Source organism: Coptis chinensis, chromosome 8, assembly GCF_015680905.1.
Source record: "Coptis chinensis isolate HL-2020 chromosome 8, ASM1568090v1, whole genome shotgun sequence".
In the NCBI taxonomy this organism is placed as follows: Eukaryota; Viridiplantae; Streptophyta; class Magnoliopsida; order Ranunculales; family Ranunculaceae; genus Coptis; species Coptis chinensis.
In genome coordinates, this window is record NC_141463.1 from 75,335,533 (window position 1) to 75,407,621 (window position 72,089).

At 37.5% G+C, this 72,089-nt stretch overlaps 4 protein-coding genes across 5 annotated transcripts; 3 read left to right on the forward strand and 1 right to left on the reverse strand.

Annotated features, from left to right (window-relative positions):
* Positions 1-4,517: 4,517 nt before the first annotated feature.
* On the forward strand, positions 4,518-16,168 carry LOC147483057 (uncharacterized). The gene is made up of 18 exons (XM_086580318.1): positions 4,518-4,768; positions 4,848-5,262; positions 5,774-5,865; positions 6,597-6,761; positions 6,856-7,243; positions 7,353-7,471; positions 7,581-7,653; positions 7,748-7,968; positions 8,090-8,134; positions 8,576-8,672; positions 9,307-9,498; positions 10,190-10,314; positions 10,469-10,550; positions 10,880-11,032; positions 12,677-12,805; positions 13,894-14,064; positions 15,559-15,618; positions 15,706-16,168. Exons 1-18 carry the CDS (start codon positions 4,728-4,730, stop codon positions 15,841-15,843), a joined length of 2,706 nt encoding a protein of 901 aa, XP_086436444.1. The 5' UTR covers positions 4,518-4,727; the 3' UTR covers positions 15,844-16,168.
* On the reverse strand, positions 15,655-17,506 carry TBL9 (TRICHOME BIREFRINGENCE-LIKE 9). Its single transcript, XM_086580321.1, has 4 exons — positions 17,176-17,506; positions 16,630-17,019; positions 16,364-16,522; positions 15,655-16,244 (listed from the first exon to the last, which is right to left on the reverse strand). The coding sequence occupies exons 2-4, from the start codon at positions 16,920-16,922 to the stop codon at positions 15,887-15,889; spliced, it is 810 nt and encodes a 269-aa protein (XP_086436447.1). The 5' UTR covers positions 16,923-17,019; positions 17,176-17,506; the 3' UTR covers positions 15,655-15,886.
* LOC147483059 (3'-5'-exoribonuclease family protein) lies at positions 17,404-22,086 on the forward strand. 2 transcript variants are annotated; one of them, XM_086580319.1, is made up of 7 exons: positions 17,404-17,817; positions 17,882-17,938; positions 18,009-18,101; positions 19,453-19,531; positions 19,647-19,771; positions 21,345-21,488; positions 21,581-22,086. In XM_086580319.1, the coding sequence occupies exons 1-7, from the start codon at positions 17,692-17,694 to the stop codon at positions 21,812-21,814; spliced, it is 858 nt and encodes a 285-aa protein (XP_086436445.1). In that variant the 5' UTR covers positions 17,404-17,691; the 3' UTR covers positions 21,815-22,086. The 2 variants fall into 2 exon arrangements, with proteins under 2 accessions (XP_086436445.1, XP_086436446.1); XM_086580320.1 differs by having other exon boundaries at positions 17,678-17,817; positions 19,616-19,771.
* Positions 22,087-58,777: 36,691 nt separating this feature from the next.
* LOC147483060 (cationic amino acid transporter 7, chloroplastic-like) lies at positions 58,778-63,070 on the forward strand. Its single transcript, XM_086580149.1, has 5 exons — positions 58,778-59,244; positions 59,320-59,542; positions 59,655-60,003; positions 60,951-61,182; positions 62,385-63,070. Exons 1-5 carry the CDS (start codon positions 58,860-58,862, stop codon positions 62,954-62,956), a joined length of 1,761 nt encoding a protein of 586 aa, XP_086436275.1. The 5' UTR covers positions 58,778-58,859; the 3' UTR covers positions 62,957-63,070.
* Positions 63,071-72,089: the final 9,019 nt, after the last annotated feature.

Below are 72,089 nucleotides of genomic sequence, written 5' to 3' on the forward strand. Positions count from 1 at the left end.
TCATAACTTTCGCAGAACGTGATCGAGGGTGTAGTATAAGAACCACAGACGGTGCCAATTATGTTTCGACCAAATATGATCAAAACACTAAGTGTTGATAAAAGAGACGAAGAACGTAGAAAAGTAATTGGAAAAATGATGGTGATCGGGGGAATAATGAGACTGTACCTTGCGGTTGCCTACGTACCCAAATTATCGATGGGATCAAGTCTCAAGAACGTAGTTCTTTATGAAAAATAGTTTTGTATTTATATATGTAGAGTATAGACTCCTTGTAGCTTAAGTAATTGTAATTGAATATGACTCTTATTTGATGATTATCTCTATGCTAAGAAACGAATCCAAACATAAATTAATGTACGTAAGTGGCAAGCCATGTGGCTAGGGTTCAGCCCTAGACACATGAGTTAATGAGCCTGTACATCAATCTATGATATTGCAAATTGGGCCTTAGCCCTGTCGATTTAACGAATAAAGTGGAGATCCCTACCAATAGACGTTTGCCACGTAGGTGGGGGTCGAAACAGACATCATCCCTATAACCAAAGATTCACCACAGGGGTCAAAACATCAAGCAAATCAGACGATATAGATGCCGCAACACCACTTATGGCATCCAACAAATGCTGAACTCGGAGACCATCACGACCACAAGATGTACCTTTTGGAAACGACCTAATGCATGACAACAAGGTGCCTCTCTCTACCAGTAAAGGGGCCTCAGCAAAAGGAACAGAAGGTCTCACAGGTGGCTGTCGTGTTGGGTGTTTCTCCTCTAATGCTTGTATAGTCTCCGTAAAATTAGAAGCAACCCTTGATGATGACAACACTTTTACGCTCTGGCAAAATGTCCATCAGTAATTTTCTCTAAGCATCGACGCACATTTTGAGTATGGACAGATTTCCTAGTAGATTGGATTGAATGGTGCTCTATCATAGACTCTAAGAGACGAAACATCCCCCGAGGCTTGTTCCATGTCATCAAAGCATGGAGAATCTGTTTCCACTGAAGATCTTTCCTAGTACTAGAGCGACGTTCCTGCCGGTTATGTGGTTGAAAAACTAGTAAAGTGCAACGCGGTAAAAGGAGGAGACGAACCCAATAAAGAATTGAACCAGGATCAACCGTGATATCCCAAAGGGCTGATTTCAGTGCACCAGAAAAAGCCAAACGACACACACGTGGTATACTTTTCACAGTACGAAAATATATACGGAATGCGCTGTCAAGTAACGTCTCATCAAGAGAGGACGCAACAACGAGCATATTAAGGGTAATATCGTCACCCCTCTGTGTTGTGGGTGTAAGATCTGCAGAGTTGGGCTTAAGGGGTGGTTGTGGTATTCCCACAATAACACATTCGAGTTCCCCATTCTCCATCAAAGCAGGTGGTTGTATAGTATCATCTGGATGACGACATGGTATACCAAATGCGTGGATGCAAAGACAAATGCAACAAATCCATTTGTCTAATGACTTTAAGGAATCCTCTAGTGACAAAAAAAGTTCACGATCCTCTTTAAGTTCATCCCGTACCCTGCCGATACTCAACTGACAATCCATGTGTTGTTTATCAAAGTGCGTGAAAATATAGGGAACCGTAAACCCATTACTGTTTACTCCATTGGTGCATCCATGACGACCCCGAAAAGGACAGTGAACTCGCTTCTTAGGTGTTGGGGCAATGAAACTAGAAGAAGCAACCGAGAGAGCAAGACTTTTCTTCCCTCTCATACCAAATCCCGTCGAAGACTCAAAAAATCTAGTCGAACAAAACCTAAAACCCAAAATCGACAAATCCCAACTCCCGTCGAACGAATCCCAAATTGGCAAAACCAAATCTCAAAACGGCAAAACTCCCGTCCACAGTTCAACCAATCCCAAAACGGCGAAACCAAATCCCGTCGACAGTTCAACAAATCCCAAAGCTCATCCCACACAATCTAAAGGACATAAACAAATAATAATAATAATAAGGAAAGGAGTATATATAAATTGAAGGGTGCTGAAGAGGAAGAAGGATTCGGGCTCGGGTGAAATCGGAAGTTGTGGGTTCACAGTTGTGATGAAGGTTGGGTATCCGGTGGTGTGTGGCTTGGGCAGTGGAGATTGAATTGTTGGTTCGCAGTTATGTGTTGAGGCTATTGTGGAGGTTGGGTTGTGATGGTGGGTACAAAGCGGGGGGATGAGGAGAAGGTGGTCGGAGGAAGTTATTAAGGAGGTGGTCATCATTTTATGGTGAGGAGGCGACCGGGTTGTAGGTGGAGGTGGTGAGAGTGGCGGTAGGTGGGGGGTAGTAGGTAGGTATGCAAGTGGTGTAGATCTGATTTTGGGTTTCCGGTGATGGTGGCAATAGTGCAGGTGCAAGGGAGAAGAAGGGTCGGGTTTTTTTAAAGGGTGGTAGGGGATGCTGGTGGAGGCGGTGGGTGGTGGTTGCAGCACAAGTGGTGTTGCAAGGGTCGCGGAGAAGAAGGGTCGGGGAGAAGAAGGTGTTTGGAAGTTGGACTGATAGAGCAGGTGCAAGGGAGAAGAAGGGTCGGGGTTTAGAAAGGGTGGTAGGGGATGCTAGTGGAGGTGGTGGGTGGTGGTTGCAGCACAAGTGGTGCTGCTAGGGTATAGATTAAAAAAAAAGTGGTGTTTTCTTCCAATTTGTCTATAAAAGTCACTCCTGTTTAAGGGAAAACTTTAAATTATCACTGCGATTTATTTATTTTTTTAATTTTAAGTTGGGGTATGAGAGTGTTTTGTTGGGTATGTCCAAAATCACCCATTTATAGCCCCCTCTATAAACTTACAATTCCTTGATTTTACGGATTTGAGGTTTTCATTCCAGTGTAGAAAAAGACTCTTACTTTTTGGAAATACATTATGAATTCCATCCTAAAATCCTAGTTTCCAAACACATCCTTATTGAATTGAAATCTTCGTCAGCCCTAATAAAAATACTTTAAATGGATAATATCATAATCAATGTTGACAAAATAATAGATTCCCTTCCCCAAAATTGAAAAGTGTAGCAAGTTACATCCTTAAGAGTCGCTTTGACTCACAACATATACATTTTTCTTCTATTCAATAAATTACTTATTAAGTTATGGGAATAAGTTAGGTTAAGTAATTCAGTCTTTTCCAATATGTTTATTTTATTTTTATTGTTTTGGTTTTATACTAGAAAGATATCCTCGTGATTCGATATAGTCTAAATCCAGATATCCTAACCCGTGGTAATTGATATAAAAATAACTTTTGAGCCCAAACTCTCGATATCTAACTTAATTACATGAATTAGACTATAGTCAGACCTCCAATAATGTTCAACCTCAAAGAAAGAGAGCCCAATTCCAAACCTAATCTCCTAGCTAGACCTCCAATAATTTTAAGGTGCTCAAGCTTGGCTTTTGTGTCTCTCAAGTTAAGTAGCTCAACGGGCCTGGATTCATATTGCTGCTGACTATAAGTTCTAACTCGGTCATGGGTTTTAGAGTTTGATTCGTCTTGTTTTCATAAGCTAGAGATATTTGAGGATATTTGGACATAGAATTTTGTGAGAAAAAACTAAAATAACATGCAAAACTATTCTAACCAAATACTAAAAATACAACTACAATCCACTAATACTATAATAATTAATCACGAGCTAATGACTATTACAAGATGTACACAATATAATTACAATCAATATGTGTTGATAAGTAATGTAATCCAACACACCAGTATAAACAATTATCCCAAGGTTCACAAAACTGTGTAAAATGTGAGCTACGAGTTCGAGCTCGAGCTTTAAAATGTGCTCAGAATGGACCCATATTGTTAAATGAGTGAGTTTGAGCCAAACCCAAAACTAGTCGAGTGGCTGGCCCTAGGCCTTTGTTGCATAAGCTCTTGAATAGAGCCTCCACAATTAAACCAAAACCAAAAGCCCATTATATAGTGTTCCAAAACCAAAGAAAAAAAGAATACGGTATAGGAAAATACATAAGCTAGCTAGGCATAGCACCCTTGGAAACTCCTACGGCGTTACCGACTTACCGAACGCGAGTGGGCTTGATGACCAGCCCTGCTCGGTATTACTATTTACTGACCTGCTCTATCTGATAGTCTGGTACTTATCATGCATGCATCATTCTGATTTCTGAATAGCTGTGCGTGATTCTCGTGAAGAACCATCACTTGGTGAGCAAGAACCCACTCTTGATCCTTACTCCTTAAGAAGGCTTGGAAAACAAATGTTGTCCAAACCACTTACGGGGCTTGCATAGTTGCTTGCAAGTAGTAATACCCTACATGGCAACATGATCCAAAATATTGAATTCGACAAAAAAACTAGGCTAATCATAATATCTCAAAGCAATGCTTATTGACTATTGAATATAAACTAGGTATAATATTATTCCAGTTCACACCACTTGAACGAAAACTTATTCTCAAAAAGAAAATATGCAGAATTTATTTTTATAATATTGTTCAATCCGTCTCAAATAAAATAAAATATATGAAAAAACAAAGAAAACGTTTTATTGGAAGATCTGTGGATTGAAAGATTTTGTGATTGGTTGACGCACCACGTCTACTAATACAAGAATCATTTTAAAGATCCCGCAACTTTTCTGCTCAGCTTCATTTCCGACCATTTTGTCCACTTGTTTTCTTTAAATTCCCTCCATCTCCCCCAAACACTTATCCATATTCCCTCTTTTTTCTCGAAAAATTTTAAAGCCCATTTTTAATGGCTATCAAATTGCACTCTTCAAGCTTCGTCCCTTCAAGGTATATATATTACCACCTCAATTTTCTCCATTTTGTCATGGAAAATTTTGCAATTTACTTACTTTTTTCGTGTTTGCAGCTCTTCAAATCCATGCATTTCACACAGACCAATCAGAGTTCATTTTTTCTGTAACCACTTCCTACATGAATGGGGTTATCGATGTCGAATGAGGTGTAATGTAATGGTGTATGCCAAGTACAATCATAATCGGGGATGGCGCCTCCCTCCATCAGCTTCTGCTGATGATGGCGTGACACTCAATGGGACACCACAAACCAGTTCCAGTAGTGATATGGAGGGATTGAGGGCCAAACTTAATCAGTCACTGCAAAATGAAGATTACAGTGATGGGCTGGTCCAGTCATTACACGATGCAGCAAGGGTTTTTGAACTGGCACTTAAAGAGCAGAGCTCTTTATCCAAAGTTTATTGGTTTTCAACAGCATGGCTTGGTGTAGACAGAAATGCATGGGTGAAAGCATTGTCTTATCAGGTTTACTCGTTATGCTGCAATTCTTTATTTTCATAGTATACCACAAAGAATGTTAAAAGAATCACTCACAAGCAACAGTCCATTTATGCCTGAAGCACGCCTGTTTAATACAGAAGAGTAACTTAGAAAACAAGAGGTAGAGAATGAAAATACAGTAGAAAATGGTTCCTCTATATGGAGTGGTTGACTTGTAATGACTAAGATGGCTTAGAAACCATTAATTGGGTAAATGTGCGAACCAGTAGATTTTGACTCATCATGCAATATAGCCATGTTACTACCCATACCACGGTCGAGTTTGATAGTTTCGTCTTTAATGGTTTTTTGTTGACCTTTAATGTCTCAGCTATATTACCTTGGTCAGACGAATTGATGCGGACTTACGTGCCTGTCAAGTAACTCTAATTTTAGCTGTCCCAAAAGTTTTCCTGAAACTCACATCTTCAATTAGCTATCATAAAAGTCAATACTCCATCCTTACAGTCTGACATTATGTGGATACTTTGCTCAGGCTTCCATATATTCTTTATTGCAAGCAGCAAGTGAGATTTCATCGCGAGGGGATGGAAGGGACAGGGATATTAATGTTTTTGTTCAACGGAGGTATGTGATATTTAAAGTAGGTGTCATCGTATTTATGCTTCACTTGTCTCTTATGATGTACTTTTTTCTCATACACCAAAGTAAAATGAAAGTACTATGAATATGAACCTTATGCTCTTTATTTTTTAAATCTTGGTTTCCATCTAGGCAGTTTGGAGAATGCTGCTTAAGTAAGCCTTAAACAATATGGTAGAAACACAACTTGTCATGGTGTTATGGAGTCAAGAGATGATTTTCTGATTGATTTGGCTGTATATATCTATATATATGAAAACACATTGACTGTAAAGAACTTCTGTCTAAACCATCGATTTCTTCATTTTAAGTTTATTGTACATTTGATGTGTCTTAAATTAAATATAGAGGTATGCTAATACAAAAGTACTTTCTAAGTAAGGTAATAAGGAAGGTGGAATTCAAATGTAATGGCATCTAACACATCTTCTCACCCAATCATAAGTTTCTCAGATCTCAGCCCTCTCGTTCTAGAGTCCAAAGGTGCTCAAACCCATACGCACGATCTGCTTCACAGTAAAGTACTCATCACAAAAACATACCTCATTTCTCTTCTTCCCAATACTATAAAATAAAGCATGTAAAATGAATTCTTGATACCTTATGTTGTTCTTTCTTTGTTTATATTGGTTTCCTTTTATACTTGAATGAAGAATGCTGTTTAACTAAGTTTTGAACGATTATTCATGCTTCTGTGGGAATTTGCACTAGTGCAGCTTACTGCGACAGTCTGCTCCTTTGGAGAGTTTAATCAGGGAGGAATTGTCAGTCAAGCAACCTGAAGCTTATGATTGGTTTTGGTCTGAGCAACTTCCATTGGTTGTTACCACCTTTGTTAATTATTTAGAAAGGGATCCGCGTTTCACTGCAGCTACCACAGTGTAGGTTATGACACATTGACCCCCATGTTTTCTGTCCTGTGACTTTATACTTGGGTATATGAAGAATGCAACTTTGCTTCTTTTCCATATGCAGGGTAGGACCATCTTCTAGTTTAGGAAATACATGCGATATATCACTTCTCTTGCTTGCTCTGACCTGCATTGCTGCAATTACAAAGCTTGGACCTGCAAAAGTGTCCTGCTCTCAGTTCTTCTCCATGATCCCCGATGTAACTGGCAGATTGATGGATATGCTTGTTGATTTTATTCCAGTACGTAAGACTTATCATCATATGAAGGATATCGGTCTACGCAGAGAATTTCTTGTTCATTTTGGTCCTCGGGCTGCATCCTGTAGAGTAAAAAATGACTGTGATACAGAAGAGGTAGCGTTTTGGGTAGAACTTGTACAGCAACAACTACTGCACGCTATAGATCGGGAGAAGATATGGTCAAGACTTACAACCTGTGAAAGCATTGAGGTTAGAACATACATTTTCTTAAATACTGCAGTTTCACTTGTTAGATCATTGAGGTTAGAACATACTGTGGTTTCACTTGTTTGATCTTGCGGTTTCATTTATATTGAAGGTATTGGAAAAGGATCTGGCGATATTTGGCTTCTTTATAGCCTTAGGGAGGAGCACAAAGTCTTTTTTATCTGCAAATGGCTTTGATGTCATTGATGCTCCTATTGAGAGCTTTATAAGGTATATTCCACACTTTTCTTGCCCAATTTCTGTTGATATTGCTCCCTTTAATTTAATTATCTTTATTAATCTTCTTGGCTTTGTTCTTATTTTACATGAGTTGTTTCAGGTACCTTATTGGGGGCAGTGTGCTGTACTACCCTCAGCTCTCATCAATAAGTTCTTATCAATTGTATGTGGAGGTTAGTAGGATTGGAAACTATAGTTTTCTGCCCAACTTATGCCTGATTAGTCTTGAGGTCACTTTTCTTATTTATGCTTTTTTGAGATGCACAGGTAGTCTGTGAAGAGCTGGAGTGGCTTTCTTTTTATCAATGTGATATAGGTGCATTGAAACAATCTCGTGGCCATAAAAATAAGCAAGCAGGTCCTCCGAACAGAAAAGCTATTCCTCAAGTGTTGGACGTTTGCTCTTACTGGATGCAAAGCTTTATTAAATACAGTAAATGGCTGGAAAACCCATCTAATATAAAAGCAACAAGATTCCTTTCTAGAGGGTAAATACACTTCCAATTGGTAAAGTTCTAGATGTTAATTATTATTTTTAGTTCCTGATCAAATTCAATTGAGTCAGTTATCACAGTAGGTATTTATCTTGTTTTTATTCTGTGATCTCAGGCACAACATTTTAGAGGGATGTATGGAAGAGTTTGGGATGCTAAAGTAAGTTCATAATTGCCAAGCCACGGGAATTCCTCTTTCTTTCTGTCTTTTTCTTTTCTTTTCCTTTGGCTTGAAATTTGAAATTTTGTAAATGTAGACATACGTGTCTTGGATTACTGTGACTCTGTGAACCAAAATGCATAGTTACCTAACTTTCCTTTCTTCATCTGATTACTCCCCAAATCCTTACATTTGATCACAGTTCATAGTTGGCACAGAATCACATACAGTAAATTGTACCATAGGTTCATATGTTTTTTCCCCCGATTGGCAACTTGTACAATTGGTCTGTAAAGGGATCCCTTGTACAGGTGCTTCTTAGACAAATCAATTGACTTTCCCATGATCTTAGATCTTTGCAATTTCATTGCCATTTTCTTTCTTTCTTTCTTTCTTTTTTTAGTTTAAAGGTTGTTGATCATAGACAACCGGTGCTTGCAGGAGTGAAATGGGTGCCAGTATATTAGAAAATCCAGTTGAAACAACTAGATCTGGAATAAGCTCATCAACTGAGAGAGAGATTGATTCTTTTGACAAGGTAGGTATAATCTTTGTTATCAAATTACTTAAAAAGCTTTTGGTATTCCTTACCTGTTAGAAATTCCTTTCTATTATTTTGATTTTGCTGGAGCGAACGACTAATATATTGGATGTATTTATGTACTTAAGTGCATCTAGAATTGCATGTGGAGTCTTATCATGCATTTTCCCTCTTGTCTATTTTATCATGGAGTTTTTCTTTTCATTTTTTGAGGTGGATATGTTCACCCTTTAACTTTAAGATCAGATTAAGGACTATGAAATACTGAAATGAAAAAGTAACTATATGGACGGTGTAACTTAATGTCATGTGAAATTCTACTCGAAAGGCCTCAATTTTAGTAAAAATAGATCGTTTTACATTACTTAACGGCACATGTGAATAATAACGGCACATGACATCTGTGGGACTAAACTCCTGGTCGCCGTAGTTGCATCTTTAAGAATAATCTCCTTTGTGATTTCAAGTGGTTACCTAATGGGCATCCTGACTGGGACCTGGTTATTCGTATTGTCACGACAGATGTCACAGATGGGTATACCTTTGTAATTAGATGGTTGGCTTGGGGCTTTATACTCTGAATGCTTGTTATGTGGTTTGAGCATATAAGTCACTCAATATCTGGTGCCAGGCATTGGAGAGCGTTGACGAAGCTTTAAAAAGATTGGAAGAATTGCTTCAAGAGGTGCATGTGTCCAGCTCCAACTCTGGGAAGGAGCATCTAAAAGCTGCTTGTTCGGACCTTGAGAGGATAAGAAAACTTAAGAAAGAAGCAGAGTTTCTTGAGGCCTCTTTCAGAGCAAAGGCTGCGTCTTTTCAGCAGGTATTTTGTTTGTTGTCTCTCTAGTTATAAACCAATGGATTCATGGATTGCATTGGACTTGAGCAATTTTGGCTTCACGAAGCCTAATTAAATACTCGAGTATTTGAAGATGTGCACCTCATCTGGTACAGTATATGTATATATACTATAGGCTAACCCATCAAGTATAGCATATCATTTAGTTATACTGTGTAGCACAGCAGTGATAATAGTAGGTAGTAGTTGTCACCAAAAACAACACCACCACCTCCAAAAAGAACAACAGTAATATTGTAGGAGTGACATTGATATAATGGATTGTATAGATACCGAGATGTAAGGCATGATATTAACAAAGTGGATATACTGAGATGTTCCGTATCTCCCTCCAACAAAGTAACACGGAAGGTCTCAAAAGTCGATCTTCCTATACAGACAGCTACCTTTGGAAATGATATGTGGGATATTGCAAGATGATCCTTGTTTATGGTTCCTAAATTCTGTTAGAAAATCACATTTTTGGTGTAAAATGCATTCATTCCCTGCGGGAGATGTATGTAGCTGTCTAAGTAATCTCAGTTTTCTTGTTGAGTACTCATTGTGGTGATATGTGCAGTTGTATTTGATTTTATTTCTAATATATAATGCTTGATGCATTTCTATGTATTGATCATATAATTCTTTGCAATTTTCCTTTGGTTCAATCAATTAGGGAGATGATCAAGGTTACCCAGGGCTTTCTTTTAGCAAGCAAATACAGCAGTTACAGAGAAGTGGAAGGAGTGCAAATATGATGAAGGGTAGTAGGACCACAACTGATGGAATCCCTGCAGATAGGTTTGATCTGGCCTCCATATGCCTGTACTTTTCTTTCATTTATTTGTCATGTTCTGTTTATGACACGTTGTATGTGTATTTAATCTTGTTCAGGGCATTATCATACTATTTGTTGCCTCTATTGGTATGCTTTGATTTACTTAAGTTTTTTCAGGAAGCCTAGTGGTTTGTGGAGCATCTTGGTACACCGTAACACTGGCAAAATAAAGCCCAGATCACCAAGATCGGATCAAAATGTATGATATATCTGTCGTATCCCTCACTTTGTCACTTATCATTTCCGAAACTATGAAAGTAAAAGTAAATTTCTTAATGACTAGGGATTTGAGGTTTGCTTTTCAACGAGTGAAAAAAGAAAAGAAATATCCGAGTGTTTTGTATCATTGGAGAAGACAATCCATTTTATCTTGGAGATCCTTGTGTCTTCCCTGTAAACTCATAAAAGTTCACTTCGATCTAATGGATTCAGTGGACATTTGATCTATTAATTTATTCTCATATGCTGTAGGAACTTTTCATGACTTGTCAAATGTAAATATTCAGAAACTGTGTTTGCTTTGGACAGGAAGATGATTGTTTAGAACCAGCTATTGCGGGAAATGTGTCTGATTCCGAATCAGAATCAAACGATATCCACCGCTTTGAAATGTTGAGGAATGAGCTGATTGAACTTGAAAAACGAGTTCAGAAAAGTACTAGTCAATCTGATAATGAGGAGGTATCCTTTGGGCATCTTTTGTTTTACCATCTCATTGTGTGCAAATTTTAATGTGTTTTGGTGTGTGTTTCTTCCCTTTTGTTTTCAATTTTTTTGCTTCTCTCTGTAAGCTTGAGCTTGTTTCTCTTATTTCTTCAACACCAGAGCTTTGTTTTTTGATAAGTAGGACCCCCGACCACAAAAGAAAAAAGCATAAAAATTTGTCTTGTGGTTATTTCCCTTTTTTCTTTTACATATATCCTTTTCTTTCAGATATGAATTTTAGAATTTTATCTATTCTAAAGTGAATGCATGCTCATGCCAGTATACATTGAGGGGCTTTGACTCACGCCTTAGCATTTAAGAATATATTCTCCACTTAGTGTGATTTCCGCCGGGGGGTTACATTTAAGTAGCCAGAGCATAGAGTGAGAATGAAAGCCAGAGTGAGAGCATAATTGCTACCGACTTAAAGTTCCTTAATATTCATAGTACCTATACATGCATCATAAGTCACTTCCATATGTAGTAGGTCTTCAACTTTAGGAGGATCCAACTCGAAACCCATTAGCGATGAGTAGAGAAAGCCATGAACTTTTTTACTATAGTGCAAGGCGTGAAACATCCCATGTGGGACTATACTAAATGTCTCACGTGTGGCATTACTTGAGCCTAACGTGGAAAACATACTTGGGTGACGTGGTGTACAGGGGCATTTTGGGCCAAATATAATAGCCTGCTCTAATACCATTTAAAAGTTAGGATCATCCAACTCCAAACTAATTGGTGGTGAGTGGAGAGACCCATGAACTTTATACTATAGTGGAAGGCTTTGAGCATCCCATGTGGGACTATACTAAATATCTCACCATTAGGTTTTAATGGTTAATAACTATAGTAAATCATCACAACTTCATAAAAAGTTACACTAGTTGGGCAGAAAGTTATCTATAAAAACTTTTTTAAAACATAAATAAAGGTCTAGAAAGTAGCTATTAAGTTACTTGTTTTATCATTAGTTGCTAATGGTGCTGGCTAATTTATTGTGATATATAATTAAGTTTAGCTTCTTTGATAAAATGTAGGAACCTGCTCCAAGAAAGACTAATCATTAGCCACTCCCGTGTCCCCCATCCCGCCCCCGTAGATACGCAACCATCACATGTTCATTACCACTTGAGGTGTAACATTATATTTCAAGGGGATCGTGGGTTGAACAAAGGGCACACACCCCACAAGATACCTTGTAGAAACTACAGTTTAAAACTCCCACCTTCATTTTCACCCTCATACTAGAGACCCGAATGGATATCTCATATAGTTGCCATGCTGCTAACATGTTGAGAACCACTTGCTGTAAGAACTCAGACTTGATAGAGTGTTGTGTAACGTTTTATATAACAAGGGTAGGTACCCCAAAGGTGACTACACATTCATTGACATTACTCACATGCTTCAGTTGTTGGGTTGTCGTTAGCCCAAATGACTGGCTCATTTGGCCAATCATTAGTACCAATGAACCACATAAATGATACATGCAACTAATCAAGGCACCTTTAGCAGTTTTGTTTAGTTATTGATTACATGCTCTCCTTTTGAGTTTGTAGTTCTATAAAAGATATTAATGCTAGTACTAATGAGGCTGAAACCTATCCGTTCCATTAGGATATTTCAGTTGGAGTGGACTACAATCTTTATGGTGACGGAGCTAAAGGTGATAGATTACTAATTCAGGTGGCTAAGAAAGAAAATATCATCGGCAAATCTATTGACAAGTTGAAAGAGACTAGCACGGTACGATTATATTCCAGTTTTATGTCATGGGATTGATGTATACATGCGGTGAAGATGATCATCATGACTTGTAAATAGCAGTGTTTTTTACTGTCAATCTTTTTGGTCTATGTTAGGTGGTTAAAAAGCATAGAAGTAAGGAGATGGTATTCATTTTTTTAATTGTCCAAAAGAATGTTAATATGTGATACTTTGGATGCTAAAGATTGACCCACTGAGTTGGTTTTAAGCGTACAACACACTCTCTGTGGAGTCTTCCAGATAGTTATGCATAATTGTATGGAGAGATTTATGTTTGATATGACACAACTTAGGTATTGCAGTTGGTCTCTTATAATATCCTCCAACTCACATACAGTAGATTGTTATATTCTATGCTGATGTCTACGTATAGTTTTCAACTTTAGGAGTCTGTAAATATTTCATTTAGGTAACAGTATAACTTAAGAGCATCAACCCTACGAATCGATTGTCCATATGATGTCATCACCAGAAGCCATGACATGAGCTTCATTTTTGGACATTTGTATTGTATTTTATTTCTTATTTGCTTAGCAACTAACGTATTTGAAGAATGCTTTTGTTTATTATCCTTTTTGTCTTTCTAGGTTGCTTGATTTGCAAGTAAACTTTGTTGTAAGGCCTATAGCCCCTTTTGTAGGTAAAGCTTTTAGAGATGAACTACTGGATAAAGTTTTCAGATTTGACTTGTGAGGATTAGGGAAATAGGTTTCTAATTGGCTTTATTACAAAAGCCTGGTCTCCATTGGTGAGATTTATCATTTAATTAACCAGTGTTCATTTTTTTTTTTCGTCTGCAAGAGATTCACACAAATGTTTGTCTATTACCAATTACTTGTGCTAAGACTTGCATTTCATATGATTAGTCAATATTCCATCATGAAGGCTCAGAAATTATGTTTTTTACGGGAATAGAGCTTTGAGATACCAATTCTACACGTGCATCCGCATTGCAACTCTGAAATCATTGAGCTGGACCGATCTTGATTTTTACATATATTACTAGTCATACTTAAAATTTCTTCTAGAGCACATGATAAACATTATTGCTTGATATTTGTCAACAGGATGTTTGGCAAGGCACTCAGCTCTTAGCCATTGATGTAGCTGCTGCTGTAGGGTTGCTACAAAGAGCCCTTTTGGGAGATGAACTAACAGATAAGGAAAAGCAAGCACTTCGAAGAACTGGAACTGACTTGGCGTCAGTAGTACCCATCGGCATTCTCATGCTTCTTCCTGTGAGCACTTAATGCACATTCATTTGTTTTTCGTTTTCAAATACAGTTTTTAATCCTGGTTTGGTAAAAGAACTTGACTGATAACCAAAGTCCTTAAAAGAATGACGATTACTTTTTTAATCTCATGGCAAGTTATTGCATCTTCATGATTTCATTTATGATCTATTTTGACTCCTTTACCAAGCGATTTGATGTTCTCTACATTACCTGGTTTTTGCGTTGGAAATTCTTTTCTATTTGCTTAGTTCTGAATAGTAAGTATGTAGATTATCGAAAAAAAAAAAAAGAAAAAAGAATAGTAAGTATGTATGTTTGGTTCATTGCAAAATCTGCATTGCAGGTATCGTATTTTATTTAGTTTTATATGCTTTCATTGTATTTTGATAAATGCATTGCAAGTTATTTTGCTCTGTGATCAGTAATGAAAAGAATCAAACCTTTGCGTAACTTGCATTTTGCCTAGTTGTACTTGAGTGGTTTGTATTGGTGTATCTGCTTGGAGTTATTTAATCAGTTATTTGAATTATTTCACATCTTTCTACTTAAATTTTATCAAGAATGTCACTAGTGGTTTTTCTTGTAGTATTTTTCCTTATTTTTGGGCCTTTCTATTGTTAAGGTCTTAAAAAGTATTATAATCTTCTGATTATGTTCTTCCTTCGTTAGACTTTGTTCTGCCATCTTACTCACCAATTTATATAATTTTGAATATGGACCATCACCCAGCAACTTGAACATCCAAGTTATTAAGTGGCTTCAAGACAAGCATTCTCATTTAGCCACACACATAATTGTATGAATCCATTTCATCATATATCGTAGATCTTTGTTTTGTGGCTACAGCCTGACCCTTTTGACGATCTTTTGAGCAAATGTTTTTCCGAAATTGTAGCTTTAGGTGTTTTCTGGCGATATGGCTGTTTGCATTTATGAACTTGTCTCAAATTCAAGTCTTGCCATCAGTGTCCCAACTCAATGTGGAAAGTGTTATATAGGTTATTAGCATGCAGGTCCTGCTCTGGCTTCTTGATTTTGGCCATCAAATAATGGCTCCTGCGACGTCATCTACGACCTTACTAGATAATCTTAATTTTTTATTTGATAATCTTACTAGATAATCTTAATTGTATTCTTTTCGATAATAGTTATTATGAATGATAGCAAAAGATATTGTTTATCATATGCCCAAAATCAACTTGATTTCTTTTATATATTACGGCTTTCGATGTTTGATATGAGGAGCAATGATGAATAAGTTTCAACGGTTTCCCCTAGTATACACTTCTCTTGTAGTTTCTTTCACAATAATCTTCAATACTGGCTCCATGTTTCTCCTATAATTATGTATTGCCTTGCCTTTAAATATGTCCTGCAAGATTGCAAAAACACCTCATCTCTTTGACTCTGATGATATTCTTTTTCCTTTCTCTGTCTCGCTATGCTCTTTACTCTCCGCTACATCTGATCTTCCAAACTGTACATGGTGATTGACAGGTTACTGCTGTTGGACACGCAGCCATGTTGGCAGCTATTCAAAGATATGTACCAGCTCTAGTATGTGACTTCTGACCTATTTTTTTTATCCCCTAGTTCCTGGGTGGTGTCAGCTATGAATTAGGCTTTGAATGTTGTGTTTTGCAGATACCCTCTACATATGGAACAGAAAGGTTAGATCTCTTGAGGCAGCTTGAAAAAGTGAAGGAGATGGAATGCAGTGAGATGAACCCTGACGAGAATGCTGAGGGAAATACCTTGAGTGGAACTGCAGATAAATCGTGAATCACAAAACCAAATATAGTTGCACAATAGTCCATTGGAATGGTCAAGTCGCTCTCTGTTGACTGTCTATACTTTTCTTAGTTCTGTATTTGTTTGACAACAGATGAGCATAGAGAAGCTTGTTCCATGTGTCCGGCACTCCAGGGAGGCACCAGTGGCTGCAGTCTTGCATGAAAGGAACTGGTGTTCCATGCTCTCGGTGAAGTGAAGGGTGACCATCTTTCCTGAATTCTGTTAAATATGTAATATTTAGGAACTGAATGTTTCTATGTGATTTCTTCATCTGTTCAATTGTTTCATAAATAAACACGTTATTCCATGGCTCTGCTTCCAGCTTGCTGTAGTTACTTTCTGGTGTCAAGTTATGGTCACAATGGCCGCCCTCATTCCACGTTCCATCCCTGCATTTCAGCGTTTGTAACTCTTAGTTTGTTCTATTTCTAGTCAAGAGTGCCAGCGAAGTTACTCATTGAAGGTGTGCTATGTTTAGATTATAACTAAATCTTCTGGTTATAGATACCTGAAATGCACAGGGGAGTAGCTCCGAAAGAAGATGTAGCTGTGTTCAGGATCGGTATTCTGTATTACCCATGATTTCAAAGTTTGCAGAGTCTTCTGGAATGCTTCCATTACATTCATCGTCATATTAACTGCCTGACCTTCTTGGAAATAGTATCCCCTGCAAGATATAGAATATTATTATGTATTCATCACACTGTACAGCAAACTTGAAAGCAATAAGGAGAAGATGCGTAGGTTGATTGCTAAAGAGACTGAAGGCAATACATCTTTACTGTTTTGTCTTGATTCCACCAATGTCCGGCATTGAACACTAGGACATCTGCACCAATCCACTGTTTGGAGCGCCAATGCAATTGATCGACCCTAATAGTGCTTTTGATTTGCTGAGATGAGTTTTGTGGTGGACGGTCTACAATGGCTAGGAAGGGAACCCTGTAGTATTCCACAGTGAGATTGTAATCATGGAATCTGATGGATAGGTACCCCTTGTGCTTAGTAATGGGATTCCCATTTTCTTCATAGATGGTAGACTTATTAGGGACTGCTTCTGCTAGCATGCAGACCAGGGATTCCCATTGGTTCCTACCTATTGAATCACCTGCAAACACTATTCGTCCGTATCGGCTTCTTTCTAGGAACTCGCTGGCATTGAATCTGTAAATAGAGGAAAATGCCGAAAATAAACTAAACATCATCTATCAGTATGCAGAAGTGTAGTTGAAAGAGCGAGAATTTGTTTAACTTTTATTTGCTCACCTAACACTATGCATGCAGACATGCAGTGTATGACGTGAAAGCAGAGTTTTGTACCTGGGAATATCACAACCATCTGGCTTCCATTGCCATTTCAGATATTCATCATCCTTCCGTCCATTTTTATGGCATCTGAAGCCAGGATCAAGAAATGTGCATTCTTCCGTGTATGAGTGATGGAGATTACTCTCGTCTCGGACCCATCTTCCTTTTGTATAATCACAAGCCCTTGTTGGATTGTTTTGGAAAATCTGATAAGATACTAGTTTGAGGTTTGAGGTTGATAAGCAGAAGGAATGTGAAGAGAAGTATTATGGAAGAGCATGCACAGGTAAGGTCCTTTCTGATGGGAATGTGAAGAATCATTTGGTACGACGGGATTGAAGATGATCCATGAGAAGAGGAAAGAGACGTGCTTTGTATTGTAAGCGGTTTTGTCTCACAATTTTGAGACATGCACGGGGAAATATCTCATCCGATGTTTCACGAAATATAAAATGTCGCGATATTTAATAATTTTGCCCTAGTAAAAACCCGAACAAGTTTGGTTAATTACTATTAATTTACAAAGGGATGGTGGGACTATCTGGTGGAGAGAAACATTATATACAAGGTGGCATTGCACAGGACCTTCGTACCGATGGACGTACAAGACTAGCGTACCGTCAAATTTCTGTTCAAACTGGTGTTATTCCACAGGTATTTTTATTATTGTGTTTTATTATTATGTTGCTGTTATACTCCTGACTTGTTAATTTTCTAGGCAAATGGTTCTGCACGAGTTAAGTTAGGTGGGACAGATGTTATTGCCAGTGTTAAGGTAATCTAATACCTTACTCAAATGCTTTGTTTAGTTTGTTTCTAGATTTTGTGCTAACCTTAAATTGCAGGCGGAACTTGGAAAACCGAATTATTTATATCCCGACAAAGGGAAGGTTGCTATTTACGTCGATTGTAGTCCCACAGCAGCACCCATGTTTGAGGTTGGTTGTTTAACTTTATTATTGGTTGCTCTTTTTGACATATGAAATCTAGGTGAATAAATTCTTAATAGAGAGGAACCATTTTGAGAAACAACTTTAGCCCACTGTGAACCAGAGGAAAATATCTGATTAGAGGGCTGTAGTACAAAAGTTCATTATTTTACTTGTCTTACCAACCTCAATTACTTCTGTAACTGGATCTCACAATTTTTAAAACAAGGTTCATTTTATTGAGAATTGACCGAGTTTCAAATTGACGAGATCCATAAGTATGATCTGAGCAAATAGCTTGGTGTTATAAGTTTTCGGAGACATAAGCTTGGGTGATTTGCCGCGTCTTATTAGTTGTGGTTGAGCTACTAGGTCTCTGTGTGCCTAATAATTGTTTCTGTAAGTGTATTGTTTCAATAAAACATGTTTGTTCATGCCTAATAATTGTTTCTGTAAGTGTATTGTTTCGATAAAACATGTTTGTTCATGCCTAATAATTGTTTCTGTAAGTGTATTGTTTCGATAAAACATTTTTGTTCATGCCTAATAATTGCTTCTGTAAGTGTATTGTTTCGATAAAACATGTTTGTTCATGCCTAATAATTGTTTCTGTAAGTGTATTGTTTTGATAAAACATTTTTGTTCATACCTAATAATTGCTTCTGTAAGTGTATTGTTTCGATAAAACATTTTTGTTCATGTCAACCTATGAAAATACAGTGGTGGCAACTAGGCACTAGGGGGTAGGTGGGCCTAGGAGACAATAGTCACCCTTAGGTGTGAAGACAATTATGCCATTTGTACTGTGAACTCGTGGGCTACTTCTATCTTTTGTTTGCTCAAAGAAATCGTGGACATATTCTTTAATTGTTTTTCAGTGCATGAGAGTATACACTTGGGACTGGTGTTTTGGCTTACGGATCTGATCTACGAATTCCCCCCACTTCCTGCAATTATTATTCATGCATGCCAGGGAATTTTGGAAAGAACAAATGAACTGAATTTTTTCCTATAAGAATAGAAGTTACCGGTCTTTAAGTTCATAGTTACTTAGTCTCTAGTTTGTGGATTTGTATGAATTCTTCAACTGGAGTCATTATGCCACTTGTTATTTGTTTTCTCTCTTCCACGTGAAATGCTTATTTCCAAGTGAGAGCTCTCATTTCTTGTCGTTTCTCTTTTTTCTCATTTATACGGTTTTACAGGTAATATGGACCATGTTCCACTATGGACTATCGTTAAAATTAATTGAATTAAATTAAGTCAGGAAACTATGATGGCATTGATGTGTAATGGTTCATCAATAAGCGTGTTATTTGATACCCGCAACTCAGAAAATGTGTCATGACATTGTTAACAGGGTAGAGGAGGTGAAGAGTTTTCAGCAGAACTATCACTGGCACTTCAGAGATGCTTTTTGGGTGGTAAAAGTGGGGCAGGTATCTTACAGTAAATTCTTAAACGGATAACTAGTTGATTCATTTCATTTAGTCCTTCTTGATCAAATGTCTTTGTTGCTTCAGTTCTGTCTTGTGATGTGGATTAATGTACCAGGGGCAGGAATAAATCTTTCTTCTCTCATTGTGATGGAAGGGAAGATGTGTTGGGACCTTTATATTGATGGTCTTGTGATCAGTTCAGACGGGAATCTACTGGATGCATTAGGTGCTGCTATCAAGGTAATCTAAGTTTCCTTCTGATGTCTATGTAAACCTTAATGTGCTTTAGGATTTAATGGTGTCATTTAATTCTTGGTATTTAAAACAAACTGAAAAGCATCTATGCTTGGTCAAACTTGCTTGTTTGATCACCTGATAGTAATTCTGTCTTCTATACAAAAACTGAATGTGATAATATTTATTTTGCAAATTTTTCTGTGGTTAAAATTTCTCAATAGTTGATTTTGAACTGTAAATTTCGAATTTAAGAATTGATGGAAAATTCATTTCAGAAAACCGTCCAATCTAAATCAAAACTCAGAAAAGAAGTGTGAGAGACAGATTCCTCTATGCCCTCTCTCTAGCTCAGAGAATTTTTTTGGGTTTCAAATTTGGAGAATGGAGAATTTGGACATCTGATTTCCTATTAAAAAATGAAAAACAAGCTGCATCAATCTTCCTATTATGTGCAGTGTGTTATTTTCTCTGTTTTCTCTTTGTTTTTCTTCCAAGCTCTAAAAACCTTGCAACTTATTTCTTCTCATTGTTCATAATTATTTATATGGATAGAAGTTATATATATGTAATAAGAGTGAGTCCTTGTGATCAGTTCTATTTTATCTGCTATATATTGATTTTTGGGTTGAAAGATATGTCAAATATCTTTGGTTCCCATTGGAAAGCTCCTTGTCTATGTAGACATCAACAAAGAGGAGTGGAAGAGGGACTGATCTAGTCCTTCTCTTTTGTTCTTGAGGTACTGAAATGTTGAATGGCTAGGGGATGGTTGGGTGGGGTTTAGATGAGAATTTCTGGCTGTTTGCTTGTATTGACCTTTCTCTTTCATTAACTCAATGTATTCTGTTTTTTCACATTATTAACTTAACATATTCTGTATTTTCTTGCACGTTTTCATGAGGAGAAAACTAAGGTTCAGAACTCTGTTACCTTTCTCAATGAAAATTGAAAAGAAGATAAATAACTCTGAGTTTAAATAATATTGTAGTCAAAGACTTTAAGGTTGTAATTCTATCCAATAACACATTTCCTGTTATTTATTAACTGTTATACTTATTAGCAATTCGGGATACGGCCCAAAATATGGTACATGAATAATTCAAGAATAGAATAATTCAAGAATTATTCGGTGACTCGAAAAAACGGTACGGTCAAATATTCGGTCAAAATTTTTGATTAACAATCATTCTAGGTTAGCTCTTAGTTTTTTACACAAATAGCAGCCATTGTAAGTACTGTTTAGAACTGGTGTTCACTAACATGATAATCAGTGGGTCATAGCTATGACTATTACATAGATCGAATCTGTCAGATATCCAAACCAGTTTTCAACATTGTGAGTAGTTTTACCATCATAATTGTTATTATTTCTAGTGCCATTCTTCTTCTCTTTCTGGTCTGTCAATTTTTAACTACGAGCATATTCAGTATTCAGTATTCACAAGTTTGATATTATAACCTTCACTGCTATCATTATTGGCGTCAACATTGATTCTGATTAGTGATTACTTTTTGTTGATGAGGAATTTGGTTCTCATGAAAGATAAAATTAACATGTGTAGATGTTCTATGCTAGGCTGCGTTGAGCAATACAGGCATCCCAAAAGTTAACGTTGCGGTTGGCGCCTCTGCTGATGAGGAACCAGAGGTTGACATAAGTGATGAGGAATTTTTACAGTTTGACACATCTGGAGTCCCTGTGATAGTAACTTTGACAAAGGTGAGTCAAAAGTCAGACCTTGAACTGCCAATTTTTTTTTTCTCCCATTGTTTTTTTTCTCCCACTGTTTGTTTCAATGGTTGTACTTTCAGGTTGGTAGGCACTACATTGCTGATGCAACCTCAGAGGAGGAATCTCAAATGAGCTCAGCTCTATCTATCTCTGTTAACCGACATGGGCACATTTGCGGGTTGACAAAACGAGGAGGTGCAGGTTTGGATCCAAGCGTCATTCTTGACATGATATCTGTTGCAAAACATGTAAGTGAGCAGCTAATAGCGAAATTGGATTCTGAGATATCTGCTGCAGAAGTTGAAGCTGAATAGTGGCATGATTAACATCATTTTTAGTGGTCAAGCTAATCTTATATTGAAAATACTACTTTGTGTGAGATCTCTCAATGAAGGGACGGGAAGATCATATAGCACGTAGTGACAACTTTTAGGAGTCCAAGTGAAATATTAGCTGATAATCTATTTCAGTGAGAAATACCTCTGCCATGAACCCCGTGCATTTTATGTGAACAAAGGGGTTCAAGCCTCTTCAAATGAGCTTGATCATTTTTGATATTCTAATCTTGTTCGTACTTGGAATGCCAGATAACAGTGCCTCAGTAGTATGCTTTGTTTGGCTTCATTTAAAAAATTTATACGTCTAGTGATTATGATATTAGACCACTTTACTCACCTATAGTCCTATATCACCATGTACACGACCTCCGCTTTTAGAGTTACAATGGTCATCCATGCATCCTGTCAGAAATTTCATGGAACGTTTAAAGTTTTTGGAGTTGCTAGAATCATAACCATGCATAATCCATTATCTCTGGATTTTTTATGGTTTAGTCAAGTACCATCAGAAAAGTTTGATACTGTCCTTCTGAAATCTTGTGTGATGTGTTTTATAGTCAGATGTTAGATCATAGATAATAGTAGTTTCCATGTCCATTTTTTGGGACCCTGTGTTAGTATAATGGCCTTACTTGGTGTATCAGCATAACCTTAACAGATTGCAGGGTGAAATCTGCGTTGGATCAGGATGGAGATTGCAGAAGTAGCAATATCCTAATAAAATTTAATTAAAACTCGTAACTTTATAACTAGCTGTAAAGGTTTGAGTATGTATTCACTTTTTCCAGGATTTCGTAGGAGTTCTGTAGGGACAGACCATACTCTTTAAAGGGCAATGGTTTAGTTATATTCACAGTTGATGGCCTTGCTGAGGTGTTTTTTTTACACAAATAGACCATTTCATTAACATATTGATGGTACAAATAAGGGTGGAATTTAGACCATTTCATTAACATATTGTAACAAATGGTTTACAAATCGTCTTGGTAAAATAACGACTGGCTCGTTTAACTTCACAGACATAGGCACCTCGAGCTCAATTTAATTACAAGATAACTGAAAGCCTCGGCTTGTTGGACTTAGGTACAAATCGTTTGGACACCCTGAGACAGACATAGGCACCTGGCCATTACAAGATAACTGAAAATTGGACTCGGACACGAAATAAATAAGCTTTTCGGACAGAAATAAACTAAAAAGATTTTTTCAAATCTAGAGTTTCCTTCAAAAGACTCGAAAGAGACCCTGAAACTGAATGAGACTCTCCATTCGTCTCATTGACAATGGCTTGATTATCTGAGTATACGACCACCTTTTCAATATTTAGTTGGCATGTTGCAAGCCTATGAGGAGCGCTTGCAATTCTGCGTCTTCCGCTGAATTGGCTGTGATGTGCTTGCTTCTTGCAAAAATAGTGAATCCTACACCAGCCATATTTGTAATAGGATCGAATCCTCCTTCAGTAGCAAGCAAGCATAAACAACAAAGGAATATGAATTACCGGTATTAGATACTTGAGGAGGATAATGGGAGATTTAGCAGGGATAATGGATCGGGCAGCTTGGTTTAGCATAAGATTGACACCAAGTCTTTTGTATTTTGGATCAAAGATAATATTATTTCTTTCAATCCAAATAGAGTATGCTACAGTAGCTAATATTGTTAGATTTTCTATGCTGCTGTCAGTAGATGAACAATGAGAAAAAAAAAATCTATTAAGCACATCATTAACTTTAAAATTTCTATTCCAAGTACTAAATCTAATAGCAAAGGGAGAAGCAAACCAAATCATAACCAGACAAGTACATGTTCAACAGTTTCACAATCAGTTAAACAACAAGGGCATACACCAGAATCACAACAATGCCTATCAAACAAAATTTCCCTAGTAGGGAGAATGCAATTCATAACTTTCTAAACAAATAATTTAATTCTATGTGAGGTGTTTATTCCACACCTTTAACTTTTATGAAAAAATCTTGGCCTTGCTGAGTTATTCCCTCAAGTTAGTTTTGTGAAAAAATTATGGACGATGATGATTGTCAAACTATTGAGTTTCATTTATGTTGTGAGGTCTTCTACCCAATGACATCTCGATGGGCAAACAGCCAACCTAGCCCAACCTTTGAACTTGTAGGGGGCGTGCTATTTATACCCCATTTTATGGGATTGGCACCTCTTTGACAAAAGGTCATACGAATAATGGTTATTCCTATGTCCTTTTACACCACACACACACCTGATAGTCCCATGATAGTGAGTTGTCATGAGTTCCTATATTTTATGGCAGTGAGTTGCCATGAGTTCTCACACCCCACGGCAATGAGTTCCTCAAAGCAAACAAAGGTCGTGATATCTCCAAAACCACAGTAACATGCTACAGTGGCTCAGTGAGTATATAAAGATTGCACAAATTTGTTGTCACGAGAATGGGAACTTATAGGATTAATAGAGGGTGCCAATATTTGAGAATTTGTTAAAGAGATGTGTCAATCCTATAAAGTGGGGTGTAAACACCGCAATCCTGACTTAATTAGACTTAATTAGTTGAGGGACGACCCTTTCCTTTAGAATCACTAAGGTTGAGTTGGTGGGGTTTTGTAGTGCATTGAGGCACAGTGTTGCACTGATAGTTTCCGTACTTCATTTTATGTTAGGACAGAACGTGTGCAAGCATAACTTAAGAGATTCTTCTCGAGGTAGATCTGGAGCAGGTAATATTATTCCAAAGTAAGTGCTACACAAAGTTTAAGATTTTAGGAACCTAGATTAAGATAACAAAGTGTATATAATAGCACCAATGTTACAAACACCGATGATAGCTATTGGCATTCTTTCTTTGACTTGGTTACGGCTCAAACACTGATACAGAGATCCTAAGCGAGATCTTGTAACTGCCTAGATTATAGAGATGCCAACCTTAGTTTAAACCGCCCCCACGAGTAGAAGACACTACATTTCAGGGATTTGGTTCTTTTCTAAGTGCTTTACTAGTTTGTGGTGCTAACTGCTACGACTACGCTATGTCGCTCTGTACTATGCATTTTATCATATTTGTGGTGGCCAAATATCATATATACCGATATTCACTATTATTTTAATAAAATTTTAATATAATATCGATATGAGAGCTGATATATTTATGATAAATTTCAGGTACAAAAAAAAGAGACAAGAATTGACACATATCAAAAAACTATTGGATGGATACATATAGAGCAACTATAAAAGAAGTGGAGACAAAAGAAAGAAGGTGGACATTCACATTCACATATTTTACTTTTTCTATTTCTCACATGTAAACAGAGAGAGAAATAGTGATCAGTGTAAACCACCATTAATGAATAAGAAAATCTTAGTTGATCTTACTCATCTTTTATTGCATCTTACAATATTAATGTTCTTTGCAAAATGTATATTTTTATCCTAAGGAATTAACATGACATTACACCAAATATTTATGACTTAGTTCTAATTTGAATGGGAAAGAAAAGTGTTTTGGTGGATGAAAATGATTGTTTTTTATGAGTAAGAAGATAATGCCTACGTATCCGGCACTTTAGGATAAAACTGGAATCAAGCCAATATAGTTATGGGTTGGCTTTTATAGGCGTTGTGAGCAAATAATTAGTAGGACATGTGTGGTGGTATATACATGTATACTATCAAGATGAGTGACACGTCCTCACAAATTGCACGTGTGCGGTGATTCCTGATATTATGTTGTTTGAACTGATACAGAAAGAGTGTGGTTAAGGAGGTGATGATAGTAATGATTCGAGTGTTGCAGTGAGTAAATGCCTGATGCTAACGATAGATAGCAACGATGAGAGTGGTAACTAATGATGTCACGAGATAAAATCGAGTGACAAGTCATTGGTGCTGAACTGATCTTGACAAGTGAGCGAGTGCTCGTATGTTTAGAGTCGAGTCGAGTTGTTGGAATCAATGTATGTGGACTGTGTGCCGCATCACATGCTTGAGAAATAGGATGTCCCTTATATCCTCGTTGTAACATAGATCTCCCTCACTACTCTGCTACCTTCTTGCTTGTAAGCTTACTCTAAAAATCAATAAAATTCATTTGTATATATAAGAATATAGTGATTTTGTTGGTTGGCTTTGCATGCAGTAGTCCTATACTCCTATCATTGTGATTTAAAAATGTATAGTTTGCTAATATTGAGAGAATTATGGTCTACTAGTATTAGAATAGGACTAATAGCTATGAAAAATTGACCGAAAATACAATAGCCAACCTTGGAGATTCTCTTGAAGGTGTGAAAGCAGGCTTGACCATACATTAAATTCTAAAATCATTAGAGCATTCCCAATGTAAGTTAGTGTTTTTCACCTCTATGCAGGCTCAATTTTCCTTTTTCCTACCGTTTTGGTGAAAAACAAAATAAGGGTACCCAATGCAGAGGTGACTTGCAGGTGCCGATTAGCAAAGTCGGTAAAACTTTTGGGTGATGATACCAGAGGTCTGGGGCTCGAATCCCGCCAGCATCAAAGAGTTACTGATCTCATTTAAAACAGACTTACCAAACAAAATAAAAAAAATGCAGAGTGCGCCAGACGGAATGAAACATCCCGTCTGAAGTTTAAAAAAAAACCGAAAAAACACGCGAGACGGAATGAAATATTCCATCTAGAAAAAAAAAACCCCCAACTTTAAAAAAAAAATACACGAGACAAAATAAAATATTCCGTCTAAAACTCACAACTCAGTGAAAATCTCAGTAGCAAGTGCTATCCTCGTTGTGACTTAGTTACAAGTCACCACCTTTGTCACTTTTGCATTGGGCAAGAATTTTTTGGTATTCAAAGATCAAAACTCTCAATTTCCTCTCATAGTGACTTGCATTGGGAATGCTCTTATAATTGACAAAAGTCACAAAACTATATTAATACATATTGTACATGATTTACTATAGAACGTCTTTAGAGATCTCAAGAAGGGATATACTACCCAATTATAGATGCATTTTCTTCTAGTTATCCATAAACTACTACGTTCTTTTTAATCGCGTTTACCCAAAATTCTTGGACTTCTAATCGATAAAAATCAGGATCTGTAGAAAGCAAGAAAAAGTACACTTATTTATTTGAATCATGCATTGCCAAAATCGCATATAATGGGTACCTATTACTTGGGGTGTTAGTATAAAAAGTCGAGGTAAGTATGACTTGGACCAAGAGTCAAATGTCACTCCTTTTTCAACGAAAGTTTTAACATATCTCTAGGCCTCTAGCTATTGAGATAGCTTGTGTCGAACAGACTTTGGATTTTGAACTCTTAACTAAAATATTAATGTGATTTAGATACGTAAATCACAAATCTGATTTTTCAGACCGACCAGTGTCTCTCTGTAGTTTGACTAGGTGACCATATATAATACCATAAATTATCTTATCTATACCTAAGTTATAAACCCCATTAAAACATTATATTTGTCTTATAAATTTATAATGGCCTAATAATCATTGAGTTGTAGACTTGTAGCCAGAGTATTGTGTGGGCATAGATCTGCGGAAGAACTCCGGTAAAACTATAATATACATAGTATTATTGTCACTGTTCGATCATGACATTTGTTTAGTTGTTTGGATGATTTGTCGCGTCAAAGAAGTCAGTTCTAGGATATATGTTTGTATCTTTAGAAATGTACGTATGCGCATATGAGAGGTCTTCTCATCTATATAATTGATATTGTGAATGAAACTCATCAAGAGTCAAGACATAGTCGAAGTCACTCAGAAACTCCTAGCTTTCGGAAGTACCTTCGTTTTAAAACCAGCCTAAAGCAAGTCATTGTCAAAAATAATGGTGGAGAATAAAACAGAAGATGGTGCAAGGAGGCAATTAAACTTTCAACATCATTGATAATGGAGGTAACATTTACACCTATAGCTAGCTAGTTTCTAGCCTAGCTTATTCTAAAAATGGTGTAAGAAGGGTTGCATCGCCAGACAGTTTACTATAACAAGGACAACACAATCAAGTGCGATAGTAAAGACTACTGAGATTTAGTACCAACAGGAAACAACTTATTGAGAAGATAAGATGCATGTCGCATTTTGTGGCCCAATGCAGGCTTGAACAAGAAACTTTCCGGTTTTTGTGTATGAGTGCGTGGTGTATCAGTGAATGTCAAAATGTACGCCGTGTAACAATGGAGGTACTATGGATGGCAGGATTAGGATTACTATAAATTTGTCGCTGGGACCAGCTGGGTTAGTCTTCCTTAAAATGTGAGAATTCCATGTGAAATGTGACCCCTTCCGCCCTGAGTAGTACTCGGTCCTGAGTCTTTTTTTTGGTAACTGCAATTTATTTATCTTATATTTCTAAATTTACATACAGCACTTATATAATTAAACAGTAAACTAGAAATAGTGAGAGGTGCTGTATTGCATCATAACTATGTATGTCCCAGAAAAAGTTGAGACAAACCTTCAGGTAATTCATCCCGAATAGGAATAGGATTTGTCCACCAATTAGCATCAGCAGTCTGATCTCGCAAACTTGTCAGCCACAAAATTGCTCTTTATAGTTCCAGTTAAACTTAAAACTTGTGTTGGATGCTAGGATCTCCTTGATATCCATGATTACTGATCGAACATCCCAAGGAATGGACTGAGTCTTGAACCAAGGAATCCATTATCCATGTAGAACCAAGGAATCAAGGAATACACGTACTTGGCATTTATTAAGCACATATTCTCTGTTCTGTTACTGCATGCAGAGCAGTTGCATTTTCCAACAATTAACGAAGGCAAACAATAAGAATCACATTGTTTTGGGACTTTTGGATTCTTTTTAGGTATTTTTTTTTTCAAAATTTTAGGCACTGATTCATAAAAATTTCCTTCATTCCCTTAAGATATATATCCTAATTAGTTACATTTCTTTCCTATATAATATCGTAATTTGATGGTTACTGATTCATAAAAAATTTGAACCCCAAGGTTTTGTGTCTTTTAGCTAACCCCCTGAAAAAGAGAGATAAACAGTTTTACCTATGTTAATAGCATTCCTGTTAAGAACTTAAGATATATATCCTAATTAGTTACATTTCTTTGTCTATATAATATATATATCCTTATTTGAACTATTAGTGTCTATTAAGAAGATGATATGAAGATACCAAAACTAGTGAATGGGCCAAAACATCAATTTTAACATTTGTTTTTGGTAACAATTCCCATCAACTTCATCTTTTGAAATTCAAAATTATTGGCCTATTACTCTTCTATATTTTACAACTAGGTTACGGCACGGTTGGTTATGAAGTATTTATTATGATAAGATGAATTAGGAGATATAATGGAGTTTTTTTTTTTTTTTTTTTTTGGAAATTTTTGATTAATGGAGGTTATTAATGGAGTTTATGGTATTGGAGTAATGGAAAGGGTGGTTTAAATGTGTATTAAATCCGTTTTGACAATATGGCATCCAATGTATAATTTAATTCAATAAACCGTTTTGCCAAATATGGAAGATGACATAAATGTATATTAAATCAATAGCCCAAATAGAGAAGATGACATCCGATGTAAAAATTCGCTCCTAGGCACTTAGGAGCGAAAAGTCTCCTAAGCACCTATCCACCACACATCCACCATCTCTTCTAACTAGTGATTAACTCTAGTTAATTAAAATTTAAACCAATATTTATTTTATTTCGATCATCTCCAAATCATTCTATTTTTTTCTCCACCAACATTTTATTTCTTTGTGTTTCCATAAAAAAATAATAACAAATTATTAACTAAAATTTAAATTTAAAAATTTGTAAATAAATTTTTAATTTTTGTTGTAGATTTTTCAAGGGTTCTCCTTCATTCAATTATAGTGTGAATTTATCAATTTTATTTTGTATTAGCTATTATCGTCAATATTTTGGGTTGTAATAAAGTAGCAATTTGTAATTACATTTAGGTTTATTTAAGAATTATGATAAAAATTAAGATTGTTTTCATAAATATTAGTGTAGCTTTCAATTTATTATATAAGGTTTATTATTATTATTGTTATTATTGTTATTATTATTCTTGTATAAAAAAATAGAATAATTGGGAGAGAGAATAAAATAAATAGTTGGTTAGATTTTAATTAACTAGGGTTAATCAATATTTAAAAAGTACTGGATGAGTGCTTAGGAGCAAATTTTTCTCTAGTTTAAATGTGTATAAACGGGTATTAATTAAATCCGTTTAAATTTGTATAATTTAATCCAATAAATTGTTTTGCTAAAAATGGAAGATGACATAAATGTGTATTAAATTTGATTTAAAGTTCAAAAGAGATCTATGCAGATCCCTACACACATCTAACTCAGATATCGATCCTCAAGAAATCCCCACCACTCTTTGTCTTTCCCTTGTGTTTTGTTATAATAGACTAGCTAGTGCCCATGTCCTAGGCACGAATGTCATAAAGTTATTGTGATATTTTATTATAGTTTGCTAATATATGTGTAATTGTTTGATATATGTTTTGGTCAAAGTTTAATTAGGATAAGTTGTTAGTTATATTTTGGTAAAATTTATGGGTATATTAGACTACACATCACCCAATGTTAACTATGAATCGTTAGTGTTAATATGCTCAGTATTTAGTAGATATGTAGATGTGCATCAATATAAAATTGCACCTGCACTATTTGTAGCGGAAAAAAAAATGAAATTTAAATGCACTCTAAAATGTTGTAGAGGTGTGGATTTTGTGTCTACGACCTGATGTTGAGTTTGGTAGGGAATGGTTGCACTCTTTCTTGGACAAGAGTTGCCTACGTATAAAGTTTCTTGGATAAACTTGGATCAAGCCTTACGTAGTTCATTTCTCTCTACTTATAGATGTTTGAGCTGACTTTCCTTATTTGCTCCAGGCCGTTGTCAAGTGTAGATCCATATTTTGTGCTATTTTGATAATTCGTCATTACTTCTGATGTTACAAAGTAAATGTCTCCTTGATTGGTGTATTGACTGAGCTTCAAGATCGCAATAGATCATTTGCTTCCATATATGATTATATCTGATGTTTGGGACGGCCTGAGTCTGGGTCGTTGGTATGTCATGGTGGCGTGGTACGAGCTGCGCAGATACGACCTAAAGTGTGGACACGTGTGCTGTAGTGATATGTTTGAGAACGGAGAGTACTTACACAACCCCCTTTATTTTATTTACTTTTTGGACAGGTGTGGTGTGAAAAGAAAAATAAAATAAACCGTCCAACACGTGTCACACAGCTGGTTTTGTTTGAACAAGTTTGAAAAAATGTGCGGGAACTGTTGGATCTGATCTATGGGCCCAAAATCGCGGCGGTTTGTGGGCGAAGTTATGATTATGTTTTGGGGAAGGCAAAATGTTGTCTGTTTTCGAGATTTGTGCAGCTGAAGGGTTTTTGCATGTGAAGGTTCTTCATTTCTTCAAACTATCAACAAAGGAAGAAAAAACATAACGAAAGAAAAACAAAAAACCTTTCCAACCTTTCGTCTTCAGGTGCGTCTTTTTTGAACTTCAAAAATTTGATCTTTTATTTCTTTTGCTTTTGTAATATCGATTACTAGTGATAGTTTGAGTCGAGAAGTGGAGTTGGATTAGTGGAGGGAGAGAGCTGTAAGTGATGGAGATGATGATGTTAGGGCACGTAGTGGAGGTGAGGCGTCATTGTCCTCTTCATTGGAGACGATGACTGAGGAGGTGGTGTCTAGGTCGGTGTTTGATAACTTTGGGGACTTGAGAAAGGAGTTTGGGATTGATAGCCCCGATCTGATGATATACGACTTGAGTGGTGAGAAGAACGCTTTTGGTTCAGATTATGTGCCTCGAGATGGTGGGGTTGTAATTACGTATGGCCAACTGAAGGTGGGGTTAAGGTTGCCGTTCTCATGTCTGACCTTATACACTCTAAACTTTTGTGGGAAGGCACATTTGCAATTTGTGGGTAATAGTTGGAGGGTGTTGCATGTTCTGGATCTATTGAGACAGAAGGGTTACAATATTTGTTTGTTTGACTTGCTAGAGTACTTTACTGTGAAAATATCTTCTGCTATGAACTTTGGCTTCCAAGTGATGATGGGTAAATCATCAGTGATAGTTGGTGTGAGTAAGGAGGAATGGTGACGTAGGCTTCTGTTGATTATAGGGAGTTATTGTCCTCCTGGATGTGAATTGGAGAATTGTTGTATGAGGACTGGTGGTAGGTTGTTATCTGTGTGGGTCGTTTTCATGTGTAGGTCGTTTACTTGTGTAAGTTATTTACTTGTGTAGGTCCTTTGTTTGCGTGGGTTGTTTGTTTTAGTTATGAGTTGATATGATTACATTATGACATTTGTTTGTTTTGTAGAGGTCATAATTTGTGGTCGTACTTCTACAGGGGCTATTGAAAAGTTTGCGAGGCTGAGTTGGAAAGAAAAATAGTCCTTGTTGGAGGATGTTGCACACTACTTCAAGAGACGAGGTGGTGCGAAGATCAACAGGAAGAAAGCTGAGCAGAAGAAGAGGGTTCAAAAGCTAGTACTTGATATCTCTGATTCTAGCTCGAATACTGAGATGGAGAGAGAGGACCAAAGGAGAGCACCTGTTTCTGGAGTGAGAACTACTCGAGGAGGCTCTGGTAACCGTCCTGTGTCCAGACAAGCTGAGGTGGGTAAAGGTGATAGGGCTGATTGTGGAGGTGAGAGTGCTGGGGGAGGTGGTGATGCTCCCACTCCCTTTCGTAGGCCTCAGCTGAAGATGCGATCTGAGGTGATTGAGCCTGAGAGGGCTAAGAGGACCCGAACTAGGTCTGAGGAACGACCTGTTGTGGTGGAAGGTCGTTCTTTATCAGGTCGGGCTCCTTTGAAGAAGATGAACTTGAAGGAGCTGGCTGTTGATGTGGGTGTGGCTGATGCCCGGGGCAAGAAGAAGGTTAGTAAGACTGAGCCAGCAACTCAAAAGTGTAAGAGGCTGGGGAGTGCGGCCCCGAGTGACAAGAGTGGTGATTTTGACATTCTGGATAGAACGGTCACGTACTACGACCCCGTGAGTGGGTTGACGTGGCTAGTGAAGAATAGGGACTGTAGCTTCAAGTCTTCACTAGTTACGAATGGGCTACTGGAAAGTATTGCCCTGGATGGAAATAGGCACCAGCTGGAGACTGGGAAGGACCTGGAGGTGAACCTAAAAGATATGGATCGCTTGCTATGATTTGTAAGTGTCCTTCCAATTTAACTTTTGTTTTGTGCTTTGAGTTGTTACTTTTTTTACTTATTTTGTTGGTTTGTTTGGTTCTGGCCATGTATAGAAAGCTGAGGGAGATGGCAACTATCTCCGACCTGTACAAGAAAGAGCTGGAGGTTACGAAAGAGGCTTATGATAAGCTACTGGCTGTGTAAGAGGTCGAACGGGCAGAAGTGGTGGGGCTGAGGGCTCAGGTCGGGGATCTGGCTGGGAAAGTGGCTTTGTTGCAGCCGTCTCTTGATGTTTCAAGGGTGGAGGTAGCGCATTGGGTTGCTTAGAGCAAACAATTGCAGGCCGTTACTGAATGAGCTCAGAATGAGTACAACAACTTGGTCAATCTGGTAGAGAGTGGGGATGTCTATGTTCTGGTGGATGATTATATGGCACTAGAACGTAAGTACAAAACCCTCAAAAGGTCTGTTGAAAGTGGGGTTACAATAGTAACTGTGGAAAGTACTGTTGCAGATGATAATAGACGATCTGATATACCAACCGACCTTGGTGCTGCTCCTGCTGCTCAGCCCACTTAAGATATGATGCTGCCACAGAAATGCTGGATACAAGTGGTGATATGGCTAGTAGCTTTGTTGGTGAAGAGGGCTGCCAACTGGACCCCTTGAATGTAGAGAATCTTCCTTGTGTCAATTGATCTTGTTCTTCTTGTAATTTGTTTTGATGATGGATGAAGTGTTTGAACAATATTCTCTTTTGTTGTTGATACTGATGCTTCTATTTTTATGGGGATGCTGAGGTCGTTTTCCCAGGATAACTTGGGGGCCTCCAGTGTCTAACTGAAATTGTATTGAATGAAAATATTTAAATTACTTACTTGCTTTTGAATGAGATTGTCTTTGAATTTTGTATGAATGTGATTGCTTTCATTGCTTTTTGATTTGTTATTTGACGACCTATGCTGCATGGTAGTAGACTCGACGACCTGTTGAACTTTGTTAGACCGTCTGATGCTTGTAGGTCGTAAGTGTTTGTGTACGACCTGATAGATGCGCGTAGTTGGCACTTAGCACCTAGGTTTCCTCCTGTCCTTAGGTGTGTGTATTGATTGAGTCGTTCCTTTTGGGGGAACTTCTTATTCATTTTTTTTACTGATAATTAGCCTTTGAGTGGTAATTATAGTTGAGCCAAACTTAACCCTTTCAAAGGCCTTAAGTTGACTTGGGGTCCTTTTGGGGGTCCCTGGGATTATATTTGACTGATAATTGGCCTTTGCATGGCAATTATAATTGAATCATGCTTAACCCATGCGTTGGTATTAAGTTGATTTGTTTAGGGGACCGTGGATTGGATTTGATTGATAATTAACCACTGTGTGGTAATTATAGTTGAGTCGTGCTTAACCCTGGCGTTGGTGTACGACTTGATACTTTGATGTCTCAGATCGGGTAGCAAGTGCAAGAGGTGTGGTACTCATGTAATGCAAGGATAACATTTATATGCGAAATGCTGATGGAATTTTATTCATATTGATTGATACATTTGGAGACAAATTATTGGTAAAATCGCTTGAGTAGAGCTGTATTCCAAGGTCGAGGAAGCACATCACCAATATGAGTTTTGATCCAGTAAGCTCCATTTCCAAAGACTCGTGAATTATGTATGAGCCTTCCTAAGTTGGGTCAAGCTTGGTTGGTGCTAAGGTCTTTTTGAGGACTAGGTCGCCAGCTTGGAAAGATCTTGGGACGACCTTCTTGTTGTAAGCTCGTTGGATGGTTTGGTGGTATCGAGCTAGGGATATTACAACAGTTTTCCTTCACTCCTCTAGGAGGTCTACTTCTTTGGCTAAGATGTTGTCATTTCCTCCTGATTCGACGATGTCAGAACGTGTGGTTGTGATTGTAAGTTCTGATGGTATGACTGCTTCTGTTATGAAGTAGTGTGAAAGGAGACTCATTGGTACTGGCTCTGGCTGTTGTTCTGTATGCCCATAAAATATTCTCGAGTTGTTCTGGCCATTAGCTTTTCTTGCTCTCTAACTTCTTTTGGAGATTTTCTTTTATGGATTTGTTTGTGGCCTCTGCTTGGCCATTGTTTTGTGCATATTTAGGTGTAGAAAATGCTTGAGTGATGTTCTATTTTTGTAAGAATGTCTTGACTTGTGTGCCAACAAATTGGGTTCTGTTGTCGAGTGATGTGCCATTTTTGTAGGAATGCCTTGACTTGTGTGCCAGCAAATTGGGTTCTGTTGTCCATGATGAGGGTGTGGGGTAGACCAAATCTTGTGATGATATTGGCCCATATGAAGTTGATGACGTGGACTTCCTTGACTTGAATGAGTGGTATTGCTTCAACCCATTTGGTGAAGTAGTCTGTGGCTGCAAGGACGTATTTGAGTCATATTTTCTTTTGTGGGATAAATGGTCCCATGATGTCTAGGCCCCACATATGGAAAGGTTAGGGGCTGGCTATGTTGATCAACTCCCGTGCTGGACTTAGATGGTTGTGGACAAATGTTTGACATTAGTGGCATTTGAGAACATACTTCTTTGCCTCGATGTGCATGCCTGGCCAATAATACCTTTGGGCAATTGCTTTATGGGCCAGAGATCTTGCTCCTGCATGGTTGCCACATTCGCCTTTGTGAATTTCGTCGAAGATGAGTTGGCCTTCACGTGGAGTTATACACCTTAGGTGGGGTCCTCTTACGGATTTACGAAACAATCGTCCATTGATCATGGTGTATCTGGGGGCTCAAAATTGTATGTCACGAGCATTCCTTGCCTCTGCTGGGAGCTCACCATGCAAGATAAATTTTAGAAATGGGCCTATCCAAGATTGAGTGATCTCTTCTACGGATGAGGGTTAGAAGTACGTGAGGCTGTTGACGCTTTCTTGTTGGTATGCAGGCCTCTCTAGGATGTCAATATAGACTGTACTAGGACATGCATCTTAGGTTTTTGAGGCTAAGAAAGTCAGGCTGTTTGCATGTCTGTTATCCTCTCAGGGAATGTGTTCCAAGGAGAATGTTGTGAACGAGATGATGATATCATTGATGACCTGAACATACTTGGCTAAGTTTGCTCCGTTTGTCACATACTCTTTAGTGATCTGTTTGACGATTAGTTGTGAGTCACTATAAGCTTTCAGCTTTCGGACTTGTAGTTGTTGTGCCATGCAGAGGCCTGTGATTAATGCTTCATATTTCGCTTTGTTGTTGGATGTTGCGAAATCGATCTTGATTGACTTTTGTAGCTGGGTTCCTTCTGGTGAAGTTAACACAGCCCCCAGTCCACTACTGCTGTTGTTGCACGCTCCATCTACGTAGAGGTGCCATATGTCTGGGGTGGTTGTTTGATGGAGTGAAGTAATGGGCTCGGGTTCTCAGTTGACATCTTTGATGGGGAAGTCAGCAATAACATGACCTTTGCGAGATGTTCTGGGAAAAAATTCGATGTGATGTTCTTCGAGATCTTCAACCCATTTAGCCATGCAGGCTGTTTTGTTATTAGAACTCAAGATCTGCTTGATGGGTACATCTGTTATGACCTTGATGTTGTGAGCCTGGAAGTAAGGTCGAAACTTGCGAGTAGAGTATAACAAAGATAAAATTGTTTTATCAATTGGTGAGTAATGTTTTTCCGAATCTCCCAATGTCTTGTTGATGAAATAGACTGGTTTTTCGATTCCCTCGCTTTCGCAAAAGAGGACCGAGTTGATGGCAAAGTCGGTAGTCGCAAGGTAAAGCCCTAGGGTTTCTCCTTCATTTGGTTTGGACAGGATGGGCGGAGTTGATAGGTAAGCCTTCAGGTCGTTGAAAGTTTTGTGGCATTCGTCCGTCCATGTGAATGTTGTGCCTTTCTTGAGTATTTCTAGGAACGATCTACATTTGTCAGATGCACCTGAGATGAATCTGTTGAGGGCGGAAACCATGCCAGATAGCTTGTGAATTTGTTGCTTGGAAGTTGGTTCTGGCATTTCAAGGAGAGCTCGTATTTGTTATGGGTTTGCTTCAATGCGTCTTTGTAAAACGAGATATCATAAGAATTTCCCTGAAGCTACCCCAAATACACATTTTGCTGGGTTGAGCTTCATCTTGTTTTGGTGCAATCTTTCAAAGGTTTCTTGCAGGTGAGAAAAGTGATCGCTAGCCTTTTCGCTTTTGACTACCATGTCGTCTATGTAGACTTCCATAGTGTCGCCCAGCAAGTCTTTGAACATCTTTGTGACAAGTCTTTGGTAGGTCGCACCTACGTTCTTTAAGCCGAACGGTAGGACGTTGCAAAACGTTCCTTGTTCGGTTATGAAGGACGTTTTCTCCTGGTCTTCTTCTACAAGTGGTGTCTGATTGTATCTGCTATACGCGTCCATAAATGATAGAAGTTCATGTCCGCAAGTTTGATCTACCAGTATGTCAATCCTTGGTAGGGGGAAGCTGTCCTTGGGGCAATGCTTGTTGACATTGGTAAAGTCTATGTAGAGTCGTACCTGACTCTTTTTCTTAGAAACGGCTACAATAATAGCTAACCAGGTCGGGTACTTGACTTCTCTGATGAATCCAACATTTTTGAGTTTTTCTATCTCTTCATTGATGGCTTTTTGAAATTTGAGTGTTAGTTTCCTAGGTTGTTGTTTGATAGGCTTTACAGTTGGATCTACATTCAATTTGTGGCATGCGACCTGAGAGTCGATTCCTGGCATATCGATATACGACTAATCAAAAACATCTTTATTGAGAGATAGAAAATTGATAAGTTGCTCCTTGAGCTTGGGGTCTAACAGCCCCTACATAAACATATTTTGGGTCATCATTTGTGCCCAAATTGACTTTTTCTCCAGGTTCGATTTGTGCTTGTTTTTCCTTGAACTTGTTTGTTGTTGCTGCTGGAGGGTTGGAAGTTTGAGGATCTTGTGGCTTTGGGATGTCTTTGGTTTGGACTACCTGAGTTTTGGCCGTGGTTGTTGCGCTGACTTGATTGCATCGATGAGCTTCTAGTTGGTTGCTTCTGAACTCCATGATGCCTCGAGGTTTGGGGAACCGCATGACTTGGTGTAAGGTTGATGGAACTGCTTGGATCTTGTGAATCCACCTGCATCTAGGGGTGTAATAAGGGGCGGGCCGGGTCAACTGCGGGTCAAATAGTGATGGGTCGGGGCCGGGCGGGTCTAGGTGATACAAATCCAGTGGTCCCCGACGGGGCGGGGCGCGTTGAAGTGTCATGTCTTAGTACTATCACCTTGCCTGTTGGGTCAGCTTACGGGGCGGGTTTTGGGTGGGCCATTCGGGTCGGGTGGAAATTATCATTTTAACCCAATTTCACCCAATTTTTTTTTTGCTAATTCTACAAGTAATATATTTTCAATTTACAACATAGAGAAAAAAAATATAATCAATCAATAAAAAATAAACAAAAATAAAAAAAACTTGAACTTGAACCCAAAACCATATTTGTAAATTTGAATTTTTTTTCTCGTGATTTGCCATTTGTAAATTGATTATTTTTCATAGCATAATAAAATGAAGATGGTACAAAACAATAAAATATAAACGAAAAGAATTCGAAATTAATACAAGGATGAATGATTCATCTTTTCCAAAATTCAAAAGTTGAATTTGAACTTTTGATATTTGCCCAATGTTTAAACTTGAATATTTGAAATTGATGTTGAGCTCATAAGTTTGTGTTCATATCTCCCAAATTCCTACAAAAGTTAAAAGAAAATATAAACAAATTACAAAAATATTAGAGTTAGAGTCTTGAAATTGTGTGGGTCAACGACTTTTGGTACGGTGCGGGTCGGGTTTGAGCATAGAACCTATACCCATAGCCTGACCGCATAAAAATGGTGGCGGGGGGGCAGGTCTGTTTTAGGGTCAGTGCGGGTTTGGGTGGCGTGTGAAGACCGGGTACCCTACCGGATGATGGGTCAACGGTTTTTATACTCTACTTGCGTCCTAAGATGGCAGTGTATGAGGACTTGACATCGATCACACTAAAGCGTGTTGAGGTCTTGACCATGTCATCTTTTTCTCCAATAGAGACTGGTAGGATGACGTCTCCAATGGTATCTATGTGGTTTCCATTGAACCCGTAGAGTGGTGCATTTGACTATATCATCACTGAGTCTGGCAGGTGCATATCTTTATATGTTTGGTAGAAGAGGATGTCGCAGGAGTTGCCTGGATCGATTAGGACTCGTTTGATTGTCCATCCGTTGATTTTGACGTGCACTAACAGGGCATCATTATGGGGTAGACACACCTTGTCAAGATCTTCCTCGGTAAATGATATGGAGGTCGTAGATTTAGAGCTGGTAGGAGTGATCACTTCAGCTTTGTGGAAAAGGTGGTAGATTTCTTGCAATGCTCCTACACGCCTGCGTTTTTCATGACCTGAGGTCTCATTGTTGGAGGTGTCTATAATCATGTGGATTACCTTTTCCTCGTCGTGATCTAAGAAGTGTTGTCTCCTGTTGTGCCTCGACCGACCTAGAGATTTAGATCATCGGGTTGTTCTGCTTCTGCTCCTTCTGTGAGCAAGTCGTTCTTGGCTACGGCTCCTGCTTCTGTTGCGGTTAGCATTCAGTTTATGCCTGAGGTCGTTTTTGGCAAGAACTCTTTTAGCTTTCCCTCTTTGACTAAGTCTTGCAGATAGTGCTTGAGGTTCCAACATTCATCGGTGTCATGGTGGTGGAGTTTATAGATGTGGCAGTAAGGACGTCCTGATATTGCAATCACCTTGTTGATGTTTGGTTTGAAGTAAGGTGTTGTATATATCTTCTTCAGGATATGGCTTGGTGTCTTGGAGAAGTTGGAGAATTCTCCTTTGGTGTATGATGGCTTGTGGGAGGTGGTGCCCTTGTTGTTGCCTTAGTATTGGTTGCTTTCTTTGGGTCCCCGTTTGTCGCTGACTGTGAGGACTTCTTTGCCTTTGCGTTGGGCCATCCAGTCTTCGTACTTCATGTACTTGCCGACTCTGTGGTACAGGTCCTCTAGGCGTTCTGGCTTGTTGCGCATGAGATACCTTGCTAGATCGGAGTCGTCTAGGAGGGCGTTGGCGAATGTAGAAGTTGCAAAGCTGTCCTTGAGGCCTGGCTCCATTGATAGGAGTTCCTTTTTGAACCGTTCTAGAAAAGCGCGGATAGTTTCACCGTGTGCTTGCTTCAGCTGGAACAAGGAGTCTAGGTCGGCTTGTTTCTTTCTGTTGTGGGACGAACTCTGCTGCGAACGTCTCGGCTAGCTTGTCGAAGTTGTTGATTGAATCAAGAGTGAGCGTGTAGAACCAGTCTAATGCTCCGTCCTTTAAGCTGGTTGGAAAGAGTTTGCACTTTAGGTAGTCATAGTCTGGAACATTATAAAGCGCTAGGCTTTGGCTGAACCGAGCTATGTGCTAGCCTGGACACGAGCTATCGTCGTACAATGGGAACTTTGGTTGGATAAAATTAGTGGGAGGCTGCTTGTCCCTGACTTCTGTGGTGAATAATGACGCCTTGTATGTCTAGAGCATCTTCTGAATTATCTAGACTGCACTGGCTTTTTCGCCTGTTTTGTCCAGTCGTTGGGTGAGGTCATCAAGGCGTTGATTAGTGGTTGTTGTGAGGGCTGTGACCGCATTGTTGTCGATGGCGTCTGGAGTCACGTTGTTGGTGTTGGAAATGGTTTTCTCGCGCATAGCTTGGTTATCTTGCTGGAGCATGGTGAATGACTCGTGGAGGAACTTGACTTGATCTACTAGAGCTTGTAGTTGTGCTTCCATAGTGGTTTTCTAACCAGCTTTGTGGGCTTGAGAAAAATAGTGTGGGTGTTTTCTCAAGGAAACGAGCCGGTAGATGGCACCAATGTAGAGGTGTGGATTTTGTGTCTATGACCTGATGTTGAGTTTGGTAGGGAATGGCTATACTCTTTCTTTGGACAAGAGTTGTCTACGTATCAAGTTCCTTGGGTAAACTTGAATCAAGCCTTACGTAGTTCATCTCTCTCTACTTATAGATGTTTGAGCTGACTTTCCTTATTTGCTCCAGGCCGTTGTCAAGTGTAGAGCCATATTTTGTGCTATCTTGATGATTCATCATTACTTCTGATGTTACAAAGTAAATATCTCATTGATTGGTGCGTTGACTGAGCTTCAGGAGTAGATCATTTGCTTCCATATATGGATGTATCTGATGTTTGGGACGACCAGAGTCTGGGTCGTTGGTATGTCATGGGTGGAGGTAACGAAATGGTGATGTAACGAAATGCGGCAGATCTGACACGGAGTGTGAACACGCGTGTCTTTGTAGTGATATGTTTGAGAACGGAAGATACTTACAAATGCTAATTTTTTTGAAGGAAGTGATGGGTTGACATCAGACTTCTAAAATGCACTCTATGTTCTTCTAAAAACTTAGACAATCACTATGCTAGTTTTCCATGGAATATATATATATATATATATATATATATATATATATATATATATATATATATATATATATATATATCCTAGTATATGCGTATATGGTTGTGACTTTGGCAATCAACATGTATTATATGATAAAATTTATTAGGTACAATATAAATGATTTTGGCATAACCATTTATGGAAGAAATGATACCAAATGTAACAAGCAACTACAAATCAATTTTTTATTTAGTTATTGTTAGTACCCTACGCTCTCAACCAATCACTACAGACCACGTGTCCAATATCATATTAATCAGAAGTCTAGTATACGATCTAGAGCTACTCCAAAAGGGATAGATTGAGTACACGACCTAAACATATCAAGACATACTCACAGACCTATGGGTATCTACACCAGTTTGACCATAATTAAATGCTCAATAATGGCATAAGGAAACAAACCAATCTCAACTGACAGACAACTCAAAGGCCAAACTTGATAGACGACAATCATCAAAGGAAAGGAGAGCAAGAGTTCAATATATATATATATATATATATATATATATATATATATATATATATATATATATATATATGGGGTGGGATAGATATTCTTGTAGCCACATTATAAAAGTGAATCCAAACCATTGATCAGTAGCAAATCCTATGGACATAGTCTACTCTACATTACCAAATCGAAATAAACGAAAATAAACAAAAACATTTTAAATAAACAAAAAAATCGTGGTTTACCTTCTTCTCCAAAATTAGAGTGAATTTTTACACCTTTCTCTCCGAATTCACGAATGGGTTCTCTCGTTGCGTAATATATGTTTTGATGTTTTATTTGCTTTTTGCGTAATAGATGTTTGTTGTTGCTTTGCTGATTTGAGGTTGAAGAAGTTCGGTTGTTCCGCTTTGCAAGAAGTCTGCTGAAGCTCTAACATATGATAACATTCTTCCCGGGTGAGCAAGTGTGTTTGCAATAATTGATAGTTTATGGAAAAGAAGTGGTAATGTTTTATTAGGATGTTTATTGCTTGGAAATCTAAGATAATGTTCTTCATGTTAGCCATTTTCCCATCATCAACGCCATCGATTATCTATGGAACCGCTAAGGACTGATCTCATTGTTAATGTTGTCGATAGTTGAGTTTTTGCTTACACGGTTTTAGTGTTCGTTCCTTGACCTTCATTTCTGATTTTCTAAAACCAAGATCTATTTATTAGGGTCTGTTGATTTTGTTCCCCTTGGACTTTTATGATTGCCATACTTCGGTTTGCCAATGGAGTATTCTTTGCTTCATAGAAGGATACTGCGTGTTCAAGCTCTTGTTTAGAATTTGTCTCAAGCGTAAGTGTGGAACGAAGAACATGATATGATTTTTATCCAACGATAGAGTTTCTACAAATTGCCATCTTACTTCAATTTCACATTGTAGAATCATTGAATACATGTAACTAAAAATTCACTACATATTCGACTTATTTTGTTTAGTTGGGCCACAAATGATGATGACTACCAAGTCATCAATATATCGATGTTTTGTCCCCTAATCGGCTATTAGTCCTCTTTGATTACAATGAGTTACGAGTGATCTATTAATACCCATTCCATTAAGTTCTTATACTTTGCTCATTCGATAATTGAACCATACTATTGATGCATCGATCTGTAATGCTAATAATAATCCGTGAACGATTGCGTGTGGTGCCAAGTAGAAAGAAGCGTTCCTCTTAGTGAAGCTTTATTGATGCATGATAAGTGGTTGGAAGACAAGGGAATTAAGCACACAAATTTTCTTTGTTGTTACATGGTCTAACTGGGATTTGTCGTGTGATGTTAGAATCGAGTGTCGCTTTTAAGAGGATCCGAAACCTCCCTACTTCAACAGTAATTCTAATGAATTCTTTAATCCCATTTATATTTGAATCATTGTGTCTGTATTTTTCAAGTTGTATTTTGAATTGTTAACCTCTATAATAACCTTTTCTTGGGAAATACAAAGCATTTCATTATCAAGAAAGTGCAAGACATCCAATTACAAACTTTTGACAAAGATGTGTGATTTTTCAATTAAATTGAAATACTGTTGTATGTAAACATAAATGATTTATCGTACACTAGGTTACAAGGTATTCTTTTGGTCATGACCTTAGTGAGAAAGGTGACAAGACAATTTCAGCATACTATTGATATGTATGGATCATCACATAGCCATTGATGTTATGACTTTTTGAGGGCCGGTATCCCTAGGTATTGGTGCCACTTTCGTTAGGCAAACCTTTTCTTTTTTCTCGGGGTCTTTAAAAGAGCGGTCTGTTTTGGTAACGACAACTATGTCCGAAGTCCTTTGGGGCCTGCAAGATTAACAACTATTAGCCTAGTTCTTATCGGGACCAACAACGTAATCCATTCCCATTAGACAATATGGGTAAACAAAGATCAAGATGGAAACTACCTTGAACTGAATTAGCTTCATATTTGCTTCCTCCAAAGTTTTTCGACCTTTTCTTGAATTGCATTTTGCACATGCTGTGATCTACAAGGACACACAAATGTATAGAAAGAAAGGTTCTTGGAAAATGTTAAGAACGAAAAGCAAAATGTAAACAAAGTAAGAGTGTGAAGAATCCCTCTTGAGCGTGGACATTAAAAAGCACTTGCATGCTTCCTCCCACATACTCTTGAACAAGTAATGAAAAGAAATCTACTTGACATGCTTGCTTTGTTTACATCATTACAACATACATCTTGTGTGATTTAGAAATCATAGTCACAAATGAAGATTAAAGTCGTGTTTCAACACAGTAGGAAAGTTCGATGTTTTACTTAGGTTGAAACAAAGGAACTAAGCCATGAAACCTTATGGAGCAAAGAACTTTTCTGTTAGAAATCTACCAAAAAGAGTTTACTCAAAATGCAACATATGAGGTTTTTACCAGATTTTCCCATTCCCATTCTCCACCACGTGAAATTGGCGAGAACATGGTCAACAGTCGGGCTCTGGCGTGAGGAACAATATCTATTGAAGTAAGCGCAAATAAAAAAATAAAAAACGGTGACATGGTTTAAATTCTTAAACCTAAAATTGACAATCCAGATTTACTTAGAAGTAATCATAGTGAGAGAGCACAATCAAATGAAATTTTGAAACCTTCAGATCACTAGTGATTGCAATCAAACCCTACACCAGTCTACAATTCAATTATTTCACTAAATTATCTAGAGATTTAACATGTTTAATTGGTTTATTTCTTACCGACAAATGAAAGCATCCCGGAAAAATATATTCTTTCGACTGAGGTGTTGTCTTATTCTTCTTCTCTTGACAACCTGTAGTAGATTTGGTACCGAAAGTAGGAGAGATTGAACTCCAAAGTAAGTTAAACTGAATTGATTGGAATAAGGTAAGCAAACACAGAAACATATAACTAAGAAAATATAAAATAGATGCCGGGGAAGTAATAACACATATAGTAATATAGAAGAACAAAATAAGATTGACCTATAACCCATGAGCACTTTTCATACAATGTAGGAGGAACCATGGGTGAGTTTACATACCCTCAAGGCAATTTGGAATATTGAAGGAACCACTGGCTGAGTTTATATGATCGTAATATTCTAAAACATCACTGGCAGGTAATATGATCATGAACCCAATCAAAAAAAGTGGAAATAAAAGAGTGAAACCAAAAAAGACAAGTAGAAGTAAAAGTGATGAATTGTTGAGATCTTTAGACCAAAAGCATCGTATCCAAGATTGCATTTTTAGGTCGTTTTCGAAGTGAGTAGTGTATCGACAAACAAACCAATGCTAAATATTGGTCTTGGAGAAGATTAAGGTCTGGTAGGATCTTGGAAGGAATCTTGGAAATCAAGGCATTATTTAAACTAGTTGATAAATTTTTGACTAGGACAAAGAAGTGGTTTTGAGAAAGAAGAACAACCGACACAAACTTCATTCTTATGTGGTAGAGGAAGGCTGTTAGCAACTCTTTTTATAAGAGAACTTGTGGAAATTTCAATGAAGTTCGAAAAAGAATGAAATCTTGATGCTTTTCATGACTAGTATATTGTATACAATAGGACATAGAACCATATGCAGAGTGGGCCCATGTTATATGAAAGGCAATTTTATTAATAGAATTTTTCATACATTTGTTTTAAACACATATATATACACTCAGTCTACTCCATGCCTTTATCGGCTTTTAAAAGCTGTCCACTACACAAACCAAGCTTGCTTGAATCCCCATATATTACAAATGAAGAAGGGAAATCGTGGGGAAAATTTCAAACTTGAGTTTGTCAAAACATTGCAACCACGAAGAAAAGAAGCATAGTGATTGGAGGAGATGAAGTGGAGTTCGAAGTTGGAAAGCCTTGGTTTGTGTTGGGTCCCTAAGCATGTAAAGTAAAATGGTGGTATCCTGGTTTTTTTGAGAGTGAGACGGACAACTAAGAATGGATTGTGAATACTTTCGGATCGATATTTGTCTCAATTGTGTAGTGAAGTAGATTGTCACCTTGGACTTTGACCACCTCAGTAACCATTACCAAAGAGAAGCAAAAAACTTCTCGAGAAATGACCTTTAGCTTCACTTATGGTTGCTAGGTGGTGGCTCCTTGCTCTATTACAAATCAAACTGAATCTAGTAAGCTTCATTTATCAACACACCTTGTCTATGAATTCCAAGCAAATAGCACGCTTCAGCAGATATAACATTGATAGGCCTAGCACAAGATGAACACCATCGTGACGTTTTTTTCTTGGCAATACATTGGAAAATAAACTAATTTAGGATCAAACTATAACTCTATAAGCACTTATATATGGAATCTAAAATTATATCTTGTATTGCAAGTCAACTTTATCATACAAAATCCACACTCAATTGAAAGAGGGGAAACACCACTTAATTTCTAACAATGTCAGGATAGCAAATATCATTTAAATAAAGGAGAAAAATACTAAACAAAGATCGATTTATGAGCATACAATACAATTCAACACTTCCAATATATTCACTGCAACTTAGAACGAAAAGGCAAAAAAACAAAACAAAACAAAAGCTAAGAAACCTCCGGCCAAAAGGAAACTAAAGCATAAAAAGAGATATATTGGGGGTAATATGAATGCAGAGTAGGTTGTCTAAAAACAGATCAATGCAAACATCTTTGGCATTTCCAAATTATAATTTAACCATCATCTCAATCAGCAAAAGGAAAAAAAGGGTACTTAAAACCTATATCGTGAAAAGCCCACAAGCAATTTCCTTGATCATTTGGTTCTTTTAACATGATTAACTGTTTACAACTTTGAGGAATATACCACAACCAACAAGAAATCAGAAATCGGATGTAATGGCTAAATTGAAAAGACTTAATCAACCTCCTCAATCTTGGAATTCTGGAGAGAAAGGGTAGAAAAATTTTCGATCTAATTTTGGAGAAGAAGAAAGGACACGATTTTTTGTTTCAAGAAAATTTTGTTTTTTCTGAAATTTCGTTTATTTCGATTTGGTAATATAGAGTAGACTATGTCCATAGGATTTGCTACTGATCAATGGTTTGGATTCATCATTGCCCATAATGTGGCTACAAGAAAAATATGTTTATCCCACCCCTATATATATATATAGGTCATTACTTTGTAACGGTTTCATATATAAAACGAATAGATAATCCTACAATTATAAAAGGGAAATAGGAACTACGATTGACTTGATTCGAGTCTCGCAAAAAGACTTGTTACGTAGGCAACTCTTCTCCAAAAGAAGAGTGCATCCACTTTCTCATTATCACAACCTAAGTTTATATGTTAAGTTTTACACATTTACATTGGTGCCATCTTCGGTTCGATTTCTTGAAGAATCACAACTTTACAACCTCTTCAAGCCCTCAAAAAAAAAAAACATGGACAAAAACGTAGTGGAGTTTCATTTCATTTGTGAAGGAAATCGAATACGAAAAGCCATTTCGTACAGATAAGTTATTAATCAAATTCATTAACTATCGAGTCATTCTCAATGAATCCCTCTTCAACTTGAATGGATATATATTAGCATCTTGTATATTTTAGATTTTTGTGTGTTAGAACAATTTACACTTATATAGTCTGGTTTTTACCGACTACTGAGTACATACTTCTTTGATTCGAACAAACAACTTGCATAAGTGTATTGTAGAATTTGTCTGTACACCACAAGAAGACATAAGCAGTTGTATCCAAATATTCAACTAGTTGGGAAATCATAGTTTTCATATATAGCTTCTTAGCAACGAAATGCGGCCATCAATTCAGTTCGTTGGGTTCATCTAGTTAACGATTCTATTGTTTCGTCTCAGGTCATTCTATTGGTACCTTTATATATCTGTTACTAGACAAGTTTCTTATTTCCTGATTTACCATGATCAAGCTTTGAATTCATTAAGGTCAACACTTTGGTAAGGTGTCATGCGACCTTAAACTAACTCGCCTTTTCAGGTGGGACTTAGCCATCAGCTTGCAACTTGTTAGGACATGGAAGATCAACGCTTAGAAAGCAACCTTATCAGTTCCTATAGATGAGCGACCTGAGCAATTACATCTCACAGATCCTAAGAACGCTTTCTAGCCATTACTATACTACATTTTACATACTCCAAAGAGAAATCGAGAGATTACCAAAGTTCTAGAACTCTGGCTCAAACAAATGTAGTTCACACTCGAGATCAAATTAAGCTTTGCCTTGGGGATAGAAATTGTTAGAAAAATAGATTTGCACAAATCCATGAGATATGAATGAGTAATTTGTCTCCTAAGTTACCCCACTTGAGATGAAATGAGTTTATCTTGAAACAGTACGTAAAGTGAGAAAAACTTTTTGGAAAGGGTGCACTGGTTCGAAATAGTGCATTATACCAAAAAAGTGCGACCTTTTGAAATGTATCATGCCGAAAAGGTGTGACCTTTTGAAATAGGTACTGGTCCCCGAAATGGTATGTCCTTTCGAAATATGTGACTTTTCAAAGAGTTACTTACTTTTTTGCAAGAGTCACTATGTTGTTTCGAAGAGGCACCACTCACCTATAAATAGTGGATGAATTTGGAGAGAAAGACACCATATCACACAGAGTTCTGATCTTTCTCTTCTCCCTCTGTTCTTAGTCAAATACTATGTTGTGTTCGTTGATTCTATAGAATTGAAGTGCTAGCTTTCTATAGAAAGAAATATGTTCTACCTTGGGAGATAGTTTTTCATCAACCTTCAAGCACTATGAGGGGGAAAATATGTCTTAAAGACATAGTGTATCTACACTAGGCTCAGATTTAACTAAGAAGTACAAAACACTTACACGACAAAAAGTTTGTATAGTTTGGTAATTGGTAAAAAGTAAGTACAATTAAGTTGTATATTCTTAACAACTTAAGACATATTTATTTTCCTTCTTCTTTTTTACCGAACAAAATTTGTTTCTGTTTTCTTTTCTGTTTTGGTTTAAAGGAATAACAAAGTGTAGTTGTATTTCAGAATATGGTAACACCACCAATTACTCCTGCTGTTAATGTTCCTACTACTGTTCCTCATTCTGTTCCTCATGGGGAGAAGCCTGAAAAGTTCAATGGAACTTATTTCAAGCGTTGGCAATAGAAGATGCTCTTCTATCTAACCACCCTTAACTTGGCAAGGTTTATGTGGGATAAGTCTCCTGATGTAAGCCCTAATGAAACCGACAAAGAGAAAGTTTTGGCCAAGGATGCTTGGTTTCATGCTGATTTCTTGTGCAGAAATTATGTCCTTAGCGGGTTGGTTGACTCATTATACAATGTGTATAGTGTGTTCAAGACTGCTAAGGAACTTTGGGATTTGTTGGACAAGAAATACAAGAGTGAAGATGCTGGCATGAAGAAATTCATAGTTGGTAGATTTCTTGATTTCAAAGTGACAGATAGTAAGACCGTCATAAGCCAAGTCCAAGAACTTTAAGTAATCCTCCATGATGTCATTGCTGAAGGAATGACCCTAGGAATATCTTTCCAAGTGGCTACTATGATTGAAAAATTACCACCATCTTGGAAGGATTTTAAGAACTATCTTAAGCATAAACACAAAGATATGAATCTTGAAGAACTGATTGTCCGTCTAAGGATAGAGGAAGATAACTATCTATCTGAGAAGAAGGGCAAGGATCCCATGGTGTCAAAGGCCAATGTTGTGGAAGGATCAAGTGCTAAGGGAAAGAGGAAGCGCCAAGAAAAAGCTCAAGGCAAAGAGAGTAGTACGCCTACTAAGTTCAAGGGCAAGTGCTACAACTGTGAGAAGGCTGGATATAAGGCAAGTGAATGTCGCAAGCCAAAAAGTAAAAGACGACTGAAGCAAATGTGATAATGGACACACTTTTTGACAATGTTAATGACATGATGAACCTATCTGCTGTGGTTTATGAATGTCTCATGATTGTAAATGAAAGGGAATAGTGGGTGGATACTGGTGCTACTCGCCACATATGCTCCAACAAGTTGATGTTCACCACTTATCATGCTGTGGAAAAGGAAAAACAACTCTTTATGGAAAACTCTTCTATGTCCAAGGTTGAAGGCAAAGAAAAGGTGGTGATGAGGTTGACTTCTGGAAAAGAACTAACTCTGAATGAGGTACTCTATGTGCATGACATTCGCAAGAACTTGGTTTCTGGGTCGCTGCTGAGCAAGAATGGCTTTAAGTTAGTATTTGTTTATGATAAATTTGTACTAACTAAGAATGATGTATTCGTGGGTAAGAGCTATCTTCAGGATGGGCTCTTTAGGATGTCTTGTTTTACTATTGCGCCAAAGAGTGTCAATAAAGTTGAATCTTCTGTTTACTTGATTGAGTCTTCACATGTATGGCATGGTAGATTAGGACATGTTAATTATGATACTTTGCGTAGATTAATTAATTTGGACTATATACCAAAGAGAAAAATAGACCCACGCCATAAATGTGAAACTTGTGTAGAATCCAAGTTGACCAGATCATCCTTTCATTCCATATATTGAAAGAAGTACTAAACCTCTAGACTTAATACACACAGATATATGTGATCTTAAGTACGTGCAAACTAGAGGTGGTAAAAAGTATTTCATTACTTTTATTGACGATAACACTATATATAGTTATGTTTACTTGTTGAGAAGTAAAGATGAGGCAATTGAAGTGTTCAAACACTATAAAAATGAAGTTGAAAATCAACTAAGCAAAAAGAGTAAGACTATAAGGAGTGATAGAGGAGGTGAATATGAATCACCTTTTGAAGGTTTCTGTTCTGAACATAGAATCATTCATCAAACTACGACTCCTTATTCACCTCAATCAAATGGTATTGCGGAACGCAAAAACCGAACTCTAAAAGAGATGATAAATGCTATGTTGTTAAGTTCTGGTTTACCCCAGGATTTGTGGGGGAAAGCTTTGCTTTCCACCAATTACATTTTCAACAAGATTTCTAACAAGAAGACGCTTAAAACACCATGCGAATTGTGGAAAGGTCATCAGACTTCCTACGAATTCTTAAAAGTGTGGGGGTGTCTTGCTAAAGTGGAAGTCCCTAAACTTAAGAAGGTAAAGATAGGACCCAAAACTATTGATTGTGTATTCATTGGATATGCAAACAATAGTAATGCATATCGTTTTATGGTTCATAAATCAGAGATTCAAGATATACATGTTAATACGATTATTGAGTCAAGGAATGCTTCATTCTTTGAAAATATGTTTTCGTATAACATGTGTATAGAACCAAGTTTAACAAAGAGAACTTTAGATGCTACAACTAGTAACCATCCTATACAAAACGAAATTGAGGAGGAACCTAGATGTAGCAAAAGGTCAAGGACGTCAACGTCTTTTGGATATGATTTTCTAACATACTTGTTGGAAAATAATCCTCAAACGTTCAAGAAAGCAATGTCATCTCCAGAAGCTATTTATTGGAAAGAAGCAATAAATAGCGAGATTAAATCCATAATGCAAAATCACACATTGGAATTTGTGGATTTACCACCAGGTTCCAAGACTTTGGGATATAAGTGGATATTCACAAAGAAATTTAAAACTGATGGATCAATCGACAAGTATAAAGCTAGACTTGTGGTCAAAGGCTTTAGACAAAAGGAAGGATTGGATTTTTTTGACACTTATTCTCCAGTTACAAGAATAACTTTCATAAGGATGCTAATAGCAATAACATCAATACATGGATTTGAGATACATCAAATGGATGTAAAGACGACATTCTTGAATGGTGAGTTAGATGAAGAAATATACATGGAACAACCCGAAGGGTTTATTGCTCCTGGACAAGGAGGGAAAGTTTGCAAGCTTGTTAAATCCTTGTATAGATTAAAGCAAGCATCTAAGCAATGACATTAGAAATTTGACAATGCAATGTTGTCAAACAGTTTCAAAATAAACGAGTATGACAAGTGTGTCTATGTCAAAAGTACTCAAAAGGGATGTGTCATTGTTTGTCTCTATGTAGACGATATGCTAATTTTGGATAGTAATATGGATGTCATAAAATCTACCAAACAAATGTTGTCTAGTAAGTTTGACATGAAAGATTTAACTGTCGCTGATGTTATTCTAGGAATTAAGATTTCTAGGACAAAGGATGGACTTGTTCTATCACAATCTCATTACATTGAGATGATTCTTGAAAAGTTCAAGAAATATAACATCACACCAAAAAGGTCACCAGTTGACGTAAATATTTATTTAGCCAAAAATACTAGAGATAGCATATCTCAACTAGAGTACTCTTGTATACTTAGTAGTTTAATATATGTCATGAACTGTACAAGGCCTGACATAGCATACTCTGTGAGCAAGTTAAGTCAATATACGAGTAATCCTGGCAGAGATCATCGAAGCGCCATCTTGAGTTTTGGGATACTTAAAGTATACTAAGAATTTTGGGTCAGACTATACAAGATATCCCGTTCGGATGGTGCTGCGATGCTAATTGGATATCTGACACGAAAGACTCAAAGTCCACAAGTGGATATGTCTTTACACTTGGAGGTGCAGCTGTTTCTTGAAATCCTCAAAACAAACGTGCATAGCGAGGTCCACTATGGAATCATAATTTATAGCATTGGACAAGGCTAGAGAAGAAGCAGAGTGGCTTCGAAATTTCTTAGAGAATATTCCAAACTGGGCTAAACTTGTGCCAGTAGTATGTATATATACTGTTACAGGACAGCTAATCTGCTATTGGTAGAGCACAGAGTAGCATGTATAACAGGAAATCTCAACACATACATCGTAGACATAACACCATTAGACAATTGCTCTCAAATGGAGTTATCTCAATCGACTATGTAAGGTCAAAAGATAACATTGCGGATTCGCTTACAAGATGTTTAACAAGAGAGCAAGTGGAAAGATTATCAAGGGGAATAGGCTTAAAGCCTTTGAGATAATCAACCAAGAGTCCTCATAATGGAAAAACCAACCTAGTTGACTGGAGATCCCAAGATCTAGGTTCAAAGGGCCAACTGAATTATGTCTGTGACTTAGTTAGCACTGGAGAGTAATAATATACTCTAACCCATTCCTATATAAGACAGTGTATATTTGCCACGAGACCCAGGATAAGTCAAGTTTTTAATGATTTACTATATCTTGGAAAGCTATGTTATCCAAGTAGAATATTGCAGGACACTCTTTATAGAAATTACCTATGTGAGTGTGAAGTGGGGCCACTTCTATGAGAATTTTAAGGTAAATGTCTCAAAAGCACTCTCTGAAACCAAGAAGTGTTCAAGGCCAAAATGAACACAAACGTGAGAATTAACAATATTTCGAGAAGGCACTGCGTGAAGATGATTATCTAGGTTTATACAAATGGGTGACAGTTCAGAGGACATTAATTGAAGTCTACTGATCGTCCAATTAAATCCGATCGTCTTTCACTAAGGCAAGTTCAAAGTCTCCCATGCTACTTGACCTGATGCGGTATCTTTTCATTTGTAAAAGAACAGAAATCCGATGTTTATGATAGAAGAAGCCAAATTTTCATTCATGTGGGGGATTGTTAGAAAAATGGATTTGCACAAATCCATTGAGATATGAATGAGTAATATGTCTCCCAAGTTACCCCACTTGAGTTGAAATGGGTTTCTCTTGAAACAATACGTAAAGTGAGAAAAACCTTTTCAAAAGAGTGCACTGGTTCGAAATAGTGCATTATGCCGAAAATGTGTGACCTTTTGAAATGTGCACTGGTTCGAAACAATGCATGATGCCGAAAAGGTGTGACCTTTTGAAATAGGCACTGGTTCAAAATAGTGCTTTATGCCGAAATAGTGTGTTCTTTCGAAACATATGACTTTTCAAAGAGTTGCTTACTTTTTCTCAAGAGTTATTGTGTTGTTTCGAAGAGGCACCACTCACCTATAAATAGTGGATGAATTTGGAGAGAAAGATATACCAGATCACACAGAGTTATGATCTTTCTCTTCCCCCTCTGTTTTTAGTTAAATTCTATATATGTTGTGTTCGCTGATTCTATAGAATTGAAGTGTTAGCTTTCTATAGAAGAAAATTCGTTATATCTTGGGAGACAGTTTCCCACCAACCTTCAAGCATTATGAGGGGGGAAAATATGTCTTAAGGACATAGTGTATCTTTATTAGGCTCGGATTTAATTAAGAAGTACAAGACACTTACAAGACAAAAAGTTTGTATAGTTTGGTAATTGGTAAAGAGTAAGTACAATTAAGTTGTATATTCCTAACATAAATTTATTTAACATTGCAACTCAAATATGCTTTTAAGCTTGACATTTACTGATGAGTTTGCAACAGGCTCAAGCTGGAAAATTCATTGCACGGTTATAAACACAGGTCGCTCATACTTAGATCACTGGGGCTACGGAGGAATCAAGTGCTAGTTGTCTTCAACAAAGACATAGTTTTCATATAAAGGAGAACCTGCGCAGTTGGTCTTCTTTCTCTCTTGAGTACACTCACTTGAGTACCACCTTGCTTGCAAGTCATACATAGAGATTGACTCCCCCTCAACGTGCAATTGTTCTATTAAACTTCGATACACCAGCGACCTCGCTATCTAGTGTTGGTCAAATTATAACAGGACGGGGCTAACTAGCTTGCATCTAAATTCGAGTCTATATTGAGTTTGAAATTATTTGGAATAGCTTGCGTGCAACACCTTTGCTACTTTGAGTTTCCATACAACAAATTCTACGCTACTACTAATCTTTCTTTCTTTCTATAGCTCGCTCCTGGGCAAGTCGTTTACAACACAATGAACTATGGGCTATCCAAGTGCAATACATAGTTCGCGCTCCTGTGTGGTGCAAATGGTCCAAGCCGCAACCAGGGGTTTTACTAGTCAACACGGATGGGTGAGTCTCAGCTGACGCTAATGGGTATGGTGGTGTTATTCGAGATGAGTTTGGTGCCGTCAAACTAGCGTTTACAGGGAGCTCGACTAAAAGATCGGTTATCACCCAAGAGTTCTTTGGCAGTTGAAATTTTGGAATGAAGGAACAATCCGGATAGGAGCGAGAAGGATTTGTGTATGTTAGGACTCGAAGGGAGCGATGGGATCTATTATGGAACAGGAGGAGCTTTGGTACTGCCTCAACATAGTGGCTGCTATTGCCCTTTTGAAGTTCCACTTTGAATGGGTGGACTTCAAGCATGTGTTCAGGGAATCAAATCGAGTTGCTGACTACTTCTCTAAGTTAAGCAAGGAACATGAGGATTCAATTTTGTATTTCCTACCTCCTGTAGACTATGAACTATCAGAAATAGTAAAGGAGGATGCTCAAGGGAAAATATATTTTAGAACATGAGTTTTTTCTTTAATACATGTCGAGGTCTGCCTAACCTCTAAATGCTTCAAAAAAAAAAACTATGGGCTAGCTACAACCATTTGCACATGACCAAATCAATTATGATTCAAGCTCACTACCTCTATGTATTTCCAAAACTATTACAAGTGATTAATACCGATTTCTTGTTCGAAATCGCTCAATTTACTGTAGGTCAATCAAACTTACAAACCGAGGGGTACAAGACTATTCAAATCCTAAGCTCAGCAATATCACAGTTAAGCTTACTCACAAGTTAACTGCCAATCAACTTATCCCTACTAAGAGGATCAAGTTCTATAATCATCGTAGTAACGCCCCAAAAGGCTATCTATATATCAACCATAGTGACGCCCCCAAAAGGCTAGCTATCAACTAATCAGCTTGATGCCCTACTAAGGATCAAGTCTGATCTACGAATTACGATGTCATATCGCAATCAAGGACGCTCAATGGGAATTAACTATAGTGACGCCTCCAAAATGCTAGCTATCAACAATATCACTCCCAAAAGGTGTACAAATTGACTTAACGCCTATGCAAGGGTTAAGTCCGATTCAACTGTAATTGCCACTCAAAGGCTAATTATCAGTAAAATCCAATAAAAAACACCCTAAAAAGCGTACAAATCGACTTAACGCCTATGCAAAGGTTAAGTCCGATTCAACTTTAATTACCACTCAAAGACTAATTATCAGTCAAATTCAATTGAAGGTGCCCCCAAAAGTCCCACAAATCAACTTAGCGCCTATACAAGGATTATGTTTGATTTAACTGTAATTACAACTCCATGGCTAATTATCAGTCAAATCCAATCTACGCACTACGATCTAAAAGCACAAACTAACATATCAGCTCGCAACAGAGCTCCAAGCAAGATCCAAGCAACAAATGTCATCCAACTTACAAAACCATAACAATCTCTAATACAAACCAAGTAAGTATAAAGACTTGCCATTAGTTTTCCACGTGGTCTCATTTATTAGCCTTTGAGACACACGACCTAAACATATCAAGACATACTCACAAACTTATGGGTATCTACATCAGTTCGACCATAATTAAATGCTCATTAATGGCATAAGGAATTGAACCAATCTCAACTTGCAGACAGCTCAAAGGCCAAGCTTAACGGATGACAATCATTAAAGGAAAAGAGAGCAAGAGTTCAATATATAAGTCATTACTTTGTAACGGCTTCATACAAAAAACGAAGAGACAATCCTACAACTATAAAAGGGAAGTAAGAACTACGATTGACATTATTCGAGTATGACAAAAAGACTCGATACGTAGGCAACTCTTCTCTAAAGGAAGAGTGCAACCACTTTCTCATTCATTATCACAACCTAACTTTATATGTAAAGTTTTACTCATTTACAATTACTACAACAAATATGGAAATAGAAAATTACTTAAAATGAGAAAAATGAAAATAAGGTAACTCATTTCAAGAGGAAAGGTTCACAATTTTTGTTTCTCATTCTTTAAGCTAGTTTTTTTTAATGGATTATTTCATTTTGAGAATGAGAAACACTAAAACAATGGCTTCTAATATATTTTTTTACCAAAGGGTTGTTTGACAACCATTATGATAATCCATTATATGATAAATAATGTATTATGAGTTCCATAATTGATTTTGGATATAAAAAAATTTGTTTGGTAATTTTTTTTTTGAATCCATTATATTAAAACATAAACAAAAAAAAAACCCTTAAAGAATAAGAAACAAAAATTATGGAGTCTTCCTTTTGAAATGAGTTGCCAGATTTTGATTCTTTTTGGTTTTTAGTAATTTCTCTTTCCATTTTTAGTTTGGTCATTAAATCAATAATTGATATGTATTTGGTAGTTTGGTATTATTTCTTCCATAAATATTTGTCTAAAAACTATTTGTGTTAGAATTGATTTTATAAACATAATTATTTCTACTGAAAATGGTTGCCAAACGGCCCTCAAACAAGTTTTTTATACATAAAATCAATTATGATAGTCATAATAGATTATTAGTCATATAATGGGATATCATAATGGTTGCCAAACCAAGAAATGCATCTCACCTCCCTAATTCAGATCCAGTTCCACTTATTCTCCTCCATTCCACGGATACCCGAAAAATTTAGTATGTGGGGATTTTACGAAAAATTTAGTATGTGGGGATTTTAGTATGTGGGCATGTGGGTCCAATAGTGTATTGCCATGTGTCCACACATATTAACCACAATTATCCCTAATTAGTGAGAGATTTAACTATAATGAGAAAGTAAATAAGGTGAGTTTTAATTCCAAATTTTTTTACCTTATTTGCTTTCTCATTATAGAAATAAAATCTTGGTATTAAAACTCACCTTATTTACTTTCCCATTATAGCTAAATCTCTCGCTATCTATGGCTAACTATGGTTAATATGTTTGGATACATGACAATACATTATTGGACCCACATGCCCACATACTAAAATTCCCACATACTAAATTTTCACGGCTAGGTGGAGTGGGCCGATTTTTTTCGGCTTTTCGCTACACGCCTTTGCCACTGGCGGGTAAAAGAACAAATTATTGGGTCGAATACCGCTATCCCACTAACCCCATCCACGGTTTTATTGTGGTTTGCTGTTTTAACATTTTTTACCATTAGACTCAACCTATGAATCGTACACTACAAAACTGTTTTTGCGTTACGAATTTTACATTGTGGCTTCTTAATTCATTCATTGAGGGAAATGCATATAACCCTTTTTGGTTAAGGGAAATCATCATCAATTTCTTAATTACAACCTTATTAATCTTTTCTATATAAAAACGGAAAAAAAAAAAAAATTATTTTGAAAAAAATAAATAATGAAAGACCTTGTTTGCTTTAAGATCTGGTTTTTGAGAAGGTATGTTGTTTTTTTATTTTTAGTTTCACTTTTAGTTTTTAGTAAGAAGAGAATTTGCAAGTTGTCTATCAAAAAACAAGAACAGAATATGGGCGTAATGGTGTTTTACTCCAGATGTTTTATTTCGAAGGCAATTTCGTCGTTTTAGACAGTTAGAATTGGGGTTTTAAAAGGAGTGGTATTTCGTGAGTTGATATGCTTAGAGAGGGTTTTAATGTACCGGTTTTTGTAGCAGGGAGATTAAACCCAAAACCTAGTTGCCAAACAGCCCCATAGTATTGAATTTGTACTTTATTTGATTATGTGCCTATTATATTCTTTTTACAATTTTACTCACACAGAATATGTTCTCAAATAACAATTGATCATATGAGTATATGACTTATGAGAAATGGATTTTGTTTCGCGTAAGGAGTAGAATAAGAAATCCATCACCAAGGTGTACCAAATTTTATACTAGCAGCGTAAATCTTTATCCAAATTTGGTCTAAATCAATTAAAATTTTCATTCAAACATCCAAAACCAGCAGTACCCCCAGCACTACACACTGCCAAATTACCAGTTTTCCACTTACCTCAAGTCAGCTTTCTTTCTTCACTAATCCCTCTCTCTCTCTCCTCTATCCTTTATATACCACCTCTTCACTTCTACCATTTCTCACTTAGCACACCTAGAGAGTAGAGACAAAAACAAGCATGGAGCAGACCCATGGCTCATCATTCTCAAGCATTAGAGCCTATGGTCAAGCTCTGATTCAAACACCAAAGAGAGTACTTCATCGAGCCGGTTCTGTCTCAACAAGTTACGATGAAATGAGTCGTATTCGTGCCCGGTCCGGTTCAAACATGCAAAAAACCTTAAGATGGTTTGATCTAATCGGTCTAGGCATTGGTGGTATGGTTGGAGCCGGTGTTTTTGTTACAAGCGGTCGAGCTAGTCGGCTTTATTCCGGTCCAGCCGTTATACTCTCTTATGCCATTTCTGGACTGTGCGCACTTTTATCTGCTTTCTGTTACACTGAATTTGCTGTTGATATGCCTGTTGCTGGTGGTGCATTTAGCTACCTTAGAGTCACTTTTGGTAAGTCCTCATTTTCACATCTTTTTTTCTGTCTTATATCTCTGTGTCTTATTGTGTTTCTTTCTGTGTATGTAGGGGAGTTTGCAGCATTTTTTACTGGAGCAAATTTGGTGATAGATTATGTGTTATCAAATGCTGCAATAGCTAGAAGTTTGACTGCTTATTTGGGTACTGTAGTCGGTATAGAAGCTACTGAGAAATGGAGGGTTACAGTTTCTGGACTACCTAATGGTTTTAACCAAATTGATTTCATTGCTGTTGCTGTCATTTTGATTCTTTCTGTCTGCATTTGTTACAGGCAAACATTATTTTCAATATATTCTCCTTGGGTTCTCTTCAAGAATCTTGCATACCCAATGCTTTATATCCACTTCTAAATTTCTAATACAATTTCTTGTTTGGTTCTACAGTACTAAAGAAAGTTCATCTCTGAACATAGTCTTGACAGTTATACATATTCTGTTCATACTATTCATCATTATAATTGGATTTACAAGAGGAGAATGGAAGAATCTTGTTGAACCATCAGATCCAAAGAAACCAGATGGCTTTTTTCCTTATGGAGTGACAGGTGTTTTTAATGGAGCAGCAATGGTTTATTTAAGTTATATCGGTTATGATGCTGTGTCAACCATGGCAGAAGAAGTCAAAAACCCGAAAAAGGATATACCAATTGGCGTTTCGGGTTCTGTTGTTATCGTAACGGTTCTTTACTGTTTAATGGCTGCTTCTATGTCGTTACTCGTTCCTTACGATATGGTAATTGATTTCGTAACTGAAATTTTCGTACGTTTTTTCTAATGACTCATTTGAACGAATTTTGTCCAAAAGCCTTACGTTTCAAAGAAATTTTTGGTGTTGTAGTGATGAATTTTCAAAAAAGCAACAGATTTTAAGTTAAATATTTTGAAGTTCCAATTTTCCAAAATTTGGAGAATTCCATAGGGGCGTGAAGTACAAGCCATAAGAACGTTAGATATCACTGCTTTCCAGGTTTATATGTACATGCAACCAAATCCTTAAAATGTGGTTGAGAATATTTTTGTTTGGGAATCAATGTAAGAACTGTTGAGTGTTGAAATTAGATTTCGTTTCTAGTTTCAACGGTTATTACATTAAAATTTTAAGGGTTAACCAATATTATCTCCTACTAGATCAGCCAATTAGGATTTCTTCCTTGGGAAATTAGGATCTCTTTCAAATACAAAAAAAAAAAGTCAAAGTGAGTTGACCGATTTTTTTTATGTGTATTTAGAGAGGAGACCCTAATTTCCCATCTAGTAGGAGCGAAATCCTAATTGGCTCATCTAGTAGGGTTAACACTAGTTCATCCAAATTTTAATTTTGCCACTTCTTGCTCCAAGTACTAAACAACCATTTTCCGACACCACTGGGAGCACAAATTGCTTGATATCATACTATCCCAATTTGTTATTTCATATCACAATGTGTATTTTAAAGTTGTGCCACTTGTTACTATGCAAATTTGGAAACTTCCCAATAATTTTTTTTGAAAATGAATATTCAGTGGATTTTGAGAATATGATTCTTTGACTCTTTAGTCTTTACAACACAGAATATTCTCTACCTACTTTGAAAAGTCTAGGAATATTTGTTTTTATGAAAATTGGCCGTTTCAAATTTAATGATATGAGTAATGATGGTATTAACTTTTTCGTACTGTATATGGTAATCAATGTTTTCAGATTGATACTGAGGCGCCGTTTTCAGCTGCATTTCGAGCAGCAGATAGATGGGGATGGGTATCAAATGTGATTGGTGTTGGGGCCAGCTTTGGAATATTGACCTCCCTTTTGGTGTCACTGTTGGGGCAGGCTCGTTACTTATGTGTAATTGGACGGTCTCGTGTTGCTCCAGTTTGGTTTGCTAAAGTCAACCCAAAGACTACAACTCCCGTCAATGCATCTGCTTTCTTAGGTACGCTAAAGTCAAAAAAAAAACTTGATATATAAGATAACTACGGCTTTTACTTGCCTAATCCATTTTAGCCATCAAATTTGACAATTTCACTACTAGACGTTGTCATTGAGGTTGTTGGAACATGGAACCAGGGCCGGCTTTGAGGGTAGGCAGCATAGACAGCTGCTTAGGGCCTCACAAAATGGCCCACTAAAAAGGTCTCCACTTGGGGTGAACCAATACTTCCCTATCCAATTTTGTGTTCATTAATTTATAAAAGATATCCAATAAGGAGAGATCATTCTCTCTAACATTTGGAGAGATCAAAACAAATAGCAGTTGGATGGAGAAATTTCTTCTCGAGATCGAAATTGTTACATGGCCCATAACTGACAAACCACACCAAACCGTATGATCATGTCATCCAACGGCCGATATAAAGTGTGCACTAAATTTAGAGAGAATGGTCTCTCTTTATCATTTGCCTTTATAAAAAGTGTCAATATGTAGGGTTGAACGGGGGCTAGAATATAGAAGGTGTAATGGCCATGTGTCCTAGTTTTTTTTACTATTGAGCTAGGGATATACGGACCTATGTGCCTAGCCTAATCATAGCTCGTGATTTCAAACGGAATCTCAGCATTCCATCAAATATTTCATTTTTTTAAGAAATCAAAATAACAATTTTAGAGTAAAAAAATGTTAATTTTGAATTATCTATGGAATTCCAGGTTTTTGGAACTTTCAAAACTCTAGAAAATTTGAAATCGCATGAACCTGACCAAATGAAAATCCTAATAGATTGCAATGGTTGCAGTACAAATTGTGGCAGGAGGATAGTTTGGGATTTCATAATTATCAGAATTCCGACAAACCCAAAAATTGAAATTTATAATATTTCGACACATATCATATTCAGAATTTTAACTAATTTCAAAATTATCAATATTTCAACCCTATAGTGTTTTTTCCAGTTTTTTGAAAAATGAAAATATTAGACAGAATTCCAATATTCCGTTCGGAATCATCCTGCACACTGGGCAGGAGTCGAACAAGTGTGGCTAACAGCTGTTGTACTGTTGAAAATCTTTTTGAATTAGCATTTTAATTGTTAGTTTACTTATTGTATTATTATTACTTTTTCGTTTGAGTCGAAAATTATACAAGCAATTTTGACTTTTGTGTTAATAAACAAACCAGCACCTCTTTCTTTTTCTCAGGAATATTCACTGCAGCCGTTGCACTCTTCACAGACCTAAACATTCTCCTCAATCTAGTATCAATTGGCACACTCTTTGTTTTCTACATGGTAGCTAACGCGGTTATCTACAGACGTTATGTTTCCACTGGAATAACTAATCCATGGCCTACATTATCTTTCCTCCTATCCTTCACTTGTACATCAATTATTTTCACCCTCTCATGGCAATTGGGCCCAACTGGCACACCCAGAATTTTACTTCTTGTTGCTTGTACAGTAATTGCATTTGTTCTTCTACAAGTATTCCGATGTGCTGTTCCACAAGTTAGCAAACCACAATCTTGGGGGGTTCCATTGATGCCATGGATACCGTCGATTTCGATCTTTCTCAATGTGTTCTTGTTAGGATCTCTTGATGGCCCCTCCTATCTACGATTTGCGTTTTTTTCGGGTCTCATTGTTTTGGTGTATTTGTTGTATAGTGTCCATGCTAGCTTTGATGCTGAGGGGGATGGATATTTTCTCCAAAAAGAAGTGGAGATGCCAAAATTTCCAGAAGAGAGTGATGATGTAAATACTCTTCATGTTTAAATAATATAAGAAAAAATGTAGATGCAGATAAATGGTTTGTGGGATCTTATCTAGTTCTCTTTCGTTCAGTGTTAAATACTTAAATGTTATTCACTTATTTGCAGTTTTGCAACCAACAAATTGTATGTTACTAACATGTACTGATGTACACACGGGCTCAGTTGTGAGATTGATCGTATATATAAAAGAAAGATAAAAGGTCTTGACATACAATTTACTTTCAAGAGCTTTTGGTAAGCTAAAATTTTGTTAAAATTTCGAGTTTTACGGCAAAATTTCATACCAGTTCTTTCTATTCCAGATCTTGACATTTGGCTAGACGGCCCAATCAAATCTGACTTATTTGGTTCTATTTTTTTCTTGAAAATTTATCTTTTTAGATTTTAGAGAATTTTGTACTTGATTATTGAGTGATAGATCCTACAGTTTAGTTGAAACTTGAATGACATCCCTGTCTAAGGGTAAGTCCAATGGTGTAGCAAAACACCAAATATGACGAAAATTATAAATCAATGGTATGCTAAAACATCAACACGTCAACACTATCAAGAAAAAAATTACCTATATATAGGTCAAGTTATAGCGGAATGGTGGAATGGTGTATGCTCTACGCCCTACAAAATTTATTTTCAAAAATCTATTTTAGGCGAATTATTTTTCTATCATTGAGGAGGGGAGATGGTGAGAAAGAGAGAGGTGAGAGAAATGGGCAAAATAAGGAGTTGGGAAGTGAAAATATATGGTAAACAACCACTTGCAATGGCTCCTTGGTGTTGTTGGGATCTTCACGTTGCCATTAAAGATGTAGTTTCTAGAATGCTTTATGTAGAATTCACACATGTATTTCGAGAATGTAATAGGACTACTGCTGATTACTTGGCACCTCTAGAATCTTTTAATGGCTGTAACTATTTTGTACCTCCCCTTGAAGCTAGACTTCAAGCCATTGTGGGTGAGGACAAAGCAGGTCATGTGTATTTCAGATTTTAAACTAATGAACAGGGGTCTGTAACCTCAAGCTTTATTCAAAAAAAAAAAAAAAAAAAAAACCACTTGCAATGGGCCGCCAACAATTTCAATTATTTTTTCTCACACACGCCTAGGGTGGGTGATTTCGAATCGGATTGGATTGACCTCTTTCGGAACCCAATATGCTAGCCAAATCCGATCCAATTTTTTTTCGAATTCAAACATATATTTCTAAATTTGGAAATTTCAAAATAACTCGGAAATTTCAAAATTATTGGTAAATACAAGTAACAACATAGTTAAGTATGCAAAATGTAAATGTTTTAAGAATATCATCTCTTCTACTATCTCTATCTATTATTATTTTTTCTAAAGGCATAATAACAATTAGTTTTTTATACTTAGTTAAAATTGATATACATAATCAAAGTATGATAAAAATAAATAAAAAATTACAAAAAAAAACTAGTTAAATATAATTAGATCGGGCCTGACCCGACCCTCATTTAGCCCTAAAAAATGAGGGTGGAGGGGCGGATTAAAGGCTTGAGTTTTTACGCTTGATCCTATTCAACCCGCCCCTCAATACAAAATAGGGGCGGCTGACCCGGCCTTCAATCGCGAGGGCTTTTATAGTTTGAAAGGCGGACTAGCCCGGTGGGGCCCTTTTATCACCCATAGACACCCTACACACACCATACCCAGCGGAGGATAGGGGAGCATCCATTGGTCACTAAATGCCAACCGCTAACACTAACCACTGTGTTACTGTGATTTGGTGTTTTGGAGCACCAAACCGTTGGACCCAGCCAAAATAAAGAAACCGACCAAACATCTGGTTTCACCTATCCACTCACTTGGACAGAATCCTGGAAGCTGGAAATACATAAAATAGGGACCATTGGACCAACCATTAAATCATTAATAGCCTAATAGAACAGGAAGTTATGGGGTCCTCTCTTTTGTGCATCTGTACTTTCACTATCGCCATTTATTAACCTTTTTGTCCACTGCTCAATGCAGATTTGCTGGTCCTACTCGTCCTGTGGTAGGTTATGGGTTGTTCGGTATGTACGACTCTGTTGGTGTAGTCTACTGATCATCCAATTCACTCAGACTTTGTACCTCTATTATTCTAGGCTAACTTCCATCCTACAAAGTTCTGATCACTTATCCACTGCAAGACTGACGACAGTTTCAGTGATATTGAAGAACTTGGTTGATATGTAAATATGTTATGGAAAAAAGAATTGATTTATACACTCCACTATTCTGGCTCCAAAATTGTATTTTCTCTTATGACTCATCACCCCATCTTGATGGTTATGCTATTATTATATCTTGCAGCACAATGGGATCTTGATCCATTCCTAATCAAGTTTTGAGAAATCTACTGTTGAATATTGATCTCGTTAAGTTTGTTCTTTACATCAAAACGGGACAGAATTGCGGATGTCCAAAGAGCTTCGAAGTCAAGATGACCCCCTTTGCCATTGTCCATTTACCCACTAGGAAAGAATCTGGCCAATGTCAAATCGAAATTTCAACATGTAAGCACCATATTCTATAGAAGATTTCGTTTTGCTATTTATTTATGATATCTACGACGATTAAGTTTTACTCTAAATTCTTAATTCTAATGTCCCTTCAATCAGATTATTTCTTTAACTTTTATATTATTTAACTGAAGAAAATTATTCTTTTCTATGATTTTCACAACCTTATCCCGAATATAAGAATGTTTATGGTAATATACATGAATCTTAATTTGCAGTTCAACTCAATCACAAACACTAGCATCTTTCCTTGGCAATTTGTTGTGCAAAACCTTTTTCGCCATGTAATAAACCTAGAATTTAACCCGTGGCTACGCCACTCGAGTAATAATTAAATGAATACACGTAAATTTAACTTTTACAGTAGAATTATCATTTTTTTTTCTTTGACATTTAAATTGAACTTGGTAGTGTCATTGTGATACCTTTAACTGAATATGCCTTAGAAAATCATCTTAGCCGAGTATATGTATTGAGAACAATTTGTTCATCCAGAAGTGGAGTGTACGTAGACAACTTTAATTGTTCATTCCTTGTATAAGGGCATCTCCAATGGAGAGTGTAAAAATCCACCTCCACATAGGCACCATTAGGATTATACACTCTATCTAAATCCCCAATACATAAAGTGTATATTTGTTATTTGTGGCTATTCCAATGGTAGGTGGAGGTAAATGTATAAAAATAGATAACAACGGACTTAAACTGTCACAGCCCATTCAAAATAATGAAAAATGACAGGTTTGGTCCGTCGCAAAAGCTTAAAACAAATAGTGGTCCACTTTCATACGTCATTCAAAGTAACGTTTGTGTTTTGTAATAGTTATAAATCACTGAGCGATGGACTTAGACTGTCGCAAACAGAAAAATAAAGCTTTACACGTGAGTTGAAGTGATGTCCGAGTTTTTAAGTTAAACAGACGTTACTATAAGTGACGTCGGTTTTTTTTATTAACTAATAGCGGGATGGGAAATTCCCCACCCCATCTATTGACTAATAACTTATTACCTACGATATACAACCCCCATTGGAAGGAGTTTTTTAGCATTTGAAGTGTAAATTTTACACTTTATACTGTTTACACCCCCCATTGGAGATGCCCTAATCCATATTCAATTTATACATGTTCCTCAAACGGTAGGAGAAGCTATAGGGGTATTTAAACAATGAAACAATTATATAATTTAATATGTGAAATAACTACATCTGTTTGCGTGAAGAAAATGGGAGTTTGCATGAAGAAAAGGGGTTTCGAAGGTTTTTAGTCGGGGTTTTGGAGGTTTAGTATGTTTTTGAGGTTTTTGTCTATTTTAGAGTATTAGGTAAATAGGACTCTTCAAACAGATACTTTAGTATTAGGTAAATAGGTTTTTGTCTATTTTAGAGTATTAGGTAAATAGGACTCTTCAAGCAGACTCTTTAGTATTAGGTAAATAGAACTCTTCAAGTATTAGTACAGATCTCGAGGAAATCAGAACCACCACTTAAGCCCTTATAACTTGCTTAAAAACCGAGCTGTTTTTTATTATAGATTTGATTTTTAAGTTTCTCTTTTCCCACTTTCAAGTGTACCACCTTGTACTGAAAAGACGATTGATTAGTTTTCATTATACATATATATCTTCAAACATGTGTCTTATGCATCAGTGACATATATTAATTGGTTTATTGTCCAGTAAATATTAAGGGTGGAACTCGATCGTGGGGCATAACTCGAGCCCAATCCAAGTTTCAACTGTTTCAATCCGAGCCCAGGACTAAGCCCTTGTCGGTCTTTGAATTTTCAGCCCAAGTTCTAGCCCGACCAATTCGGGTTGGGTCGGGTTATATCAAGTTGGTCAAACTTCTTGGATTTTTTTTTTTTGGAATTAGGAGATAAAAAACATCAAAATTGAAATCTTATAATTAAATAAAAAAGATTTGATTGTTTGAAAGAGATTGATTATATTATTCTCTCTAAAAGAGAGATTCTCAATCTTATTTTTTATAAAAATAGAAAGATTGAAAGATATACGTATGTATATGCACACGGGCTCGGGCTTTTCGGTTTTTTTATATTCTAACCCAAGTCCAACCCAAAATCGAGTCGGGTTTTGATTTTACTAAACCATGCCCAAACCACAAATCTGACATTTTAGCCCAAGACCAACAAAAATCAGGTTTTAGTCTATTGTGCTTTGGCTAACCTGACCCAAATTCCACCCCTAGTAAATATCAGTGTAAGTACCCTCCGTTCCACACTACAGTGCACGTGTCCACATACCAGGTCGTCCAACTTCAACTCGTCCCACACCATCAGACCGTACTCCACAACCCAACACCCAGGTCGTCCAACAACATCATTTACAACCATTTATGGAAGCAAACTAACTAGCGCAATCTTGGAGCTCAATCAACGCCACAATCATGGAGACATTAACTTTGTAACAGCAGAGTAATGGCGAATCATCAAGATAGCACACAAGGTGGATTTACACTTCATAATGGCCTGGAGCAAATAAGGAAAGTCAGCTCAAACATTTATAAGTAGAGAGAGATAAACTACGTAAGGCTTGATTCAAGTTTATCCCAAGAAATTTGATACGTAGGCAACTCTTATCCCAAGAAGAGTACAACCATTCCCTACCACACGAATCATCATGTCGTTGTCCAGCAAATACAACATCTACATTGGCGCCGTCTGCCGGTTCGTTTCCTTAAGAAAAACACACTTACTCTTTTCTCAAGCCCTCGAAGCTGGTAAAAACCACTTCAAATATTGGCAGAACAGATGAAGACACTACAAGACGCTTTCCTCACCTTACAACAAGAGAATCAGACGATGCGCAACCATGCCACCTCCAACGCCAACAACGGCACCACAGAAGGAGTAGAGAACAACGCCGTTGCAGCCCTCACCAACACCACCAATAAACGCTTAGAAGACTTCGCCCAAAGATTAGAGAAGTTAAATGACAAAGCCAGCGCGATCCAGATCTCTCAGAAGATGCTACAAACTTACAAGGCATCACCATTCACCACAGAAATCAGAGACAAGCAGCCTCCTTCAGAATTTATCCAACCAAAGTTCCTGTTGTACGACGATAGTTCATGCCCAGGCGAGCACGTAGCTCGCTTCAATTAGATCCTTGCACTCTACAATGCTCCAGACTACGACTACCTAAAGTGCACACTTTTTCCAGCCAGCTTGAAAGACGGAGCAATAGATTGGTTTTACACACTCCTTTCTGATTCGATCAACAACTTCAACAAGCTAGTTGAGATGTTTGCAGCAGAGTTCGTCCACAACAGAAAGAAACGAGCTAACCTAGACTCTTTGTTTCAGCTCAAGCAAGCTCATGGAGAAAAATCCGCGTCTTCCTAGGACGTTTTAAGAAGGACCTACTCTCGCTGGAATCAGGACTCAATGACAGCTTTGCAACTTCTGCGTTCACAAATGCCCTCGTAGACGACTCCAACCTAGCAGGGTCCCCCATGCGCAACAAGCCAGAAACCTTAGACAACTGTATCACAGAGTCAACAAGTATATCAAGTACGAAGAATGGATGGCCCAACGCAAAGGCAAAGAGGTCCTCGCAGTTAGCAACAAGTGAGACCCCAAGGAAAGCAATCAATATTCAGGCAACAACAACAACAACAACAACAAGAGATCCAGCTCCAGCAAGCCTTCGTACACAAAGAGGGAATTCTCCAACTTCTCCAAGACACCGAGTCAGATCCTGAAGAATATATATACAACACCATACTTCAAACCCAACATCAACAAGGTGATCGCCATACCAGAACGTCCACCATTTCTACAAGCTCCACCACCATGACACCAATGATTGTTGGAGCCTCAAACACTACCTCCAAGACTTAGTAGAGGATGGCAAATTGAAAGAGTTCCTGTCAGAAATTAAAGCGACCTAAGGCACAAGCTGGATGCCAAATGCCACAGAAGCAGGAGTCGCATCAACAAACGACCTGCCAACAACAGGAGTAGGAGCAGAACAGCCCGACGATCTAAATCTCCAGGTTGGTCGAGGCACAATAGGAGACAACACTCTTCCGACCACGATGAGGAGAAAGTAATCAACATGATTACAGACACACAAACAATGAAACCTCAGGTCGGGAGAAACACAGAAGAGTAAGAACGTTTCAAGAAATCTACCACCTCTCACACAAAGCCGAGATGATTAATCCCACTAACCCTTAAACATCAATAGCAATTTCATTCACTGAAGAAGATCTAGACAAGGTGTGCCTACCCCACAATGATGCCCTGGTAGTACACGTCAAAATCAACGGGTGGACAGTCAAAAGAGTCCTTATCGATCCAGGCTGCTCGTGCAACATACTTTTCTATCAAACTTACAAGGACATGCACTTGCCAGACTCGGTGATGATAGAATCAAATGCACCACTCTATGGGTTCAACGGAGATCGCACAGATGCCATTGGAGATATCATCCTAGCCAGTCTCCATTGGAAAAAAGGAAGACATGGTCAAAACCTCAACACGATTTAGCGTGATCGATGTCAAGTCGTCCTACACTACCATTCTAGGACGCCGATGGATTCATAAGATCTAAGCAATTCCATCAACCCTGCACCAGGTCTTGCGATTTCCCGGCCCCCGAGGCATCATGGAGCTCATAAGCAACCAACTAGAAGCTCACCAGTGCAATCACTTCAGCACAACGACCTCACCCAAGCCTTAAGTTATCAAAGACAAAGACATCCCAAGGAAGCAAGATCCTCCAACGTCCAACCCTACAGCAACTGCAGCAGACAAGCTCAAAGGAAAATAAGCTCAAATAGAACCAGGAGAAAAAGTCAATCTGGGCTCAGATGAAGACCCAAAGTTTGTTTATGTAGGGGCTGATTTAGCCCTCAAGCTCAAGGAGCAACTTGTCAAATTTCTATCTCTTAATAAAGATATTTTTGCTTGGTCGTATATCGATATGCCAGGAATCGACCCTCAGGTCGCTTGCCACAAGTTAAATGTAGATCAACAGTCAAGCCTGTCAAACAACGACCTAGGAAACTAGCACTCAAATTTCAAAAAGCCATCAATGAAGAGATAGAAAAGCTCAAGAATGTTGGATTCATCAGAGAAGTTGAGTACCCGACCTGGCTAGCCAACATTGTCGCCGTTCCAAAGAAGAATGGTCAGATACGACTTTGCATAGATTTCACCAACGTCAACAAGCACTGCCCAAAGGACAGCTTCCCCCTACCAAGGATCGACATACTGGTAGATCAAACATGCTGCCATGAGCTGTTATCATTCATGGACGCATACAGTGGATACAACCAAATACCGCTTGCAGAAGAAGATCAGGAAAAGACATCCTTTGTAACCGAGCAAGGAACGTTCTGTTACAACGTCCTACCATTCGGCTTGAAGAACACCGGTGCGACCTACCAAAGACTGGTCACCAAAATGTCCAAAGACTTGCTAGGAGACACTATGGAGGTCTACATTGACGACATGGTGGTCAAAAGAGAAAAGGCAGGCGATCACATCTCCTACTTACAAGAAGCCTTTGAACGACTTCACCAAAACAAGATGAAACTCAACCCAGTAAAATGCGTATTCAGAGTAGCCTCGGGAAAATTCTTAGGTTACCTCGTGTCACAAAGGCGCATCGAAGCAAATCCAGAACAAATACGAGCTCTCCTTGAGATGCCAGCACCAACCACAAAGCAACAAATTTACAAGTTATCAGGCATGGTTTCTACACTCAACAGATTCATCTCACGAGCATCTGACAAATGCAGACCATTCCTGCAATTACTCAAAAAAGGTGCAACATTCACATGGACAGATGAGTGCCACAAAGCTTTCACGGACCTGAAAGCTTACTTATCAACGCTGCCCATCCTGTCCAAACCAGAGGAAGGAGAAACACTGGGGCTTTACCTTGCAACAACCGACTTTGTAATCAGCTCAGTTCTTTTTCATGAACACGAAAGAGTCGAAAAGCCAGTCTACTTCACCAGCAAGACGTTGGCAGATTTAGAAAAGCACTATTCTCCAATAGAAAAAGCAATGCTCTCTTTACTCTACTCAGCTCAAAAGTTCCGACCTTACTTCCAATCTCACAAAGATTAAGGTAATCACCGACCCCCTCAAGTAAATCGAAGTTCCAAAGAACAAAACCGCTCGAATGGCCAAGTGGGCTAAAGAGCTCGGAGAGCACCACATAGAGTTCGTTCCCAGAACGTCTCGCAAAGGACATATTATTGCTGATTTCCATGCAGACTTTCCCGTCGAGGACATCAGCTGGGAACCCGAGCCCATCACTTCACTCCATCAGCCAGCCACCCCAGACACATGACACCTCTACGTAGATGGAGCGTGCAACAACAGCGGCAGTGGATTGGGGGCTGTGTTAACATCACCAGAAGGCACCCAGCTACAAAAATCAATCAAGATCGATTTTGCAATATCCAACAACGAAGCGGAATACGAAGCATTGATCACAGGCCTCCACATGGCACAACAGCTACAAGTCCCAAGGTTTAAAGCTTACAGCGAACCCAGGTAATCGTTAAGCAGATCACCAAAGAGTATGTCACGAATGGAGCAAACCTAGCAAAGTACGCTCAGGTCGTC

Bases quoted from the DNA above. Each gene is read 5' to 3' on its own strand.
- LOC147483057 (XM_086580318.1), top strand. From the start codon at position 4,728: ATGGCTATCAAATTGCACTCTTCAAGCTTCGTCCCTTCAAG. The intron at 7,244-7,352 runs GTTAGAACATAC...TTTATATTGAAG, and splicing joins CAACCTGTGAAAGCATTGAG to GTATTGGAAAAGGATCTGGC. The intron at 14,065-15,558 runs GTGAGCACTTAA...GGTGATTGACAG, and splicing joins GCATTCTCATGCTTCTTCCT to GTTACTGCTGTTGGACACGC.
- TBL9 (XM_086580321.1), bottom strand. From the start codon at position 16,922: ATGCTAGCAGAAGCAGTCCCTAATAAGTCTACCATCTATGAAGAAAAT. The intron at 16,523-16,629 runs GTATTGCCTTCA...TATATCTTGCAG, and splicing joins CAAGACAAAACAGTAAAGAT to GGGATACTATTTCCAAGAAG. The intron at 16,245-16,363 runs GTATCTATAACC...GCTGAAATGCAG, and splicing joins TACTCCCCTGTGCATTTCAG to GGATGGAACGTGGAATGAGG.
- LOC147483060 (XM_086580149.1), top strand. From the start codon at position 58,860: ATGGAGCAGACCCATGGCTCATCATTCTCAAGCATTAGAGCCTATGGT. The intron at 60,004-60,950 runs GTAATTGATTTC...CAATGTTTTCAG, and splicing joins TACTCGTTCCTTACGATATG to ATTGATACTGAGGCGCCGTT. The intron at 61,183-62,384 runs GTACGCTAAAGT...TCTTTTTCTCAG, and splicing joins CAATGCATCTGCTTTCTTAG to GAATATTCACTGCAGCCGTT.
- LOC147483059 (XM_086580319.1), top strand. From the start codon at position 17,692: ATGGTGGGACTATCTGGTGGAGAGAAACATTATATACAAGGTGGCATT. The intron at 17,939-18,008 runs GTAATCTAATAC...CTTAAATTGCAG, and splicing joins ATGTTATTGCCAGTGTTAAG to GCGGAACTTGGAAAACCGAA. The intron at 18,102-19,452 runs GTTGGTTGTTTA...CATTGTTAACAG, and splicing joins CAGCAGCACCCATGTTTGAG to GGTAGAGGAGGTGAAGAGTT.